This window comes from Dermochelys coriacea, chromosome 15 (genome assembly GCF_009764565.3).
Source record: "Dermochelys coriacea isolate rDerCor1 chromosome 15, rDerCor1.pri.v4, whole genome shotgun sequence".
Lineage (NCBI taxonomy): Eukaryota > Metazoa > Chordata > Testudines > Dermochelyidae > Dermochelys > Dermochelys coriacea.
In genome coordinates this window covers 28,577,068-28,629,334 of record NC_050082.1, presented here as the reverse complement: position 1 = coordinate 28,629,334, position 52,267 = coordinate 28,577,068, and the positions used below count along the sequence as shown (strand labels likewise).

The 52,267-nt window shown below is 47.6% G+C and overlaps 1 protein-coding gene and 1 long non-coding RNA gene across 3 annotated transcripts; both read left to right on the top strand.

Annotated features, from left to right (window-relative positions):
• Window positions 1–10,266: 10,266 nt before the first annotated feature.
• LOC122456760 lies at window positions 10,267–11,671 on the top strand. The gene is made up of 3 exons (XR_006275799.1): window positions 10,267–10,358; window positions 10,899–10,988; window positions 11,588–11,671. It is a non-coding gene; the product is annotated as an uncharacterized LOC122456760 (long non-coding RNA).
• A 12,500-nt stretch (window positions 11,672–24,171) lies between these two features.
• TMEM119 (transmembrane protein 119) lies at window positions 24,172–50,132 on the top strand. Of its 2 annotated transcripts, XM_043498260.1 has the most exons (3): window positions 24,172–24,198; window positions 37,244–37,324; window positions 47,862–50,132. In XM_043498260.1, exon 3 carries the CDS (start codon window positions 47,877–47,879, stop codon window positions 48,783–48,785), a length of 909 nt encoding a protein of 302 aa, XP_043354195.1. In that variant the 5' UTR covers window positions 24,172–24,198; window positions 37,244–37,324; window positions 47,862–47,876; the 3' UTR covers window positions 48,786–50,132. The 2 variants fall into 2 exon arrangements, with proteins under 2 accessions (XP_043354195.1, XP_038229471.1); XM_038373543.2 differs by lacking the exon at window positions 24,172–24,198 and having other exon boundaries at window positions 36,798–37,324.
• Window positions 50,133–52,267: the final 2,135 nt, after the last annotated feature.

Genomic DNA, 52,267 nt, shown 5'->3' with positions numbered 1-52,267 from the left:
GCGCCGTATGCCAGCTGAACTCAACATGGGCAGGTTTGGGGCCCTGTGTTCGAAGGGAGGGGATACTGTGAGAGGGGAGAGCCTTGCTGGGGCAGGCAGGGGCTGCAGGGAGCAGTGCGATTCCAGAGGAGAACAGGGTGGGAGGCTACATAAGGTTGTTGTGCGAGATGCGCTCTCCAGCAGAGACAGACGTCAGCAATGGCTTCTGCACGGTACCCAAGTGGTGGTTTGGATCGACGCTGACTCTGTCTGTCTGAACTGGTTCGTGCAGCTGTCCAAGAGCACATGCAGAAAGCCTCACTCTTCCGAGCACAAAGGCACCCAGGAAACTGCCCCTTCCAGGAACCTGCCTGGGCCCCACCTTCCCACCACGGGCACCATGCATCAGCGGCTGATACAGCAGGGTAAGATGTTCTGATCATGAGATCTACAAGCACCCCCAGAAGCAGCATGCACACAGAGCAGCTCTCCTGAATCTGCCAGCACCCTGCTGGCTTGCTCCTGAGCAGCATGTGCTTTGGAAGACAGGGACCACATGTCTGCTACGGGGGGGGGGTCACAGCTGGCCTTGCAAAAAGAACCCCTCACTGGCACAATCCTTTGGTTTCTTGGGGAAAAAATGACTGGCCAGTGGGGAGGGCTTTTGTAAGAGTTGGTGGCTTGTCATTCCAGACTGGACGGGACGGACATACGGGTGTTGAGGACGACAGATGTTGGAAAATGCTTAGCAATAGCTGACTTCTGGTTGCTTTCTTGAGTGGTTAATCACAGCAGTAAGCCAGCTCCCTGAAGGAGATAACTTGTTTTGCAGGCTTTGCACCTCCCAGCACAACTCGGCAAATAAGCTGAGTATGTTCTAGCCCCATGTAATATCATATGAAGGAGGCAATGCATGAGCCATTATGGTCTTCTGTTTTATAGTAGGGAGCTTTGAAGCAGGCAAAGCAGGCGGGACAGAGGCCACTGAATTTAGGTGAGAGCAATGATCCGGGGGAGGTATCCTGCATGTTCCTGAGTAGGACTTTGGATCACAGACTAGACTGACCCAAGAGAATCTGTCCCGGCTTTTATATCACATGGAACCCCTGCATGCAGGAACAGGACTTTGGGAGTGTTATAAGCTCCCCTATGCGGCAGACATGATCAATAAAGCCCATGGCTAATGTGTTTCAATAGAGAGTCTCAGTGTTGATTTAAGGAGCTTCTCAGTAACCTTGGAGAGAACCAGAATGCTCTTGGAACTTGCATGCATTAAGCACCCCCAAAGGTCCAGTAATTCCCTGTCTCCCTCTGAAGTGCAGATCCAGGGGAAAACAGCTCTTCCAGTCTTGGCTGTGCAGATCTGAGTGCCAGGAGAGCAGAGATTAGCAATGAGGAGATCTCAGAGGGGCTGGAGGCCAGCGCATGGAATTTCATTTTAGTTGCACAGAGATGCCTGGAGACAGCATGGTGCAGAGATTGCTGTTCTTGGCTTTCTCTGGGGAAACGCATTGGAGAATAATGTTTTTACTGAGGTTTGAAAGCCAAGAAATGGAATTTAACAGTAGGAGTTTTCCAGTGATGGATATGGTTCATCTACCTACTAGCTGAAATAAAATGCAGGGAGCAATAGTCTGTCTTAGCCACACTGTTCATGCCTTAGATTTGCAACTTTTCATATGACTCATGCAAAGCTGAGACCTCTGCCTATGTCCAGGGAGCAAAGTGACTCTAGGTTTCTCTGGATGCCCACGTTAGTAGAGTTTTCAGACCGAGAGCAGCAGGAAGAAATCATCTGGTTTATTTTAGGGGCTTGCTCAGCTCTGAATAAGATGCTGGTTGGGTTTATGCTAGAATATGGTATTGTCACTAGAGGGCACTTAGACTTTGCCCATTTCAGGGCTGCATTGGCAAGGTGTCTCTGTGCGCCAGCAATGCATGGAAGGGGAGCACCTGGGATGGATTCTGGTAGCTTGAACGTTTTTTCAATTATATTTAAAAAAAAATCATGTACTGAATTTAAAAATACAGCTCGTTAAAATATGCAAAGAGGTTTTCTGCTCTGCTGCTAATGTTAGGAGGGTCTTTCCGTGTGGATGGCTGTGACAGACCCAGACCAGTGGGGTACAGGAGTCTGGTCTTATTGGGATCCAGGAAGTGTGCAGGCAAAGCCCGTCCACTGCTAAAGGATCCCCCCCAGCCTAAGAGGGGAGTCTACAGGATCTGGAAAACCAAATAATTACGGGGGACAACTAATGAACAAAAGGGACAGGAGTGCGGTCAAAGGGTCAAACGAAGGGAACCGGACGGGGACACTGAGCAGAGAACCCCAGACAGCGCCCACTGCTCCTCGAAGGCGTGAAGGGAGTCAGTGGACGCCGCCCAGAGGAACTCTGCCCGGAAGCACGAACGGACAGAGGATCGGAAATAGGCCCCATAGTCACAAGAGACTCCATCGGCCAACCTCCTCACCTTGGTTTTATAGATGGCCGCTTTAGCCAGGGCCAGGAGGAGGCTGACCAGGAGGTCTGGTGACTTAGTGGGGCCACGGATAGGGAGTGCATAGATAAGGAGGTGAGGGGAAAAGTGCAACTATAATCTTCGTGAGAAGCTGGAATAGGGGCTGCAGCCTAGTGCACTCCAGGTAGACATGCACCAGGGTTTCTCTCACGCCGCAAAAGGGGCAGGTGTCCGGGATTGGGGTGAACCGCGCCAAGTATGGATGGACTTCATCTGAGTAGGGAAGGAAATAGACTTCTAGGATCGAGGCTGGCACAACTGATAAAGAGAGCTTTAAACTAGGAATTGGGGGGAGATGGATGGGAGATGTCCAGAAAATCTCCACGCCAGATTTTAGCATTGAGAGGGAAGAAGATGAAGTAAGAAAGGATACAGCCATGGGTAGGAGAATGTATATAAGGAGCGAGGGCGGTGTGGATACTAGTCTAATAGGTTATACTGGCTGTAGAATGACTGTGCCTAATAGGGTACAAAATGTGAGCGAGGCCAAACAGCAAAAATTAAGATGTTTGTACACCAATGCGAGGAGTCTAGGTAACAAAATGGAGGAACTAGAGCTACTGGTGCAGGAAGTGAAACCAGATATTATAGGGATAACAGAAACATGGTGGAATAGTAGTCATGACTGGACTACAGGTATTGAAGGGTATGTGCTGTTTAGGAAAGACAGAAACAAAGGTAAAGGGGGTGGAGTAGCATTGTATATCAATGATGAGTTAGAATGTAAAGAAATAAGAAGCGATGCAATGGATAAGACAGAGTCCGTCTGGGCAAAAATTACATTGGGGAAGAAAACTAGTAAAGCCTCTCCTACGATAGTGCTTGGGGTGTGCTATAGACCTCCGGGATCTAATTTGGATATGGATAGAGCCCTTTTTAATGTCTTTAATCAAGTAAATACTAATGGAAACTGCGTGATCATGGGAGACTTTAACTTCCCAGATACAGACTGGAGGACCAGTGCTAGTAATAATAATAGGGCTCAGATTTTCCTAGATGCAATAGCTGATAGATTCCTTCATCAAGTAGTTGCTGAACCGACTAGAGGGGATGCCATTTTAGATTTAATTTTGGTGAGTAGCGAGGACCTCATAGAAGAAATGGTTGTAGGGGACAATCTTGGCTCAAGTGATCATGAGCTAATTCAGTTCAAACTAAATGGAAGGATTAACAAAAATAAATCTGCAACTAGGGTTTTTGATTTCAAAAGGGCTGACTTTCAAAAATTAAGGAAATTAGTTAGGGAAGTGGATTGGACTGAAGAACTTATGGATCTAAAGGTAGAGGAGGCCTGGGATTACTTTAAATCAAAACTGCAAAAGCTATCGGAAGCCTGTATCCCAAGAAAGGGGAAAAAATTCATAGGAAGGAGTTGTAGACCAAGCTGGATGAGCAAGCATCTTAGAGAGGTGATTATGAAGAAGCAGAAAGCATACAGGGAGTGGAAGATGGGAGGGATCAGCAAGGAAAGCTACCTAATTGAGGTCAGAAGATGTAGGGATAAAGTGAGAGAGGCTAAAAGTCGAGTAGAGTTGGACCTTGCAAAGGGAATTAAAACCAATAGTAAAAAGTTCTATAGCCATATAAATAAGAAAACTAAGAAGGAAGAAGTGGGGACGCTTAACACTGAGGATGGAGTGGAGGTTAAAGATAATCTAGGCATGGCCCAATATCTAAACAAATACTTTGCCTCAGTCTTTAATAAGGCTAAAGAGGATCTTGGGGATAATGGTAGCATGACAAATGGGAAGGAGGATATAGAGGTAGATATTACCATATCAGAGGTAGAAGCGAAACTGAAACAGCTTAATGGGACTAAATCGGGGGGCCCAGATAATCTTCATCCAAGAATATTAAAGGAATTGGCACCTGAAATTGCAAGCCCATTAGCAAGAATTTTTAATGAATCTGTAAACTCAGGAATAGTACCGAATGATTGGAGAATTGCTAATATAGTTCCTATTTTTAAGAAAGGAAAAAAAAGTGATCCGGGTAACTACAGGCCAGTTAGTTTGACATCTGTAGTATGCAAGGTCCTGGAAAAAATTTTGAAGGAGAAATTAGTTAAGGACATTGAAGTCAATGGTAAATGGGACAAAATACAACATGGTTGTACAAAAGGTAGATCGTGCCAAACCAACCTAATCTCCTTTTTTGAAAAAGTAACAGATTTTTTAGATAAAGGAAATGCAGTGGATCTAATTTACCTAGATTTCAGTAAGGCATTTGATACCGTGCCACATGGGGAATTATTAGTTAAATTGGAGAAGATGGGGATCAATATGAACATCAGAAGGTGGATAAGGAATTGGTTAAAGGGGAGACTGCAACGAGTCCTACTGAAAGGCGAACTGTCAGGTTGGAGGGAGGTTACCAGTGGAGTTCCTCAGGGATCGGTTTTGGGACCAATCTTATTTAATCTTTTTGTTACTGACCTTGGCACAAAAAGTGGGAGTGTGCTAATAAAGTTTGCAGATGATACAAAGCTGGGAGGTATTGCCAATTCGGAGAAGGATCGGGATATTATACAGGAGGATCTGGATGACCTTGTAAACTGGAGTAATAGTAATAGGATGAAATTTAATAGTGAGAAGTGTAAGGTTATGCATTTAGGGATTAATAACAAGAATTTTAGCTATAAGTTGGGGACGCATCAATTAGAAGTAACGGAAGAGGAGAAGGACCTTGGAGTATTGGTTGATCATAGGATGACTATGAGCTGCCAATGTGATATGGCTGTGAAAAAAGCTAATGCGGTTTTGGGATGCATCAGGAGAGGCATTTCCAGTAGGGATAAGGAGGTTTTAGTACCGTTATACAAGGCACTGGTGAGACCTCACCTATAATACTGTGTGCAGTTCTGGTCTCCCATGTTTAAAAAGGATGAATTCAAACTGGAGCAGGTACAGAGAAGGGCTACTAGGATGATCCGAGGAATGGAAAACTTGTCTTATGAAAGGAGACTTAAGGAGCTGGGCTTGTTTAGCCTAACTAAAAGAAGGTTGAGGGGAGATATGATTGCTCTCTATAAATATATCAGAGGGATAAATACAGGAGAGGGAGAGGAATTATTTCAGCTCAGCACCAATGTGGACACAAGAACAAATGGGTATAAACTGGCCACCAGGAAGTTTAGACTTGAAATCAGACAAAGGTTTTTAACCATCAGAGGAGTGAAGTTTTGGAATAGCCTTCCAAGGGAAGCAGTGGGGGCAAAAGATCTATTTGGTTTTAAGATTCTACTCGATAAGTTTATGGAGGAGATGGTATGATGGGATAATGGGATTTTGGTAAGTAATTGATCTTTAAATATTCAGGGTAAATAGGCCAAATCCCCTGAGATGGGATATTAGATGGATGGGATCTGATTTACTATAGAAAACTCTTTCCTGGGTATCTGGCTGGTGAATCTTGCCCATGTGCTCAGGGTTTGGCTGATTGCCATGTTTGGGGTCGGGAGGGAGTTTTCCTCCAGGGCAGATTGGAGAGGCCCTGAAGGTTTTTTTGCCTTCCTCTGTAGCATGGGGCATGGTTGACTGGAGGGAGGCTTCTCTGCTCCTTGAAGTTTTGAACCATGATTTGAGGACTTCAATAGCTCAGACATGGGTGAGGTTTTTCATAGGAGTGGGTGGGTGAGATTCTGTGGCCTGCGCTGTGCAGGTCGGACTAGATGATCAGAGTGGTCCCTTCTGACCTTAGTATCTATGAATCTATGAATCTAAGTACACGTCTGTGCTCACGGCCCCGTGAAGGAGCCGCCAACTGATGGTACCAGAGCATGGACAGGACTAGTTGATTAAGCACCAGTGTGCTCCCTCGAAGGGAGAGACACCGGAGTAGTACAGGAGTCTGGTAGAAGGTAAATATACTGGCCACTGGATGAAATGTTTTCTGTTCCCTGAGTGACCAGAGCAGGGGCTGCACTAGAGCAATCAACAACCTGCTAGAAACAATTAAGACAGGCAAGCTAATTAAGACACCTGGAGCCAATTAAGAACATACTAGAATCCATTATGGCAGGCAGACTAATTAGGATACCTGATTTAAAAAGGACCTCCCATCAGTTGAGGGAGGGTGTGCAAGGAGCAGGGAGTGAGAAGGCGTGCTGCTGGAGGACTGAGGAGTACAAGCGTGATCAGGCTTCAGGAGGAAGATCCTGCTGTGAGGATAAAGAAGGTGTTGGGAGGAGGCCATGGGGAAGTAGCACAGGGAGTTGTAGCTCTCATGCAGCTGTTACAGGAGCCGCTGTAGACAGCTGCAATCCACAGGGCCCTGGGCTGGAACCCAGAATCGAGGGTGGGCCCAGGTTCCCCCCATCCCCCCTCAACTCCCTATTTGAGACAAGAGGAGGTGACCTGTACTGTGGGTCCCAACAGAGAGGAAGGTCCCTGGCCTGTCCCCCAACCCACTAGGTGGGACACAGGCTGCGGGATTGTTCTCCGTTCCCCCCATGCTGGCCAGTGATGAGGTGAGCTGAGTGAATGGCAGGTTTAAGCCATTAGCAAAAGTGGCCAAACTGAGGGCGGCTGTGAATCTCTGAGGCGAGCAAATTCGCCAATAAGTGCAGGACCCATCAAGGCAGAGGAGGACCTTTTGTCACAGTGGCCTAAAGCAAGAATACCAGCCACCCTCTCTTAACATGCCTGCCTGCAAGTTTGAGCTTTGCTGCTCCTGGGAAGAGCCCCTTGCAAGGCCTGGGGCATAACTTGTACACGAGCTTCTCCAGGGCAGCACGGGAGCGACGAGGTTACACCCGTGCAAGAGACGCACAGTGCAAATGGCCATCAACTGGGCCACAGCGTAGTCCGGGGGCAGCCGTAGAGCCGCGATGTGAAGAGTCAGAGCTGGTTGTTAATACAACCCTCTTCCCTCCTCAGATTGCGAGCTGGTACAGATGGGCTCTCAGACCAGAATATACCCTATCGGTACGTGTCCACACATGTTTCCTCCATGGCTTTTGGTGATAGCTGGAATGAAAGTAACATGATTGTTAACCTCAGCTAATGCTTTTTTGCCCATGCCTGCTCATTCCTAGAATTTTCCTTGTAGAGATCTCTCTTCTCCTGTACACCTGCATGAGTGCCCTCCCATCACCACTCGTCCCAAGCAACATGCCTCCCCCGTGATCTGCAAGCACCACCTACCTAACCAAACCGTGGGTCTCCCTAGCCAGAGGGTCTGGCCTTCCCCTGAGCTAACAAGCCCATACCTGTCTCAAAGAGCCAGCAGAACTTACTCAGAAGCTAACCCCTGCTAACAGGTCCGGCCAGGAGAAGACCTGGGCTGCAGCAAGTCTCAGGCTATGCTGACACCCATTGTTTTTTAGCCCTCATGATGCTAATATGTGATGTCTGGTTACTTGCGATGGCCCCGATTCAGTAAAGCATCCTTATTCAGCTTCTGTGGTTGGCTGAACAGGGATGGGCGTGAGCATATCTTTAATGCTTTCCTGAATCCTGGGCGCTGTGTATATTGTATACACACTCCGATAAAAATAGCTGCTTCTAGCGCCTGCGCTCACAGGGCTGTAACTGACTCTGAAGAACAGGCCATGTCCATGCATTACACGATAGTTTTGCATGAATCGTCTTGTTTGCCATTGACTGCGTGCGAACAGCTGCATTATTTGTAGCTGTATTTTCTTCACTAACTGCATAATTTTAAAAAGCTTTTAAACTCCCGACCTCTACCATCCACCCAGTTGTGTGGAAAGGACTTAGCCACTCACAATGAGGCACAGATTTGACCCTTTAATCTTTGAGTGTCAAAACATTTTTCCTCTTCCTGCTTTCCCCTCTACAAGAGCGCCTACCTCCTTTGTTTTTCCCCAGGATAGCAGCTGCTTATCTGAGATCACTGCCATCAAAGGCCTGCTGTGTTTTCTTGTTTAGCTAACTAGTAAACATTTCGCGAACATCATGCAATGCTTTCACTCTTTTTTTTTTCTGAGAAACTAGATGGGGAGACATGGCGCTTAGCCCTACTTTTAAAAAGCCATATTGATCATTTTAAAATAATGATTCTCTCCTGTGGGGCCAGTTACATGTATGCATTAAATAATAATCCCTCGCTCTTGTACGGCATTTTTCATCCATAGATCTCAAAGAGATTTACAAAGAGTATAGTTATCTCCATTTTATCAATGGGGAAACTGAGGGACAGGAAGTGACTTGCCCAAGGTCACCCAACAGATCAGTGACAAGGCCAGGAATAGAACCCAGGTCTCCTGAGTCCTAGTCCAATAGTCTATCCACTAGGCCATACTGCCTCCCACCTACAGGCCACATCTGAAATCCAATGAAAGCAGTGGCAAGACTCTCATATGCTCTAGGGCGTTGGATAATGGGAGTTTGTTTTCTACTTTTAAGGCCTGCTCCTCCTTCCGCTGAAGGTAATTAACAATCTTCCACTGCTTTCAGCAGAAGCAAGGTGAGGCATGAGTACTTGTACAGTCACTGCAGCCAGGCGCTGTGCAAGCTTCTCCTGTGTTGCTCTGCAAACCCGGCCCAGGATGCTATCACTCCTAGGCATCTCTTATAGGCATCCCAAAATCGGTGGGTGGGCAGGAGTTCCTTAGTGGGATACAAGGGGGTTCAACCAGGAGCCTGGAGCTGCAATAAAGGACAGGAAATGGAAGGGAGATAGCAAGAAAAATGCCCCGCCAGTGAGATTGGTTTGACTGTGGAAGAATCTTCTAGGGGAAGTGGTTAAATGAGATTGGAATGACATCACCCTGACCCTGCTCTAGATGGGGTTCCTCCAGGTCTCTGCCTCTGAAATGCCCATTGACTTTGAGACCATCAGACTTCTTTCACTTGTGGCTGATGCTGGGAGAGGAGGGTCTAGGAGAGGGTTTGGAGACGGGATTTCCTTTCCTGTAGCCATTGCAACGTGCATCCCACCCCAGACGAGGGTGGAACATGTGAGGCCTTTCCTGCTGTTCCAGAAACACTGCCTCTCAGGCCTTGTGATCGTTGAGATGCTGCAGACTGAGGCCAGGACAATGGAAGAATTTTCCCAGTCAGGCTAATGAGGAGAGCATGCTTTGGATGTCTGCCACGTGGATGCCAACTGCAGAAGTCCATAGTGGGTCTATTTGGAGTATTTCCTTCATCAGCTGCCATCCTGGCAGAGTTTGTGCACGGCTTAGACCTGTGCTGGCTGCGTCTGGCAGATGGTGCCAAGTCACTGGATCAGAGAAATACGGAGGTTACTGTGTGTCAGGTTTGTGCGGGGCGAGCAAGCTTGCCTAGGTTGGTTCCTGACAGTTTCCTTGCATCCGATGAAGTGAGCTGTAGCTCACGAAAGCTTATGCTCTAATAAATTTGTTAGTCTCTAAGGTGCCACAAGTACTCCTTTTCTTTTTGTTTCCTTGCAGTATGTTGTTCAGCCACTTGGTGACTCTGCCTTCTCTACAGAGCCCCAGATGGGGTGCGGATTGTGGTACATGGTGAACAAAGGAGACCAAGCAGGAACCTGAGGCCTGTTTGCACGTGTAGTTGTAGCTGTCTTCTGTAATAAATACCTCCTGTTTAAAATGAACTGAGAGGGCCGAGACTACTACAGTACAAAAGCACAAAATAGCACACAGACACTCCACCCAGGGTAGGAATTCCCCATGAATTGTCCAAACTCCTCCTTGCCTGGTCTCCGGTTCAAATCCGGCATAGCCCGTACCACCTCAGAATTGGTTGGGAGCCTGTGAGAAGGACAGAGGGATGGGTATGTCTAAAACCACCATGATTAGCACCAACTGTGTCCCCCTTTTGGGTGCTCTCAGGGAAGAAGCCAAGGAATGAATGGGACATGCAGCCAGACGTCTCCTTTCACCCTCAGCAGCTGGTGCCTGCCGATCAGAGGTGAGCCTTATTGCCTGGGATGAGTGGGGATGGGCAGTATGTCTACTGGCTGCATTATAGCTATACCATCGAGGTACGGAACAATCCAGGGCACGTCTGCAGCACCTTCCATCTGAGGAGCTGTGTGCTTTGGAAAATGTAACTCGTTCTCACAGCTCTCCTCAGGGTCCGATCCCCGTCTCGTTTGCAGACGGCTCTGCCAAGGTCGCATCGCAAGTCTCCAGCAGATCCAGAGACCGAATCCAGCCCTCGATTCCACATTCTAGACAAAACCATCTTTTTTCCCCCCCTTCTCAGTATGTAGATAAAACTTCCCACTCCAGGACTGTCAACCAGGCACCTTGTCTCGTTCAGTTCCTCTCTCAACAAAAACTCAGATCCCAGCTGTGGTGCTCTCTTATCTAACAGATACTTGATAGATGTCCTGTTCCACAACAAGCCCTTCCGTTCTTGGGCATGAGCTCTCTCAGACCTAGACTTAAATTCAGTCATTTAATGTTTCCATTTCTAGGGGTTTTACTTTAAATGTTTCCTTTTTAGTGCTACTTAATAGAGGCCATGGTTTTCTCCTGAACTCGAGCCAGATGTTGGGCACATGACACCAAGGCTGTTGACCCTGAAGGTGGCCAGGTAAGTAGTCCTTTGTCACCAGGACTAAACTCTGAGCTGGATTTCTTGGTCGAAGTTTGTAATTACACATGTTATTTCTGGGTCTAGAGCAGCATTGCCACGTGGCTGGGAGTGCTGGGCGGGGCCCAGCAGAGAACGCTGCGGGGGGTGGGGGGCAAGGGTGGATCCTGCATTTAATGTTTGTAGCGGAAATTGTCCCATGTGTGACCGTGTGAGGGGGCGGGCAGGAGACGATAGAGACGAATGCCCTGTGACGCAGATGCCGCACTCGGTCAAAATAGGAAGGAGATTTAGTACCATGGCTGGGCTGCAGACTGGGCTTGGATACTGTGGGCCAAACTCTTAAAGAAGCCACGCACCGCGTGTGCCCTTCCTCTTGGCACTGCGTCTGTTCACCCCCTCCAAGCAGCTGGGTGCCTGTTTTCCCAGTGCAGTTCGCGTGCCTGCAACAGTCAGTGTTCTGGTGAAAAGTTGGCCCTGGCTGTCACTGAGCTCACAGCCTTAATCCCAGAGAGGCAAGAAGTGCCAACTGGCTGACTATAGCTGACCTTCATGCTGATTAACAGAACTACTAAGTATGTGTTTTCCCTGTTGTTCAGATGGGGGAAGCGCCATACAGTGGTCATCAGCAGCATTCCAGGGCGAGGCAAATTGGAAAAGAAAAGGCTGATAAAGGTTGGTCTTATTTTTCTTACTAATACACCGATTAACGTATAGGGTACTTAGTCCATGTAGAACTCATTGGCTTAGGTCATGTGACCTTGTCTCCCTCTAGTGGCAGCATCAGCAAGTACAACAGGGTGCCCTTTACCACTATCCTCAGTTACTCCTCCAGCTCTAATGGGAGGAGCTTGTGCTGTTCGGAGGCAGTGACGCCCAGTGGAGAGGCCACTGAGCTGGGAATTGAGGGACCAGGTTCTATTCCCATCTCTGCCTTGACTTGCCGGGCGACCTCAAGCAAGTCAACTCCCTGCTCTGCATCTCCGCTTACCGTCTGTAAAACGGGGACCGTGATGCAGCCCTCCTTGTCTGAAGTTCCTGGAGAGCTGTGAAAAGCTGCTCTGTTGGAGCTAGCATAAGTTTGGTGCTAAGGATCCCAGGGTCAAGCTCCATTTACAGCCCATAGCACGTGGCTGTGGTTTGTTAGACAGAGTCAGGCCAAATTTCTGTTGCAGACGATACTCTCCTGCTTTGGCTTCCATGGAAGTTGAGGGGAATTTTGCCTGAATAAGGTATGCAGGGCTCGGCCCAGAACTGTAATAAATTGTGAGATTCCGTTGCTGAAGTGGCCCTCCAAGGGATGTGGGTGAGCACAGGAAGATAATCTGTGATGGAAACTTTGCTCGTAATAGCCCTGCAAAGAATCTTCCTGTAAATAGAGAAATGAGGCCAGTTTGGTTGTTTATGTGGGCTGAGGATTGACGCTCCTTCCCCACCCTGTGAGTTAACGGCTTATGTCCGTTACAATGCGACTCAGAGGACAGCTGTGGTCAGCACTGTCGAGGTCCTCGGAGCTCATGAGCAGCCTTAGCTTCAGGGGAACTGGTTTTGGGTCTGTTGTGAGTGGGATCGAATGCTGCAGTCTTTCCTCAGGCAAAACTCCTCTGGAAAGCAGTGTTTGTTTCCCCCCCACCAACTGCGAGCTACCGAACTTGACCTGTTAGGTGATTGCTAGTGTCACACACTCGCCAGTGGGTTCAGCACTAGCACCTGGTGTGAGTGATGCAGTGCACACCTGCTGTTCTGGGTTGCGGGATCATTTCACGGTAAAGGGATTTCCAAGGACTCTTGTGGATATTATTAACCAGCCCCATGGCAGGCTGCAAATTGTAAAGTCTTTTAAAATACCATGACCAAGTTCCCCTATGAGCTCCAATACAAGTCCTGGCAAAGGGAACTCCATGTGTGCAGAGAGAGGCAAATATTTGCATTGAGGTGGGAGGGGAAATTGTGCCCTGATGTATTTTGGGCTAAATTTGGGAGCTTAAATCCCACTGCGTGTGTGTGGGGTTTTTTTTGTTGTTGTTGATTTAGCCCGATGTCCAGCTTGAATCAGCTGTTGCTATTTCAGCTTAAGCCCAAGTCCCGTTAACTTTAGTGAATAGTTTTTAAAAATGCAAAGACGTCTTAGATACAGTGTTTTGTGTTTAGAGCATAGGCTGCAACAGAGATAAAATCTGCCTGCTTTATGAGCTACATCTCAGAGGCCTAGGGGCTCGTAGGAAGCCATAAAATACACAAGGGAAAGAGATTCATTAGCAAGCTCATTGGTATTATTTTTTTAGCCCTCGTCATCTGGCAAGACCAGAGAGATTAAAAACCAGGACAAAACAGCAGTTGGGGAAGTAAAATAACCTTGGAGGGTAATTTTTCCCAGCAGGACACAGAGCAGACCCAAAGGCTGTCTCTTTTGGCACATCGCCTCTGCGATGTCTATGAATTCTTCTTGCAGCACTGCTCTTCTGAGAAGTGGCTCTAAAAATGGCACGGTGTAGCTCCCTGTTTTTCGTCTTCTTGACTCCAGCTCTCAACTGCGCTTTGCTGACAAGTCGAAAGATGGCAGAGTGGGGGTTCTGACTGCCAGCCCAGCAAACTTCTGCAGGGATCTCAGAATCAAGCTGGGTCCTTTGGGTTTCTGCAGCAGGGTCTGGCAACTGGAACTTAGTTAGCAGTTTTGTAGATGACGTACGAGACCGAATAGAATCCAGCTCCCTTTCCGCTGCTGCAGAGCGAACAGGAGTAAAAAAGGGTGTCAACGTCTTTATGTCACCGAAGACGTCAGATGTAACTGCACATTATTAGCAGGGCGGTGGAATAGGAAAGGCTCGTTTCACCTAGTCCTGTTCCAGATTAGAACCACATTTCAAACAACTGTTTCTGCATTGAAAAAAATTGCTGTTAACTCAGCTGCTTTTGCCTTCCTGGCCATGCCACTGACTGAGACCCTGGGGAGGCTGACTGAGGAGAGTGGCATGCTGCTAGACCACAGTGGGTTTCGCACAGCAGTGTAAGACATCTGATACAGCAGCCATCTCTAAAGTGTCTGGGCTGTGGGCGAATTTAAGGCAGCATTTTTTGCTTTCAGGGCTGAGTCCTTTAATTTTGGTGAGGACTGAGCTCCCATCAAAGATCCAGCCCATCAAACCATAGACGAGAAAAAACTCACTTTTTTTTTTTTTTTTTGAGGAGCAGTATTTGCAAGCTTTCCACTCACCTTCTGGTCTGACATTCTCAGAATTCAGTTGAGGGGCATCAGAACAAATTGCTTGAAGATCACATTTGAAGATTTTGGTGTTTACATTCATACTCTGTTTCAAATATTTTCCATCTGAGGCTAATAAACCTCGCTCTCCCCTTGCTTTATCCTGGTGAATGTAAATGTTTATAAATGAGTCAGCAGCTGGTTAGCCTGTGGCCACAGGAAATGGGAGCTTTGAGCTCGTTAGTTTAAACCCTGGGTCAGTAGGAATCTGCACACTGTGATTTTTCCATTGCAGGAATCGAGCCTTGAGCAAAGCTCTGACTTTGCAAATTAAAGGAAAACTAGAGGTGATCCAGATGTTGGCCATGGCAACTTCCTCCCCGGGAGGGGGGGAGGAAGGGGGTAGATAATTTGCTTAGTTGTGCAGCCTTGTATTTTCAAACTGGTTCTAAAACTGGTTCTGATTGGCACCTGTGCTTCTTCTGAATCCTGCTATCTCTGCCCTTTTTGAAAGATACAACCCCCACCTCCTCTCGGTAACCAGCCCTTTCCTAAGAGTCAAGCTTGTCTGTCTATGTCAATCTTTCCCACTGAGAAAGAATACGTAAAGTCAGCTCAGGCATAGATCTGTTTGTAATAATCTTGTCCTCCAGAGACTGGAGTCTTACTCCTTCTCCTTGAGCTCAAGTGGCAGAATTTGGTGATTTGGGAGCAATGGGGTGAGAGTTCTGCTCCCTGTGCTACACATAGGACAACTCTGATGTGTCTGCTTTGTACGGAGCCATGGACCCCTTCACATTGTTTTGGACTGAGGTTGCCTCTTTGTTAACGCTACTCGGCTGCCCTGGTGGTGGTGTTCCTGGCATAGGTGTGCAATGGGTATTTTAGGTGCATCCATGAGTACGAGGAGTACTGTATTTCAAACCTAGCCAGATTACAGATGAACAAAGGACATGGTGGAAGCATCATCCTTGAGCCATTTGACACTGGCCTGGAGAAGGCAGTGAGGAATATGCTGTAGGGAAGGATGCTGTATCTGCGGAGATTGTAAAGGGTCATTTGCATACTCAGCTAACGCACAAACGAGCAACCAAAGTCCCGAACTATCTGACTCCAGTAATTGTGAGCTGGGGTCTATTTGTGTGGGTTTTTTTTCAGTACACAGTGTTCCCATTCCCTGGTATGTTGAGGGCCATGGAATATTGATTCAGTGGAGAACTAATGCCAGCGGTACCTGAATCTGAAAATCAAACCATCTCACCTGCACTTCGAGTTACAGAGTCTGAGATGAACGCCTAGGTTTAAAGCTGCTCCTACGGTTCTATCCAGGGTCAGATCCCTGCCAGGAAGGGGCTATTTTCCAGCTCTGATTCAGAGCCACCTGCAATCTCATGGAAACTGTTCTCATGCAATTTGGACTCCAGGCTGCAGAAATCTCAGATCAGAAGACTTCTACCATTCAGGGCAGAAATCTCACAAGAACAGCTAATGGGACTTTTGTGGCTGTTGAATCTGGACCTTTTATCCCTGATACGGACTCGGCTCTGAACCCCATCCTAAAGCTCCTCCAGATCCCAGCACCACCCGTTTGGTCATCCACTAGTTAATTGCATCACCTCCATCTTCATCCCATTTCCTAGTTTTTTTTTTTTTTTTGTTTTGTTTTTTTGTTTTTTTTTTACAAGAACTCTCTTCTCTTTACATGATCTTTTTTTAAAACAACCTTTCTTCATCACCTAGACCTTTCTGTCCACATGAAAAGTCTGTGGTTCCATAATGAAAGCTCCTGCTAGTTGTTGTTATACTGTGTGACTGCTGTCCACCCTGCTCTGCATAGTGTATTTCTGGATTATAATTCAGCCATGTTTCCATAATTAAAGTGTTCTCAGCTGAGACACACATCAGAGGAACTCCTGCTACTGGAGACTGCTCTTAGTGTTTCTTCTTTTAGAATTTGCTTAAAAGGCCTGCACTATAATTTCCTAGCCCTCTGAAATATAACATGTGTTACAGAAAGCCCATAGTCCAAAGATAGATGGGAACACAGTTGTTTCTTGCCAGCTGAAGTTTTTGTCCCATGATGCAAGAAATTTTTTTATATAGAATATTTGTTCATTTGTCGAAGAATTTTTACCACTTTGAAAATAAATTCCCGTTGTCAGTAAATGCCAGACAGATTCTTGAGTTTCTCTCTCAGCTGTATTCTCCTTTCCCATTTTAACAGGTCTGGCAGCTCTGCGGAGCTCATTCGATATTCCTGGGGACTTGGTTCTCTGTTTGGAAGTCACTGGAGTGTGATGGGAAAAGTCCTTCCAAGTTACTTTCAGCAACACGTGTTAGTTCCCATCAAGTCCTGTCATGCCAAATAATTCAGCTTTAAGAGGCAGCTCATATTTATACAAGGCAATCCGTGAAAGCTCTTCTGTGGAGAGATTCTGAATGCCTTTTTCTTTATTTTCTGCCCCTTCTGTTCAGAGTCCTTCTCAGTCACTTAGAAAAGGTGCTGAATTCTCTCCCCAGCCTTTTGGATTTACCAGTCTCTTACCCACACCACACCTTAGCTCTGGCAGCTTTAATTTGCTGTTGACTCTTTTATCCTGCAGCCACTGATTGTTCATGTTATATTGGACTTTCTCTGTCCGGTACAATAATTCCTTCATTTACAAACACAAATACACTTTGATGCTTTGAATTCAAATACTCTAGTTGGAATTTTAAAAGGACTGGACAATATAGTCACATGTGCTCCACTAAGCTTAAGTACTTTCTAAACAGTTCCTTACATAGAATCATAGAATATCAGGGTTGGAAGGGACCTCAGGAGGTCATCTAGTCCAACCCCCTGCAGGACCAATCCACAACTAAATCATCCCAGCCAGGGCTTTGTCAAGCCTGCTCTTAAAAACTTCTAAGGAAGGAGATTCCACCACCTCCCTAGGTAACACATTCCAGTGTTTCACCACCCTCCTAGTGAAAAAGTTTTTCCTAATATCCAATCTAAACCTCCCCCATTGCAACTTGAGACCATTGCTCCTTGTTCTGTCATCGGCTACCACTGAGAACAGTCTAGATCCATCCTCTTTGGAACCCCCTTTCAGGTAGTTGAAAGCAGCTATCAAATCCCCCCTCATTCTTCTCTTCCACAGACTAAACAATCCCAGTTCCCTCAGCCTCTCCTCATAAGTCATGTGTTCCAGTCCCCTAATCATTTTTGTTGCCCTCTGCTGGACGTTTTCCAATTTTTCCACATCCTTCTTGTAGTGTGGGGCCCAAAACTGGACACAGTACTCCAGATGAGGCCTCACCAATGTCAAATAGAGGGGAACAATCATGTCCCTCGATCTGCTGGCAATGCCCCTACTTATACAGCCCAAAATGCCATTGGCCTTCTTGGCAACAATGGCACACTGTTGACTCATATCCAGCTTCTTGTCCACTGTAACCCCTAGGTCCTTTTCTGCAGAACTTCTGCTGAGCCATTTGGTCCCTAGTCTGTAGCGGTGCATGGGATTCTTCTGTCCTAAGTGCAGGACTCTGCACTTGTCCTTGTTGAACCTCATCAGATTTCTTTTGGCCCAATCCTCTAATTTTGTCGAGGGCCCTCTGTATCCTATCCCTACCCTCCAGCGTATCTACCTCTCCTCCCAGTTTAGTGCTGAGGGTGCAATTCACACCATCCTTCAGATCATTTATGAAGATATTGAACAAAACGGGCCCCAGGACCAACCCCTGGGGCACTCCACTTGATACTGGCTGCCAACTAGACATGGAGCCATTGATCAGTTGAGCCCGACAATCTAGCCAACTTTCTATCCACCTTATCGTCCATTCATCCAGCCCATACTACTTTAACTTGCTGGCAAGAATACTGTGGGAGACTGTGTCAAAAGCTTTGCTAAAGTCAAGGAACAACACATCCACTGCTTTCCCCTCATCCACAGAGCCAGTTATCTCGTCATAGAAGGCAATTAGATTAGTCAGGCATGACTTGCCCTTGGTGAATCCATGCTGACTGTTCCTGATCACTTTCCTCTCCTCTAAGTGCTTCAGAATTAATTCCTTGAGGACCCTCTCCATGATTTTTCCAGGGACTGAGGTGAGGCTGACTGGCCTGTAGTTCCCAGGATCCTCCTTCTTCCCTTTTTTAAAGATGGGCACTACATTAGCCTTTTTCCATTCATCTGGAACTTCCCCCAATCGTCATGAGTTTTCAAAGATAATGGCCATCCAGCCCCATGGACTTGTGCTCGTCCAGTTTTTCTAAATAGTCCCAAACCACTTCTTTCTCCACAGAGGGCTGGTCACCTCCTCTGCATGCTGTGCTGCCCAGTGCAGCAGTCTGGGAGCTGACCTTGATCATGAAGACAGAGGCAAAAAAATTGAGTACATTAGCTTTTTCTACATCCTCTGTCACTAGACTGCCTCCCTCATCGGCTCAAAGGGAAAAACGGGAAATTAGAGGATAGGCCTGATGGCAGCTCACACTAGTTCTAAATTAGCCCAGCTTGTTCGCACATTCCTCTTTGCTCTCATTACCCCGCCCCCCCCCCCCCCGGGCCGGCCTCTCTGCAACCGTGTATTTCTGCCCCACATCTCCTCTTTGCATCGCTCGATCCCTTACCACAGCTTTGCCATTGCAGTTCTCTGTCGCAAAGCGAGCTCAGAGAACTGCAGCATCCAGACCCTGGGCTCAGCTTGGCTCCCCGGCTGGCCCCTTCCCCAGCTACTCTGGAGTCTCAAGCCCTGCCCCGGGGCTGCACCAGAACACTACTGGCTTTCCCAGTGGTGCCTTGTCCCCTTGATTTCCTGCTGATAGGGATGTGTGGGGAACTGGTGCTGAACAATCTGATCCTGCAAAGTGAGTCTCTGGCAGAGGATCAGACTGAGGAAGCTGCAGGAAACCCGGCCCCCGTGTGAAGCCATAGGGGAGCAGGAGCTGGTGGGAAAGAGACCCCTACATAAGCCCACAGCTGGTCCGATTAGCAATGGGCAGCCCCTGCACTGTGCGTGCGGAAAGCCCCCAGGGAGGCCGGGCGGGTGCCCCTGTGAACTGCCTGGCCTGTGCCACCCCCAGCTAATGGAGCAGGCTGCTGATAGCGCAGGAGGATGTTTGCCTGAACCGGAGACGGCTCAGTACAACAGGAGCTTCGCTAAGTCCCCTTTCCGCTCCCAGGATCCTTCCTCACACCCAGGACTGGAGCCAGGGACTGAAGCAGAGCCCTGGGCCCAGCCTCCTCCCCAGCGTTACGGCCAGGGGGGTTCAGCACCCACACAGGATGGCCTGTCTCCCCAGCTTCATGCTGGCCAAACTCGCCATGACTTCAGGCTATTCTAAATCCGGCCGGGAATGTGTATCGCTCCCGCCGTGGTGAGCCAAGTCCGGCCCGGCTGGGGCTCAGCAGAGGACATTGGTTGAGAGCCTGGGTGGGAAGACTGGTCAGTGGCCGTTGTGCGATCCAGCCTGGAGGCTGCCTCAGGGAACAGACCTGCGATGTCCACCCGCTGGCATTTCTTGGGGAGTGGAGTTAGCCGGGGGCGTCTGTTTAAATTCCCGCAATCGATTTTTACCCACTGCAGGAGACAGGTGGGCATAAGACGTGATTCTCCAGGGCTTTTGTGGGGAGGGCAGCTGCCAAAGGGTGGAGCGGTGGGCCGTACTCTTGTTTCTAACGGATCTTGCTGATGAATTATTTGATCTTCGGATCACCGAGATCAGTCCTGGTGCGGATGTTGGGAAAACAAGCTAGATAGCCCCAGAGTGCTGAAGTGGTGTAACTGGGCTTCCAGCAACGTCTCCTGTCCTCCCCTCTACCTGCAGCTTGCTCGGTGTTTCCTTCCTGGGGCCTACTTAGGTGCTGAGAGGGGCCTGGGATCCCTCCCCTCCTTCCTAAAGACATGTTATGGACCAGGCAATGCGCTCACTTGGTTTATCCTGGGAGCGAGTGCCTGAGGCTGACTTAGTGGAAGCAAAGACCGTGACGGTCGAGAGTGCGGCAGTGTGCGGAGGGCAGATCATGTTGCGGGAGCGAAGAGAGCAGCCTCCTGGCAGCAGATGATGGCGCTGGTTCTCCGCCACCGCTCAGAGCGATACCAACGCCCCGCTCACGTGCAGGGCCTCCAGCAAGCATCATGCAGCCTGCCAGGCCTCCCTGGATGGGGCTTTAGGAAAGTCACTGAACTGACTTTGCTTTCTCAGTAAAGTCACCCAGAGTGTCAGTTGCAGAACCAAGAATGGAACTCAGGAGTCCTGGCTTCCAGGCCCCTGCCCTGGCTCAGAGCCCCTGTGCTCCCTCCTTACAGTCGCGATGGTATGAAGGATCCTAGTCTCAATCTCCTGTTCCAAGCCTGGGAACCCTACACTCCCTCTTACGGTCAGGACAGAACCCAGAAGTCCTGAATCCGAGAGCCAGCTCTAACCCATAGTCCTCACTGCCGCCACTTGCTCTGTTGGATTATTATTAAATATTTGGGATGAATGTAACATCTGGGAAAGGTGCTGGACTGACCCCTCCGTCAATAGCTCCCCCGCCTCTGCCAGCATTCCTGGGCCTGGAGGGGTCATGTCGAGCTTTCAGAGGACAGCTTACTCTGCAGGCCCATCAGTTCTTGGCCTCTCAGCTGAAATTGCCAACAGGGGAACTTTTCTGGCGTGGCCACCTTTTGCCTTGGGACATGCACTGAGCTCATTTCACTCAGGCCCCTGAATAGGGAGAGTCACTGCTGACTTAAGCTGGGTTTGAACCGGCAATTTAACACCAAAGGGCTCTGTAGTCTACTAGATATTCATAGAATATCTAGTAGACTACAGAGCCCTTTGTCCATTTCGTGGCGGTATCCTGTCCCCGCTGCCAGTCGTTGTGAGTGGACAGTACCCAGCTGTGTGCTGCCAGTGTTCAGAGACCCTCACATTCCTCTAAGGAGCATGTGAGAGGGAAAAGGCCATTTTGTGCTGAGCCCCACACATCTGGTTGTCGCTTTTTCTGCATTAGTCACGTCGCCAGCAGCACCATTCCTCAGTGTAACGTGTAAAAGCAATAACAAGGATTTTTGTCAGACTTGACCTTTATTGCTGCTGTTTAAATGAGCAGCTAACACCAAAGCCCAGCTTTGGGTGGAATCACTTTGTCCTCACACAGGAATAACTCACCAGTGCGTTCCCGGCTTGGAGAGATGGCCCAGGAAGGTGTTCATATTGCAGGCTGAGTGGCTTTCCCCTCACATGGGCTCTGAATCTGCTCGTTAACTGGCTCACTGTATGAGCCAGGCCTGGAGCACAGAACTCCAGGGCCCAGGAGTGAGTGTACCCAGAGGGGAGCTGATGCCATGTGAAGTACCTCTCAGGCATGCGCGTGTCACAAATGTGGCCGGGTGGGGCAGTAGGGTGTGTGTGTGTGTGTGTGTGTGTGTGTGTGATTCTTCCAAATGGGACTGGGATGCGACGCAGCAAGGCTGTTTGTCAATGGGAGGGACGGATCTGTCTTAGCTGGGTTTTCTCCGCTATCCCCTTCCCTGCAGCTGGGGAGCGTGGCACACCTGGCAACCAGTGCAAACTGTGATTTGTGCAGGGAAAGTGACTGAGCTGGAGCCTCAGCTCATGTGAGTCCGGACGGTCAGTGGAGCGACAGTGATTTCCACCAGCTGGCCCGGTGTGGTTGTTTATACACATCCCCCGGGTGCACCTCTGTGGCCCAGTAGCTTCCCCTTTGTGGTGTCAGAGTGTGGAGGGCGTGTGACTCGAGCCTGGAGCAAGAGGCTGCTGTTTGCTTGGAGAGCCGTGAGTAATACTCAGATGGTGACTGTCCAGCGTCCTATGGCTTCATTCGGGGTGGTCTGAGCCCCCCAGCCATGTTACCACTTTGGACTATTGACGATGCAAGAGAAACATCCGTGAAATCCTCGGGCTGGATCCCCTGCTGGGGTCAGTTGGACTTCAGCTGGATTCTGCTGATTGACACCCTACTCACGGGGTCGTCCATCCTTCCATCTTCACCCATTCTGTTGTTGGTGTTTTCACAGAGCCTTTCACTGGGGCGTCTCAGGGCTGCTGCCTAGGCCAATCTTCAGTTTCCTGAGATTTTGGGTGAGTTTTCGAAGCTGGTAGTGGGCATTTAGCTGCCCATATGGCTGCATTGCTATCACTTGGGGGGCTTCTCTCGATGTTCCTAGGGCAACGGAGTCCTGATCTCAGCTGAGCTCTCAAGGTGCTAGTGGAATAGTAATAATTCTCTTTAATACAGTAGCTGGCTCATTGTCAGGTCCATTTGTTCCCTGGAGAAATCAAGAACCACACCAAGGGCAAACCAGGAGGACTACAGAATGTCACTGGCTGATGGCCCATACCCAGCGATCCCAGCTCTACCAGGTTCAGATAATGGACTCTTTGTGCATGGGGAAAGGTATCTCTCTGTCCCCTGCAAATTACTTTTCTACCTTCAAGTAATTAAAAATCACATGCTACGAAAATTCCATTGTGATAGTCATGGATAGACGCCAGCGTTTGTTTCTGCCCCTTTATCGGAGGCTTTGGCTAGCGAAGAAGCACATTTCCAGATAACCCCCCTTGAATTGTTTCTGTAAGTCAAAGCAGCCTGAGTCCACCTCATACCCCCAATGCTGTCTCCTTCACAAAGCACAGGACTCAGTTACTGTTTGCAGGAACACAGATAGTGGCAAGTCAGCTTCTAGACATGGAGAAATGCAAAGCTATTCATTACAATTTGCATTTTCAGATGGGATTCATGGGTGTGTGCTATCAGTAATGCAAGATAGTGATATGGCCTCCACCACCATCGCATCAGAATCCCATGCATGCTTTACCCTGTGGTATTATCCCCAGTTTACAGATGGGGAACTGAGGCACAGAGACTAAGGGACTTGCCTAAGTTCACATCAAGAAGTCAGTGGCAGAGGTAGAAATTGAACCCAGGTCTTTTGTTATCTCGGCTAGGGTCCTAACCACTGGACCATCCTTCCTCATATGACTAGCTCCTATGTGAGGTACGTAGGGAGGGAGCTGTTCTAGCCCTTCTACAAATGGGTCTCCCAAGGCACCATAAATTGAGAAAATAGTCCAATGTGTCCACTGCAGAGGTAAGTGTGGAAGCCAGCAGGATGACTCTTGTTTCTCTGTTGTACCCACCAGATACCTGGGACAGGAAACTCTGGCATGTGGCATCTCCTAGGGCTTCTCTCCATGTCTCTGGGGCATCGTTCTGCTAGCAGGTGTTTGGTTCTATGGGGTTTTGCTCTGAGCTGGTTTTTGTGTGGTGGTGTTTATCCGCCAGGCAATAAGTATCTGAGCATCCACTTAGCCTTTCCTTTCAGCCCATGTGCTTTGGAATGGCGGGATTGGGTTCTGAGTGCAGAAGAGTCCAAGAAATACTGCAAGAAAGGGGGAGGGGGGGGAAAAGGTGTCTTTGTTCCAACATTACTTCCAGGAGATACAACTTCTGCTCCTACAAGCCTGACCTTGTCCTCTGCTAGCAGAGGAGACAGCTTGCCCATAACTCGCTGATCCGGCAGGCAGCTACTTCTCCTACAGCTCCAGGCGTATGGCAAGGGGAAGAGGGAAAACGATACTGCTAGTTGGCTGAATGATAACACTGAGCGTCTCCCAGAGCTTTGCACTGGCAGAGCCTCTCCCATCCAAGGATCTCAGAGCTCTTTTATGGATAGCAGTTAATAACCCGCACAGCTCTGCTGTGAAGGACAGAGCTGAAGCCTGAAATTCCCCTTGTTTTGTAGGGCATTTCCCGCTTTGCAGGGTGAGTTCCACTGAATTACTAGTCAAAAGACCCTCCCTTCTGAAGGAGAGGGCTTTCTAAGATTCCAGGGCTGTGGGTAGTAAGTGTTTTTATCCCCATCTCACAGGGAGGGAAATTGAGGCACAGAGATTATTGAAGATGAAGGTCACACAGTAAATGTGCTGGCCCTGTGATGAGCACACAGGAGGTCCTGGCCTCACACCTGTTCTTAGACCATGAGCACATGCAACTTTCTCAGCTTCAGGTAAGGAGAGCACCATGTTTTGTTGCTCTCAGCTGTCCCTCACTCTACACCCAGGTTTATCTCCATCCCATAAAACCCTGCTGGCAACTGCCTGATACCGCAGGAAGTGAGTCACCTGCAAAACGCAGACCCCCTAGAGCTCAGACAACAGAAGATGGGGTTTATGCAAATCAAACTGATGTTGGTTTGCGGCCTCCTGTCCTGGTCACATCATTGAGGGCAGGGGTGGGCAAACTTTTTGGCCTGAGGGCCACATCGGGGTTCCGAAACTGTATGGAGGGCCAGGTAGGAAAGGCTGTGCCTCCCCAAACAGTTTGGCCCCCTCCCACTTCCTGCCCCTTGACTGCCCCCCCTGCTCCTTGTCCCCTGACTGCCCCCTCCTGGGACCCCCCCACCCCTAACTGCCCCCCTGGGACCCCACTCCCTATTCAACCTCCCTGTCCCCTGATTGCCCCGACCCCTATCCACATCCCCGCCCTCTGACAGGCCCCCTGGGACTCCCTTCCCCTTATCCAAACCCCCTGCTCCCCGCCCCTTTACCATGCTGCTCAGAGCACCAGGACTGGCTGCTGCGCAGTCTAGGGCCCTAGGGCAAGCTGGCGGCTCTCGCAGCCCCACTGCCCAGAGCGCTGGCGGTGCGGTGCTCTGAGGCCGCGGGGGAGGGAGAACAGCAGGGGACAGGACGGGGGCTCAAGGGCCGGGCAGGACAGTCCCGCCGGCCGGATGGGGCCCATGGCCCGTAGTTTGCCCACCTCTGGTTTAGGGCTTTTAGATGCTCACTGGGGCCTTGCGGGGATGGGGAAAGGGGGAAGAAGCCTGGGTAACGATGAGCTTTTATGAGCCTCCACAAAGAGTAAACTCTCCGCTATCCTTGGAATGAGAACCTGAGTTTAGAAGCTTGGCATTGCCCTATTTGGCATCGTTAATTACTCCTATGTTGTTTGCCAGGTCGGCGCGCAGAACAGAAGAATCTGAAACCCTAACACTGCCGAGCCAGTCGGTTCTAGTGAGCTCACTCGCTGTCTGCACTGTGCGTTTGTTAGCATTGGCTGGGCTGTGGTTTTTGTTAATAACCAGAAGCTTTTGAAACTGCAGCTTCCATGGAAATGTCGGCTAGAGGCCTGTAGCAAACAGCCCATACTGCCTTCGAAACACGGGGCTTTTTCCACTCATGGAAAATCAGGGGGCTCTGGGCATTGTGCTGTATAGAGATAGTGAAAATGGCCTTGGCTGCTACTCAATCCTTCTGCACACACGTCTCCGGGCAGGAGCATGTGGACATGGAGAATGATTCTGTATTGTTATGAAACGGTTAGTTTGTTATTTCGATAGCGCCAGAGATAGGCCTGGCACTTTGCAAACACATTGACAAGGGTGTTATGCTTCTTCTAGCTTACGGGCCATGTCCGATGAGGTGCTGGAGCTGAAGGATCTCAGGGTTTTGCAGGATCAGGCCCTAGATCAGACCTATAACGCAGGAGTTGAGCAGACGTGAATGGGAGCAGCGGCGATGAATAATGGGAAGGGAAGGGGAAGGTGGCAGTGAGGTCAGTTTGTGCACAGCAGTTAGGTAGGGGTGTGTGTGTGTGTGCGTATGTACACGTTCTTTATACTATGTATAGGGCAGCAGTATAGGCAGCTGGTGGTGCACAGAGTTTGGTAAGTTCTCCATGGAGCTCTGCAGTGAGCCGTGCCAGCAAACATCCACCGAGAAAAGCAAATGAGAAGCAGAGAGGGGCTGGAATTTGTAAAATTGCACGGTAGAGTTGAGCCTGGCTTGCAAAGGGTCCCACAGAACTCGGACAGCTGCAGGCACCCACATTGCATTTGGGCTAAATTACAAAGCAGGAGTAGAGCAGCGAGACCTGCCCAGCGTCGGAAAGCTGAGCCACCCCATCCCGCAAGCTAAAATGGCATCATAATGTCTGGGCTGCGGTGCCTCTGTGTGTGTTGTGTCCAGGCTGTCGCACATGGCTGCCGGTGGCTTACAGTTAGGCGGGACCTCACCCAGATGCAGCAGAATCAATGTGCGGCTGCTGGGATGTGCTTCCAAGTGCCGAGTGGAGGAGGGGGAGTGACTTAGAGGCCCCATGTGGGTAAATGAAACAAACTGATGATGATGATGATAAAAGGGGACTCCCTGGGCTCTGTTGGGCACCCCCGGTCACAGCATCCTCTTCAGCATGGTTTTGGCCTGCAAGGAAACTCTGGAGTCATTCTGGGTGACCTTGGGCCAGTGTCTTCCCACTCTCTGTAACGTGGTGATGATGACACTGATCTCTGTTGTAAAGTGCTTTGAGAGCTACTGATGAAAAGCGCTACAGAAGAGCTCCGGTTTAGTATTTTCTTCTCCATATTCTGCACCTGTTTAGCGCATATTCCACACAACGCAGCATGGGGTGTGCCGCCCGGCTGAGACCTCACTGGCTCCTGACAGCTGGGCCAGCAGACACGGAATGCATTTCTGATGGCACCTAAGTTGAGCTAAGTTTGTATGGTTCAGGGCAAAAACAGCGAGCGAGTGAGCGAGCCATGGAAAACACCCATGTCCTAGAATCATAGAATATCAGGGTTGGAAGGGACCTCAGGAGGTCATCTAGTCCAACCCCCTGCTCAAAGCAGAACCAATCCCCAATTAAATCATCCCAGACAGGGCTTTGTCAAGCCGGGCCTTAAAAACCTCTAAGGATGGAGATACCACCACCTCCCTAGATAACCCATTCCAGTGCTTCACCACCCTCTTAGTGAAATAATGTTTCCTAATATCCAACCTAGACCTCCCCCACTGCAACCTGAGACCATTGCTCCTTGTCCTGTCATCTGCCACCACTGAGAACAGCCGAGCTCCATCCTCTTTGGAACCCCCCTTCAGGTAGTTGAAGGCTGCTATCAAATCCCCCCTCACTCTTGCCTTCTGCAGACTAAATAACCCCAGTTCCCTCAGTCTCTCCCTCATGTCCCCCACATGGAGGATGGAGGAGTTGGACACAGTGTCACACTCGTCTACGTTTACCTTACAAGGTTTTTTTTTATGGTCAGAAAACTGGTGGGGGAGTCAATGATATGGGACATGCCTTACAACAAAGAATATTTGACTCAAGCTGTGGGGAAATCGAGTTGTGTCAGCGGGACTGTCGAAGCCTTGGAGTTTTTGCAGATCTTACTGATGGGGAGGAAGGAGCCGCTGGAGATTTCCCACTGTCGTGCTTTGTGGCCTGGCTTCCCAGCATTCTTTGGGCGTGTGGTTTGGCTTGTGGCATCAATATGGCATGCGTGCAGGCTGGCTAAGCATCTGGCCAGGCTGTCGTTGAATGCTGAAGGACCATTTCAGCCAGGGCAACGTCAACACAGCTTCTCTTTATAAAAGACAGGAAAGAAGTGAACTTTAGTGGTAGGGAAAGGGCTCTGGGGGCTGGAATCTCCTGACTGTGGACTGGACAGCAGCAGCCCAATGAGCTTCCCTGCACATGCTGCTGCTTCCTGGAATTCACAACCTCATCTGGGCTGGAGCTTTGTCTCCCTGCCCTCAGGCAATCCCTCAGCCTCTGGGCCGACCCCCATCTGGGCCGATTGGTGCTATCCTGAGAGAGGCCCAAGCTGCAAAATTCAGGTCCAGATCCCTGTGCTGATTCCAAACCCTTTGTCATGCGGGGCAATCTGGGGAGTTTCAAATTCAGCCTCTTCTGGCTGACCGTTGTTTTTTTTGTTTTTTTTTAAACCCACAAATCGATCTTGCTTTTCTCCCTGCTTCTTTTTTGGGGAGGGGTGGAAGATGTCTCCTTTATCTGAAGGTCATTTTGTCATTTATCTGATACCTCTCATTCCCTTCCTATTGTAAAAGGTCTGGATCCCATGGAAGGGAAATGAAAATAAATTTAAGTCTCTCATATTTGTGTTGGTGGTTACTGTTCGTGGCACAGCAGGTGGAATAGGGCCCTAGAAGACTTCCTTGTGGTGGCCCGAGGCATGGTGTGATGTTGGGTGGGCTGCTTTTAGCACAGCCAAGTTTCAGCATGAAAATTCCAAGGGATAGCGCATCCTGGTGAGCTCCGGGAGGTAGAAGCACTTGTGAGCTGGGACAGCTGTAGATTTGAGGCAAGGAGACTCTTTCGCTGTGAGAAGAGATGATGGATGGAGCATGATTAATCTCTGCTGAGCCAGTGATTGTTCCTAGATCAAACCTGGATGGTTTAACTGTAGGGCCCTTTCTCAGCTGTGCCCTTGACCAGTTCAGATGTGTGTGTTAGTACTAGGAGATGTGTATACTCCACAGTGCTTTGACGACTCGGTTGTATATTCAACTGCTCCAGATGCCTGGTTTGATGATCCTGCAGCATGTCGTGAATAGTGAGTTTATAGCTGTTTTGCCACCCAACCATCAAAGCATGCAGAGCTCCATTAATAAACTATGAGGACTTCATTTTAGTGGCTGAAATTGTATGCAGCATATTAAGCTTCATTGCCTGAACTGTGTGCTTTCTGGCAGTTGCTGAGTTTTAATATACTCCATTGGTCCAGTTGTCTGTCTGTCTGTCTGTCTCTCTTTTTTTAAACCCCAAACATTGTCCACACCAGAATGACCAACAAGGATAGGATAATCTACTACTTAATGGGCAAATGGTATAATCCTTACTCAGCCTAAACACCCATTGTAGTTTGCCTCAGGATGTTGCCCTCAGTGAGTAACATGAACACCCTAAATAGTGGAAACTGCAACTTAACTTGCAACATACGCAGCTTCACATAGATGAGTGTTTCAGAGTAGCAGCCGTGTTAGTCTGTATTCGCAAAAAGAGGAGGAGTACTTGTGGCACCTTAGAGACTAACAAATTTATTTGAGCATAAGCTTTCGTGAGCTACAGCTCACTTCATCGGATCTGATGAAGCGAGCTGTAGCTCACGAAAGCTTATGCTCAAATAAATTTGTTAGTCTCTAAGGTGCCACAAGTACTCCTCCTCTTTTTACAGATGAGTGTGTAACTCCACTAAGCAGGAGTTAATGGGCTTCCAGCACTTGTTTCCCTTCTTCTATGTTAAAGGTAAAACCAAGATAGTGAAGAAGCCAAAGTAAAATTCATGCTGCAATGCCTGTCAATATAAAACCAACTCCGTTTGTGCAAAAAGGAAAAAATCTGCCTCAAATCCCAAGAGAGAGAGACAGAGAGCCGTGCTTTCCAAGTGCAGTACACTTCAGAAACCTCGTCAGCTCCAAATTCCAGGAAAGGATGTGGGAAGCTTGATTATGAAAGCACCTTTGTCAAAGTGGGGACTAGCAAAGAGTGCAGGTCAGTAGGTGAAATATGTAGCTTAATCAGCGAGTTATGGAAACGAGCACAAATCAGGTGCATGATGCAGTTCCCGTGCTTGGCAAAGAAGGCAGCTTAGGGATAGCATAAGAAAATTCAGCTACTGAAATACATTGCTCAGGCTGATAAGCATGCAAATACTCCACTGCTATGTTGTTCAGACAGCAAAACACGCTGCTTGGATGATAAAGCATGGAACTCAGCTAATGGGACTTGCTCTCTGCTGCAGAAATATCTTGCTTTCTCCAGTGAGTCCAAACAAAGGTGAGGCAAACAGTCTCCAGTGACCAGCTTGTGATTTTAAAGCCTGCCATGTCTACGTAGGGCTGGAGGTCCCTTTGACTTGCTGCCCTCAAACCAGAGTCTTTCCAATGCTGTAGAATTGCACTGGGGTCACTTCACCTCTACTGACAGGGACACCACAGTCGTTTAAAAAATAATTAAAAAAAATATTTAGCTTTGCCGCTACAAGTCCCTCATGCCCAGCCTCTGAAGTCTAAAGCTTAGCTCTTCTTGGTATTGGAGTAGCAGGCAAAGGTGGCTTTTGACTGTGGAGACTAAAGTGAAGAACAGAATGATTCCTGTTCCAAGGGACAAGAATTCCCCTTGCTGACTGAGAACTGCCTTAGAAATCACCGTCTGCGGAGGAGTGACAGCTTATTAGTAGGGCTGTTGATTAATCGCAGATAACTCACGTGATTAACTCAAAATAAAAATTAATTTAGATTAAAAAAATTAATCACAATTAATTGCACTGTTAAACAAGAGAATACCAATTGAAATTTATTAAATATTTTTGGATGTTTTTCTACATTTTCAAATATATTGATTTCTATTACAACACAATACAAAGTGTACAATGCTCACTTTCTATTTTTATTACAAATATTTGCACTGTAAAAATGATAAACAAAAGAAATAGTATTTTTCAATTCACCTCATGCAAGTACGGTAGTGCAATCTCTATTGTGAAAGTGTAATTTACAAATGTAGATTTTTTTTGTTACATAACTGCACTCAAAAACAAAACAATGTAAAACTTCAGAGCCTACAAGTCCACTCAGTCCTACTTCTTGTTCAGCCAATTGCTCAGACAAACAAGTTTGTTTACATTTGCAGGAAATAATGCTGCCCGCTTCTTGTTTACAATGTCACCTGAAAGTGAGAACAGGCGTTTGCATGGCACTGTTGTAACCAGTGTCGCAAGATATTTACGTGCCAGATGCAATAAAGATTCATATGTCCTTTCATGCTTCAACCATCATTCCAGAGGATATGCATGCATGCTGCTGCTGATTGTTAAAAAAAAATAGTGCATTAATTAAATTTGTGATTGAACTCTTTGGGGGAGACTTGTATGTCCCCTGCTCTGTTTTACCTGCATTCTGCCATATATTTCATGCTATAGCAGTCTCGGATGATGACCCAGCACATGTTGTTTGATTTATGAACACTGTCACTGCAGATTTGATAAAATGCAAAGAAGGTACCCATGTGAGATTTCTAAAAATATCTACAGCACTTGACCCAAGGTTTAAGAATCTGAAGTGCAGTCCAAAATCTGAGGGGGCCGAGGTGTGGAGCATGCTTTTGGAAGTCTTAAAAGAGCAACACTCCGATGCGGAAACTACAGAACCATTAAAAATAAACAAACAAAAAAAACAACAACCTCAACCTTCTGCTGGTGGCATCTGACTCAGACGATGAAAATGAACATGCATCGGTCCGTTCTGCTTTGTATTGTTATCAAGCAGAACACGTCATCAGCATGGATGCATATCATCTGGAATATCTTGCGACACTGGTTACAACAGTGCCATGCGAACGCCTGTTCTCACTTTCAGGTGACATTGTAAACAAGAAGCGAGCAGCATTATCTCCTGCAAATGTAACCAAACTTGTTTGTCTGAGCGATTGGCTGAAGTAGGACTGAGTGGACTTGTAGGCTCTAAAGTTTTATAGTTTATTTTTGAATGCAGTTATTTTTTGGTACATTATTTGACATTTGTAAATTCAACTTTCATGATAAAGAGATTGCGCTATAATACTCTTATTAGGTGAACTGAAAAATACTATTGTTTTTTACAGTGCAAATATTTGTAATCAAAAATAAAGTGAGCACTGTGCACTTCGTATTCTGTGTTGTAACTGAAATCAATATATTTAAAAATGTAGAAAATATCCAAAAATATTTAAATAAATGGTATTCTATTGTTTAATTGCATGATTAATCGGGCTTAATTTTTTAATCACTTGACAGCCCTACTTATTATAAAGAAAAGGAGTACTTGTGGCACCTTAGAGACTAACAAATTTATTAGAGCATAAGCTTTTGTGAGCTACAGCTCACTTCATCAGATGCATCGAATGCATCCGATGAAGTGAGCTGTAGCTCACGAAAGTTTATGCTCTAATAAATTTGTTAGTCTCTAAGGTGCCACAAGTACTCCTTTACTTTTTGCGAATACAGACTAACACGGCTGCTACTCTGAAACCTACTTATTATAGTTAGAAATGATTGACAGTCCTGCCTAAACATTTTGAATAAACAGAGCTGGCCACTTAATTCAGTCACTGGTGAATTTGATCCAAACCTCTGGACCCAAATAGTTCCTGCAATACAAATAGCGCAAATTTCACTCTTTGTTCTGATTGCTTTCAGGAAGGGACTACAAGTTAGTTCTCAGTTGTAACCTAGATTAATTCTAGATCTAATGCCTAGAGAAAGTTGTTGCATTATTAACAAGCAAAGAGGACAGACTTCAGACTAAAAAGGAGCCCAGGAGGAAGCCAGAGTGATAACATTCTGCAATGAAAAGCTCAGACTTTACCAAAATTATGGGCTCAGTGCCCCAGGCTCTGAAGTTGATGGGAGCTTTGCCTGTGGCAGCTGCAGGACCATCCAGTTGAGCTCCGTAGCCTCCGCCATGTACAATGCAAGCCATGACCTCCCTGTGCAGGCATAAAAGGATCAATGGTTTTATTTCTAAGTGGCTAGAAACAGACTTGGTTAGAATCAGAAGGATGGACTTGACTGGAGAAAGGGTAATGGCTCAGCAGACCAGAATTGGGAGGGCACACATTAAAAATATTTAGTACTTCTCTGGCGCCTTTCACAGGATCTTAAGCACTTTAGATCTATAAATTAAGTCTTGTAATGCTCCTGTGAAAGAGGTAGTTATTTTTGTCCCAATTTTATAAGTGGGGAAACCGAGGCAGAGAGCGGTGACATGGCTCCCCCCAAGGTGGTATGGTAGATCTGAGGCAGAACTAGGACTTTGAAGCAAGATGTCTTGACTGTCAGTCCACGTCTTAGCCACAAGACCATCCTTCCCTTTCTTCCCATGAGGGAATGCAACATTCACCAAACTGAAACTGGCAGTCCTGTTCAGATGGGCTGGGATGGGAGCTGCTGTTCCCTGTCATCATGGTGTCACTCCAGTGTGTTTCAGGATGGGTTGCTGTAGCTCCACTACATGCATTTAGATCCTCACGCCAAAGGCAAGGGAGAGGGACAACCTTCAGAGATGGCCCTTTTCCAGGCTAGTTAAATGCGGAGGTTTCCTGTTCCTGAAGTGGTGGTGTTTCGTTTTTTTTTTTTTTTTATTAAAGAAACTGACAACTCTCCTTCACCCAAAGCATCTCTGCCATCTGGAAATCTTTGCAGTACGGACTGACCGAAACCACAGAACCTGTTCTCGTGTTGGGACTGGTCACTACAGGTTAATGATGGACCAGACCTGAGGGGCCTGAATTATAACATCTCTCCAAGCAGTGCGTCATGTGCAGGGAGGAATTTAGTTGCTGTCCCTGGGGCTGCTGTCTGGAGGTGCTGTCACAGAGGCATCCGGCAGCTCAGCCTGGAAATTGAGGACATGCAGAAAGTCTCCCAACAGTGCCAGGTATCCCTGGAGCTCTAGCCAAGCGCCATCATACTGACTACTATAGGAAAGCCAAGATGGCCCATTTCCCTATTCTATCCCAGATTCCTAACCATACATTTCTGGAAGCAGAGTCTTGAAACCTTTGGAGCGCAGCCAAATTAGTTCAGAGAAACAGAAGACTGTTTTCCACAGCTCTCTTCCTTTTCCCCATCTTTCTTTCTCCTTCTCTGTTTTCCTGAAAGGGTTGGGCCCAGTGATTTGATGCACGGAAGAGTGTTTCTAGCAGCTGGGGTAAATTATGCTGCTGGATGCAATAATTGGACAATGCATAAGACTAATTATTTCTGAAAGAAATGAATTTGATTCAGTTTGGCAACATGGATGAAATCTGAAACCCAATGGCTTTCCTTTGAATTGCCCTGGGACCCAAGTATAGTACTGGAAAAATTCCAGCAGTGAGGGTCAAGGATCACAGGGCTCATATTTCCATCCCAAATCATCCTAGCAGTGCAATATATGTCCCGGGTGCAATATTCTCACAACCTCGATCCCCTCAAGGAGGCATGTTCATTCCATTCCTTTGGGAAAAGAAAAGGGGAATGAAGTGAAGAAAGTGTTTTTATCACAAGCTTTTTAGGGGGTTATTTAAACAATGCTGGGAAAAAGCTCAGAAATAAAATACCAAGTCAATGAACTCACCCAAGGACGGTTAACGTGTGTCCTAAACAATTTTGCTCATTCCAATGAACCACGTACTTTTTCATTGTCCCATGCAATGTTATGGTCTTGTTTGTGAAAAAGTGTAGAATTATTAGGATCCTACAATCACCCATTGTTAAAGCCCAAAGTAACCAGGGCACTTCTTAGCCTTACGCTATAATTGTCTCTTCTATTATAGCTGTAACTTTGTTCAGGTTGTGCCTAGTATTTACACACCCCAGGGTTTATTACTATTTTGGCTTTTTTATTCAGGGCTCAGTGACCTGAGCCTGAAGGCCTCGATGTGCCTTTGTGACACAGCAGCCTGTTCAAAGCTAATAGGCGATCTGCCCAGATAAACTCCAGAACAGGAGTGAGGACACTCCAATTTCTAATAAATCCAGGGCTGCTTTCATTGAGTGTGCAAAATGTGCAAACACATCAGTTTCACATGCACAATACCAGCATGTGTGGGGGGCAAAACCACGTGGATTTTTTTAGCCCACTGATCCCAACGATGAATACAGGAAACACCCAGCTTGGATGAGCTTAGCTGAGAAGGATGCCATGGAGGAGCTGTGGGGAAAATACCCTTGGTCCGTATAAAAAGAGAGAGCATCATATGGGCCCTAATCTATCCCAGTTTTGCCAATGGGGAGAGAAAAGCATTCTTCTTAGTACAGGGTGCTTTCTGGCTCGAGCTTTTAGGAAATGGCCTCTTGGAAACAAGGAGTTCAGTGCCTGTTAAACTGTGTCCTACAGGAGTGACTTTTCCAGCAATGCTTCCAGAAGAAATCCAGATACCCCTCCCCTTCATGAGTTTAACAGTGCTCCCCCGGCCCTGCCTTGGGTTATGGCCAGGTAGGTAACTTTTTAACTCTTTATTTCTCCTTTCAGAGTAGCAGCCGTGTTAGTCTGTATTCGCAAAAAGAAAAGGAGTACTTGTGGCACCTTAGTCTGTAAGGTGCCACAAGTACTCCTTTTCTTATTTCTCCTTTGTGCGCCTTGCAAATCACTGGTTCTGAATGCAAGCCTGGCTCTGGCGAGCGATTTCCCCTTCCCCCCATGTTCTGTACCGCTCTGTCTCCATTGGGAGTAGCCAGAGCAGTGCTGGGTGGCCTGCGGGACATCATCGAGCTAACTGGAGATACACTTTGCTGAACTCTGTCAGTGGCTTGATGTTAAACTCTTCTGCATGTTGTTGGCAAATCCAACAGCAATGGGGAAAGGGAAAGCAAGGGAAACGGACTGATGGAAGCAGCCCCAGGGTTAGCATGTCAAAGGATGACCTTTTGCTTCTGGAATTTTGGATCAAATCCACCCTCAGTTCTCAAGCCAGATGTCTGACCTCCCGTTTGGTCTCTGTTAAGCAGTGGTTTAATTAGCAAGGGACCAGCTCCTGAGAGGGGTTTCATGGGTGCTGAATCCTGAAGAGCCTCCTGCTGGCAAACTTCTGTTGATTTCAGCAAGAGCTTGATGGTGCACTGGGGCCTTTCCAAGGCTGCCCACCGGTTGCCCTGAGCCTGGCAGCCTCTTCTCCAGAGGCCTTGCAGAGGGCCCCAGAGGAGGCCAGAGCCACCTCTACGGAGTGGGAAGCAGAGCAGCTGCTTGCAGAGCCAATGGCTGGTGTGGGAGGATTGTGGGAAGCATCCTGGGAGAGGAGTGTGTGTGTGGAGGGGTCCCCTGGAGGAAGAAAGCGTGGAAGAAGTGCAAAGAATCTGCTGCTTCCAGGTAACGCTATAGAAGTATGGATGCCCAGAAGTGGCTGAGGCTCGAGCTGGCTGGCAAGGCCCAGATTTTGCCCAGTTGAGGGCTGCACTGGCAGCTTGCTGGGCACCCTTGGGGATGGAGCGAAAGTGCATCAAAAGGAGCAGGTGGCAGCTGGCCTCCTCTGGATTGCAGTGTCAGCCTGCAGAGGTGACCAGTCCCAGAGACGCTTCTACTGTACGGAGCCACATGTGCTTCGGGGGCTGGGGAGATAGTAATACTGCACCTGGTTTTTAAAGCCATTGCTTTGAATGCAGGGGAACCAAGGGGGTGGATAGGAGAGCAGAGGGGGTGCATGTCCCCAGCATGCTGTCCTCCTTTCTCTGAGCACAGGTGCCCTGGCAGACGTGGGCTCCTCTAGGCCAGGACTGGGAGGAGCGGAGGTGGGATGGTGACTAGAGCACGTGTGGGTTACAATACCTTGCCTGCATGCTGGAGGTGACTTGTCCCCCTCTGAAGATAACCTCCCCTCAGCACTATCTTGGGAGGGGATGTGGAGTCCTGGCCTGACAGTGGGGGCTCAGGAATGTCCAGCCGTGAGGGACCACTTGGGAGCATCATGCTGAGCACGTTCCTGGCCGCTGAACTCTCCTTGCAGCTAGGGGACTCACGGGCAGCTCTCCTAATGTGCTTGGCTTTCTTGGGAGTATGTCAGAAAATCCATAGCCGCCTGCTGCTGGTGTCTTGGCTGGAGCCAATTAGCCCACGTGGACAAGGTGAAGAACAGCTGTGAGGGATGGCTGGGCTTGCCCAGCCAGGGTTTTATTCCTCCCCCCTCCCCACGCTTTCCATCAGAGTAAGTAATAAAGCCTTTGTTAGACCCTCCAGCCCCCATCGTCACCCCGAGAGTAGTTCAATAGTGGTGCTGTGAAAGGCGTTTGATTCCTGTTCTATCGTGGTGGTTAATGAAGGGGAACTACGAGCGAGAGAGATTTGCTGGAAGGAATTAAAGGCAAAACTTTCCCCAGATTGCTTTTGTCTGGGGCTGCAGCTTTGATGGGGCTCGGGCTTTGCCTTTGACAGATCTCCAGTAAAGAACAAGCTCCTTGCCTCTGCCTGCTTCTCCGCCCGCCCCCCTAACCCCCCCTTTGCAGATGTGGGAGTGAAAGCTCAGGGCTTCCCAAGCTTGGAGGGAGCTGCCAGCAGGCGGGGGAGACACTGAGGGTCTCCCTGCCCCCTCTTCTCTCCCTCCCTTGTCCCCACATGAAACCAGCCTAGCCTTAATGAAAACAAGCTGCTCCACTGCGATCCTAGCCAGTGAGCTCAAGGCTGAAAAGGAGGAGGGCTCCAGGCTGGGCTCAGATAGACACCGTCCCAAGGAGCCAGAAGAAACTGGGCTAGGAGTGCAGGACAAGCAAACTTTTCCCCTTTGCTTTTACATTCTTTCAGGCTCTGCAGACGGACCCCCCCACCCCCACTCCCCGGCAGGAGGGTGCTGGGAGACTTTAGCCTCTGTCTAACCTACAGCTGGTGAGTACATTCAACGCCCCCATCTTTCAGATCCTTCACTTCGCTTTACAATATTTAATCTATAAACAAAATTGCATTGGATCCCCCCTCAGCAACCTTCTCTTTTTTCCTTTTTTTGAACTCCTCACTGCAGCACAGTCCTGGGCTGGTTTCATTGTTTGTTTCTTTGCCTTAGATATAGATATTTATTTTTCCCAGTGTGGTGGTGATAGGATTTCATGCTCATTTGTGAACCAAGTTGAGTGTGCTCAGCTAGACAGGCATGTTGGTGGAGTTCTGTTTGGAATAATTGTTCAGCATGGTGCATAGATTTCATATTGGAGTTGCTTACAGAATACCAGTGAATGACAAAGGGAGCCAGATGCTTTGCTTTGGACCCTTGCAAGAAGTTCTCAAGTGCCACTGAAGTGAGCTGACTGAGCTTGCCTGGACAAAGCAGGGTGCGTGTGTAAGAGGCCAGATATGCATTTCCATGAAGGTAGCAGAACTCAGTGGGTTGGGGGCGGGGGGGGGGAGGGGGTTGCCAAAAAGAGGAAAATTGCATTAGATTTGCGTCCTTTGCTTTACAATTAAAAATCCCTGCTGTGGATCGAAGCAGGCATTTGCGGGGAGAGGAGTGAGCTGGGAGCTCGGGGGGAAATTTTGGGGGGATGCATTATGGTACTGGGGAGGAGTTTGGAAGTGGATACGAAGGGACTCGGGGAGGGGCTTGAGGATAGATAGGGTGTGATTGGACAGGAGTTTGGGGGCGATATGCTGGGGATTTATGCAGGAGGGCTGGGGGAGGGAAAGCACTCTGGCTTTGGATGGGCAATGTGGTGGAGAAGTGGGCTGTCTGGTTAGTGGGCGCTCAGTTTTCCACGTCTCCATTCTTCCTTGTGGTCCAAGGAACGTGGCCAAGCAGCGTGTGCTGAGGGATATGATGGCTGAGGAGGGCCAACCTACCTAGTGGGGAGTAATTTGGGTGCAGGCAGGTTTTGGGTGGCAGGGGAAGAGAGTGAAAATTTGCAGCTTCCCCCTGTTCTCTTTTTGCCAAGCTGCACATGGCAAACCGTTGAACAGAGTCGGATGCCATTTTAAAGGCTGGGGGAAGAGATGTGGGGCTTGGCCTTCTCTTTGCGTTAAGCTTCAGTGGCTGAAACCTGCTGCGGCTCCCTTCATAGCTCAAGGCTACTAGATGGCTTTTTAATTTTGCTGAAGCCAGGAGGGCCAGAAAAGTCCCAGTCGGCTTTCTGTGCAGCCTTCTCGCTGCTGCACCAACGGAAACTTTGGAGGGGAAGCCAGCACTGAACTAAACACAGGGGGGAGGAAAACTTCACTGCAAATTGAACTTACAATGTAATCCAAATAGTATTGAAGCCACTCAGGGCTTCGGGTCTGCTGCAGCAAAACTGGCTCTAAGATGAACGTGGCGCCAATGCCGTGCAGACTCCTGGTGAAGCCAGTGGGAGTTTTGCCTGAATGATGACTGCAGGCTGTTGGCCTGTGGGTCGTGGAGTATAATATCCCTTATCTTGGCGGAAGTGGGGCAAGCCATAAAGTTTAGCTCCAGATCTGAAGTCCACCCCACCCCGAATTTAGGGTGTGGGTGGTTTCATCATGTTGATCTGGGGCCAGGTCTAGTTCCTTAATTCCGTTTTTGTTCAGTGCTTTATAATGCTGTGTGAACGAAGGCTAAGTGGTAATCATTATTAGCCTCTTCATTTCTCCTTGTTCGTGGCTTTTTTTGCTATGTAGTTGCAATGCAGCTCCTGGGTCCAGGAGAAGAAGGTGGGGCTGTGGGACAGGGCAACCAAATGGGAGTTAAAAAACATACAAGTGTTCACAAAATAAACAAATTTGATTTAAAAAAAAAAAATAAGGCCGGTAATAGCAGGTAAGAAGGACCCTAGTGCCCCTGAGAGCAGTTGCTTGCTTTGCTGGTTGCCATGACTCTGTCCTTCATAACAAAATCCTGGCTCCTCTGGCTGACTTTGCAGAAGTTGGGATCTGGATTCAAAGTTTGCAGCTTGAGCTGGTCTCAAGCACGCACCTGGGTGACCACAGCATCACGTGCTCCTTTCCTCCTTGCTAGCTGCAAAGCCTCTTTGCAAAGATGGGAGAGGAGAGACGCTGGTCCTTTTCTCTGTGTTTGAATGGGAACCGGATTTCGGGGGGAGTTACTGTGGTGTGTTTTTTTTTTTAACGTTCAACTTCTGTTTTCTTTTAATTTTTTTCAAAATGTTTTCTTTTGTTTAAAATCTTATTTATTTATTTTTTTAAAGAAGATGAGGGTGGGGTGGGGGGCATTGAACCTGGGGACAGGCTCACTGGGAATGGAGAGCAGCTAGGTCCTGGGGGTTCCCTGTGGGCTGACTGCTGGGGCAAGGAAGGCAGGGGAGTCTGCGGCTGCTGCCCGTTTATGGAACGTGGACACATTCCAGGGTGGCTGGGCGACTGTTCTTTGTAGCCCATCATGTACAGAGAGGGAAAAGTAGAACCGATAATGGCTAAACTAACCCAGAGCAAGGCTGTTGGTTCTTTAGCTACTTCTCTGGCACCTCAAGATCTTTATCCTCATAACACGCACCCCTGTGAGGGAGGACACTAGCTTCATTTTACAGATGGGGAAACTGAGGCAAAGTGGCCTAAGATGGCACAAGAGATCTGGGAAATGAACCCTCATCTCCTGCGCTGCGGGCCAGCACCCTAACCATGGGGCCATCCTTCCTCTGAGCTCTTTCACTGAGCCAGCTAGTGATCAATGGAGGTGAGCTCAGGCGTATAATCCCTTCTCCTTTAGGAGTGGGTCAGTGGCGAGAGCTGGGCGAGGTGTTGGCTGAAAGCTGACTCAGCCATGAGGATGTTAGGTTACACCCTGCCTGACCACATGAGAGCTATGCAGATCTGGGTGGTGTGGGGGGAGTGACAACACAGCAGGGCTGAGGTGTGGATTGGCCTGTCTGCTTGCATAGCTCTGTCTAGATTACACTGATCCCAGGTTAAATCCATCCCAGCAAAGAGAATGGGGGAGGATAACACAAGAGCTGTAACAATAGAGGGAAAACCCCTCCCTAAGTTAATCAGCTTGCTGGGTTGGTCTAGATGCTCCTAGGTGCCCATCCTTAGGGTCAATACATGTGAGCATTTAGCTATCTGAGACCGGATGGTCTCAGCTTTCCCTCCTGTCCTGACTAGGGGAGAGGTGAGATCAGAGGTGGAGTGCGCTCCCAGTCGGGGAGAAATACCCCTTCCCTGTGTGGTTTGCTTGAGGAAAGCTACAGGTGTCCATTCTGGTCTATCCGTGTCACTGATCATCCCTCGGTGGCTTGCGGCCCATGCTGCTTGGAGAGCAAGAAGCTGCCCACCGCAGCCAGGGTGTCTTCCCTATTGAGGGTTAAAGCTGGTTGCCTGGGAGGTGTGGCGGCAGCAAATATGGACCTTGCAGTTGCCAAGCTAACTGTATTACACTGGTCCTGCCATTCCAGATCCTCCCATATGAACTGGCAGGGTGCAGTGACCCCCATGCAATTCGGGAGCGGGCAAAAGGGGAAATGCTGTTTGTTGCGATGACCTGCAGCAGGGTCACACCATGAAACAGCCTTGGCAGAACATGGAGATCTGAGGTCCCACCCCACACCCCTCGAGAGCTGTTCCTGCCTCCTGCAGGGTAATGCATATGCATCCCCACTCACCAAGCACCACTGCTTGTCGCCTGGTGAGCCAAAATATCTGGCTCTGTGGTTGCAGGGAAATCTGGGTTTGCTGGCAGGGCAGGCATCCCCCCAGCCTAACCTTGCCTCTAGCATGAAGGGGCTAATCCCACTCAACAGCAGCAGGTGACTGGGAGAACTGAATGGTGCTACCAGTACAGCTCCCGCACTATTAGCCAGGGAGGGCTCACGCCCAGGATCGGTGTATTGCAGACAAGGCTCCAGCAGCTTCTGGTGGTGGTTTTTGCCTCCTGCACCGATTTTACCAACGAAAAGGCCGTTTGCACTTGTCACTCTGGTAACGGAACTGAGACCCACAACTCACTTCACACAGGCTTGTCCAAGGGCCAGAAGATGCAGCAGCATTTGGTTACTGTCTGTGCCCCGTTTCCAATATCCTACGCCGTCCCGTCCCTGTTGCACCACTTCTGCTGTTGTAATGCAGAAGTTCTACAGGGCAGCAAGGAAGCTGGGAAATGGCCTTTGTTATCGCTTTAATATACCCCCAGTGCCCACAGGGAAACATAACTTGTACAAAGAACTGCCAAAGGTCATGTGTAATGTCCTTCTCTGCTGGGCACAGCCCCATTTCCTCCAGACAAATGGAAAAACATAAGTGCATCTTACGTTTTATTTTACATCATTCCTGATGAAGAGTGTGGGGCTTATGCTCAAATAAATTTGTTAGTCTCTAAGGTGCCACAAGTCCTCCTTTTCTTTTTGGTAATGAGCTAGTGATCTCTCTCCTGCCATCCATCTCAGTCCTCTGACAAACAGAGGCTAGGGACACCATTCCTTACTCATCCTAGCTAATAGCCATTAATGGACTTAACCTCCATGAGTTCTCTTTTAAACCCTGTTATAGTCCTAGCATTCACAACCTCCTCAGGCAAGGAGTTCCCCAGGTTGACTGTGTACTGAGTGAAGAAGAACTTCCTTTTATTTGTTTTAAACCTGCTACCCAATAATTTTGTTTGGTGGCCCCTAGTTCGTATATTATGGGAACAAGTAAATAACTTTTCCTTATTCACTTTCTCCACACCACTCATGATTTTATAGACCTCTATCATATCCCCCTTAGTCTCCTCTTTTTCAAGCTGAAAAGTCCGAGCCTCTTTAATCTCTTCTCATACAGGACCCTTTTCAAACCCCTAATCATTTTAGTTGCCCTTTTATGAACCTTTTCTAATGCCAGTATATGTTTTTTGAGATGAGGGGACCACATCTGTATGCTGTATTCAAGATGTGGGCGTACCATGGATTTATATAAGGGCAATAAGATATTCTCCATCTTATCCTCTATCTCTTTTTTTAAAGATTCCTAACATCCCGTTTGCTTTTTTGACTGCTGCTGCACACTGCGTGGACGTCTTCAGAGAACTAGCCACAATGACTCCAAGCTTCCACTGGGTTCTTATTAAAGCAAACCAGCTCTCCCATGAGCTGTGTGAGTGACCTTGCAAGGAGCTGCAGGCAGAATTGCTTCCACTAATTCCATCCCAGGTTTGAAGCCTGGCATGCTCAGATGGAACAAATCACCTCCCCAGATTTCAGTAATGATTTAATAGGAAATGAGAACACTTTGCATTGGCTGGGGCGCCAATTGCAACCAATTTGAAAAGGGCCATCTGCACAGATTTTAGATTGGGAGGAGGTACCTGAAGTCCCATTTCTGCCTCTGGTAGAACTGAGAGTTTCTTCTCATGGCCTGGAGTTTTGGCAGAGGAGGGAGTGGTCTGTGATCTGCTTCCACCAGTGAGTTATCTGAAGCTGACCGTGCTCATATGTGCAGCTCACATCTTCCAGCGCCCACGTTACACTCCACTTAAAATTACTGCTGTGGTTTTGTCCTCCCTGTTTCTTTTGTTGCTCTTCTCATGCTTTCCAAACTCCCAGAAAGCCATGCTTCAAACCCAGAGCTGCTCTGGCTCTCTATGCAAGAGGTCACTCAGGCAGCAATTCAGCAATCGCTTCCAGAAATGTGAGCTCTTAGCTCGAAAAGCTCCTGACTTGCTGTTTCTCCCAGCCATAGAGCTGAAATGTGTTTTTCATACCCATTTGTGTAAAATGTAATAAATGATAGAATACTGAAGTGAGCTGGTTAGCTCCTAGTGGCCCCAGTTCAGGAAAACATCCCCATTCAGTGCAGCATACTTAAATTCAATGGGACTTAAGTGCATATTAAAGTTAAGCACATGTTTAAGTGCTCTCCTGAATAGGTATGAACCTTAACACATGGGGAAGTGCTATCCTGACTCCTGGCCTTGCAAACTTGAATAAGCTATAGATGTTGTAGTTTCAAAGTAGCAGCCGTGTTAGTCTGTATTCGCAAAAAGAAAAGGAGTACTTGTGGCACCTTAGAAACTAACAAATTTATTTGAGCATAAGCTTTTGTGAGCTATAGCTCACTTCATTGGATGCATTCTAGCTAAGGGATGAGGGGCAGTGCAGCAGAAACTTGCCCTGGTACCTGTGCTGTGGATGTTCTCCGAGTGGTGCCATTCTGGGACTATTTACAGCAATAATGTTCGTGGGGAGTTCAATCATTGTCTGAATCTATTTCTAAGCATGCGTGAGGCTGATGATCATTGCACCATTGTTTACTAATAGTTAGAGCCACGTGTATAGCTAGAACAAAGTGTGGAATGGATCAGTGGAGCTGCACGTTTGCCCTTCTGCAGTTAAGTCTGTTCAAAGTTTCCATTGTCAATCTCAGGTTTCAGGAATTTATTAATCAGCCAAACTAATTTTGCTTGCACCGGAATCTTGGCAGGCAGGACTCCCACCCCAGCAGTGCATTTATAAATAACACTAAACTTGGGGGTGGGAAATTGTTTCATCTGTTTTTCATCTGTTTTCCAAGTATGTCAGCGTAAAACAAATGGAATGTTGCACTTTATGATGTTTCTTTGCAATCACAAAAATGAAATCAAAGTTCAGGCTGTTTTTTCTTTAAGAAATGTAACTTGGCAAGTAACTTGGTGCCTAAAATAATCAACATGCTTTTGTTGTTTTGAAAAAAATGGCAAAAGCAATGCCATTAAACTTTTCAAAGGGGCTGTTTGGTAGCTATTGTGTCTGCTTTTAATATGATAATGTATGCAACCTTTTAATAATTTTGCCAGCAAATTTATTAAAGTAAATGCAATTTTGTCTCAAACATGATTTAAAAAAACCCCTAATTTTCACTCCATTTGGGTTTATTGAATAAATAACATTTTTAAAAATGTGTCTTTAATGGCTAAATCAGACTCCATCTCCATCAAAATGTTCTGATCCTATTGGTTCAGTATTCCTATAACTGATGTGATAGGTAAACAGATAGCAAAATTCTTGTATTGGTCATTTGCAAATTCCTTTGTGAAATTCCCTCCCTATTTTTGTTGCCTGTTGACTCACTGATTTCAGGTGAGCTTCTCTTAGTATATGTTCTATTCTATGCATCCGATGAAGTGGGCTGTAGCACACGGAAGCTTATGCTCAAATAAATTTGCTAGTCTCTAAGGTGCCACAAGTACTCCTGTTGTTTTCACAGAGTAAGGTACTAGTCAGCAACAAGCAGGGTAGCAGAATCTGATGCTGTCGGTGACGTACACTTGAGCACAATGCCCCCTTGCAGATCTTAAATGAGCCATTGGCTCTGTGCCAGGCCAAAGCGAACAGCTCTCCAGCAGTGCATTGCAAATATTCAAAATGTGCAGCTTACTCCATGTTGGGTAAATGATGTTCGTGTTCCCTGATTGAAAGGTTTCTGAGCCAGCCAGGGTTGTGTGAACGCTGGAGTTTATTATTAATACATTATTAGTCATTGGCATTTGCTTGTGGCTCCTGATTCGATGATTGATGTGACCAGCCAACGCTGTGCAAGCTGCATGTTGTGAATCTTGGATGTTGTTGAAAATTGTCCCAGGAAAGAGAGTCCTACGGCAGGGTGGGGTGGCAGTGCTGTGTGTGTGTGTGTGTGTGTGTGTGTGTGTGTGTGTGTTGTGGGGGTGGAGAGGGGAGTACCTAAGGAGTTGCAGACCTGGCAATAAAAAGGGTGTTTCATATTGAGCTGGAAAAAAGAAAAGGAGTACTTGTGGCACCTTAGAGACTAACAAATTTATTTGAGCATAAGCTTTCGTGAGCTACAGCTCACTTCAAAGCTTATGCTCAAATAAATTTGTTAGTCTCTAAGGTGCCACAAGTACTCCTTTTCTTTTTGCGAATACAGACTAACATGGCTGCTACTCTGAAACCAGTCATATTGAGCTGGGTTGCTGCAGGGTGCATTGCTGCTCCCAGATTAAGATAAGGACCACTTTCAGACCTCTACGGTGGGTGATAAATCCAGTCTTTCAGTGCCATCTGCTGGTGGTCTGCCCAGCCATGTGTTCTGCCCAATTATATGGGAAGAGCAACCAGTCAAGCATACTTTAGTCTGGCAGCCTGGAGGTCAAGACACCCCTTATCGAGGCCTGCGAGCAAGGGGCTGTACCTGGAAGGACGTGGCCTGTTGCCACCAACAGTCAAGGGATTAGTTAAAGGGGCCCTTGGCTAAAACCATAGCTGGGCAGGTGTACACTGGGGCCCCTCCCCACCCAGACATACATCCATATCGCGCAGTGTGGCACACTCCCAACTGAGACAGTGCCTGGCCAGCTCTTCTAGGGCCCGATCCTTTCCGGGCCCAGGGACCCCCAGAATCCCTCAAGCTGCAAACGCACCACAGAGGCTACTACTTAAAGAGCCTGGCCTCCTGGCTTCCCCATCTGGCTTCTGCTTGGTAAGGGAATTTGCAGTGCATGGCTGGGAAGAACTGTAATCGACAGGGGAGTGCAGCATACGCTTCTTCCCCATAAAAATAAGTAAGCGGGAATTATTTCAGTTTCCAGGGGTGTGCCTGTGATCTTTTGCAAATGCACTTTCTGTTGTGAGACATGCCCAGGCCCCACGGCGCTTAAAGTAATTTATTGCCAGGTCTGGTTTCCACCAGAAGTACCTTTATAGCTGCTAGAACGCACAGAGCTTCCCAGGGTCTAGTGACAGCTGCACAGCGTCAGCCTCCCAGCCATTCCCCTCGTTAAAGGTGGGTTTGAGAAATAGCCCGGCACAAGCAAAGTCGGGTCACTGGGAGTTGCAGGGGGTTGTAGCCTCCAGAACAGGGACCTTGTCAAGGAAGCAGGATACACCGTGTTTGGACGTCTGTGTCAAACCACTGCTTAAACTGTGCAACCGGTTTACTGGTTGGCGTGGGAGGCTTCCTCCTAGCAGAGGTCCACGTGGTTAGAAAACACCAGGCACACGGGGCTGAGCTAATGCTGCTGTGGCGGTCTCCATTGCGAGATTCCTTGGGCTTGGTGGTGGTGGTGGTGGTGCATCTTCTGACAGTCGCACATTGCCACTGGCTGAATGTCATTGCTAGTCAGTGGGTGGAGGAAACAGTGGCTAGGGAAGTTCCAGACAACTTAGTCAATGGGCTGAAGGGTTGAAGCCCAGCCCCACTTTCTTGGAGATGCAAATCTGAGCTGCGCTCCTGAAAATTGGCCCCAATTGTCCTCTGTACGAAAAAAGGAAGCAAAACGGAGTAGAGGGTTTGGAGCTTGTTGGGTAGGAGATTTTTGGATGCAAGTCCATCCATGTCTGATCGTGTGGGAATGCACATGTGCAAGGGGGAGAGGGGGTTGGTCCTCATAGTCTTCTCCCATCCCCAAACTGAGGATACACAAGCTTTGACCAGAGGGAGTCACTCCCTGCACCTCCCTTCCTCAGCATTCAACGTGCTGCCTCCACAGTACTCTTAGGCCATGGTGAGCCACCGAAGGGACCAGGCTTAGAATCGGAACTCGGTTCTGGCGAGGGGCAGGTGTCCCATTGCTACGACTTTGCTGTAGCGTCTGTCATACGCAGTATTTTCCCTTTATCGTTGGAGTTTTCTTATGGGCAATACATCTATGCAACATGAATAATACAAAGCTTGTGATGTAGCTAGCGGTGTAGAGGTCATGGAGGGGGGCACTGAAATATCAACAGTAGCCATGTGCTCTCTGCAAGATCATGAAAATTACACTCAGGATGAGCAGGTGCTGAGGGCCAGGGGGCTGATCACAAGGGCCAGTTAAGAAAGACCGCTCTAGAAAGTGCCGCTTCTTCCTCTGGCTTCTCTGTCCTCACCGTTTCCTGAAGCTCTGGTTGATGTTTAAAGCAATAATGTCCCGAGAGCTTCTTTTCCCACCCTTTCTCTGTAATTTATTATAGAGGTTCCTGATAGCCATTCTATAGTTAAGGTTACGTTTTAATGCGGGTTGATCATGATTTATAAATTCCTGTTTCTCCCCGAAAGCCTGAGGCTAATCCATGTGAAATTTCACTCTGGGTCCTCTGAGTTTTCTGGGCAGGGTTTTGTTTGGTTTCTCATCATAAATTTTTAATAGAAAGTCTCTGAAATGAGGGTGTGGCTGAAATTTCTTCTTGGAAGCCCTCCTATCTCTTAAAGACCCATGCCCCGCAAATAAACCCCCCACCATACTCTAGCTACATAAAACATAGCAGAGGGATGAACCTACTGCACCCTGCCCCCAAACTACCCACCCCCAATTAAGCATCAAAATAAACCTAGGAAATGGAATACACCCTAATGGTTGTTGAGAAGCAGCCACAGTGGCTACACAAGCAACCTACCTGACACAAACCACAGAATCAAGGGCATGAAAAGTGAAGCCACCTGCCAGGTCACACCCTTCGTTCTTTAATCCAGAAGCACACACCATACCATTGTCACAACTCCTAGGCACCGTAGACCATGCACTGGAACTTTGTCCAGGTCAGATACTAACTTGTCCCTGTTTTCTCTCTGTTTGTGGCAGATTCCTGCCTGGGAAATGGCTGCTCCAGCTATGGTCTGTGTGCTCCTTATGCTCATGGCACCTCTGTGCACCACGCGATCGACACACATCCAGGCGACTGTCCTGGATGATAATAGTGGGAGTGGAGACAATCCGGGTGCCTCCACCCCCCCCTCTGCAAGCGTGAATTTGGGGGTGAGTCCTACATCCGGGATTATTGCTGTGAACTCTGTCAATGGCACCTCGACTTCAGTCAACATCTTCGATAGGATTGTGAACTTCTTTAAAGAGTACATGCTGCTAATCATTGTGGTGGGGTCCTTAGTTTTTGTGCTGCTCTTCATTATATGTGCCGCCGTCATCGTCCGGCAGAAACACAAGGCCTCTGCCTATTACCCGTCGTCATTTCCTAAGAAAAAGTACGTGGACCAGAATGACAGGTCGGGGGGTGCCAAAGCTTTCAATGAAGTTCCTGAAAAGGCTCCCGAGACCCACCCGGAGGAGCCTGTGGACTCATCCAAACAGCTGCAAGCTGATATTTTGGCTGCTGCCCAGAACTTGAAATCCCCAGCCAAGGTCTCCATGGCAAATGGAGATGGGACCAAAATAGAGGATAAGCCCCCAAAAGAACAGGAGGAAGGGACCAAAGTGGAGGACAACAAACAAACAGCTGAGCGTGTTTCCAACGAACAGGTGGCTCCCCAGGAGAAAGCTGAACCAGCAAAAGAGACGCCAGCTCCAAGTTCCGCAGCAGAAACGGAGGCCAAAGGAGAAGAACCTCCCTCCACTGAGGAAGTTCAGCACGTGCAGCAGGCCAATGAGCCCTTGCCGGAAGAGCCCAAAGAATGCCCCATGGCTGCCGATCCCATCGTGCAAACCCCTGAAGGTGAGAAGCAAGATGTGTCTGTTCCGGCGGCTCCCGATACCGGTGCTGCCGGTGTCTAACACAGGAACTCGGGCGCTAAAAAAAACAGACCTTCGTTCTTGAACAGTGCTAAAGCAGTGGACAATCACCAATCAGCAGACCACGTTATTGATTTGGAAATTGATTCAACATGCAATGGGCTATTTTTCTATTAAGTGGGCACGATAGATACCCCAGTCATTATACCAGCCATGGTGCCCAGCTCTAGTATCAAAACAGATTCGATTTAATACACTGTGTTTTACATTAACAGACTGTTCAGTTACTGTGTAATTGCTTAGTAGCTCTCACTTTCACTAAGTACATATGTAGTGGTTAGCGGTGGGCGTGATCAGAATCCATGACCTAGCTTTCAGGGTGAGTGACAGATCCAGAATGAAATGTTGGGGCTTAAGCCTGTCTTGAATAGTGGCCTTTAATTATAGATGGTATGACCAGTCATTTATATGGTGCAAATCCTATGGATCCTTACCCAGGTATCTAGGGGAAATAAATGGGAGTTTTGCCTGAATAAAAACTGTGTGAGCATCTATGGATTTGAACTCTACTTGGTGGGAAATCTAGGGCTTTTATCCATTAGGGTCAACATATAGTTCCAGAAGAGGTTCCAGGCAATTCTTTGTTCTCTGTAAAATAAGCTGTTGCTGGCTTTCTTGCAAATGTTATTTTTCTAATTCATTTTTATACTATTCGATGGAGGACTTTGGGTGGAAAAGAAATTGTGTGTGTGGAGTGAGTGACTCTAGATGGGATTTTCGGATCTCGCCCTCTCGACTAGTCTGAAGAGGGGGGTGCTTCGTACAAGGGGCAACTGGACCATGTAATTCCATCTAGTGTGAAGAATCTTGTTTTCAAACATAACTTCAGACTTTTCGTCTGGCATCGTAAAGGCTTTACCGATATTTATGACCTTCTGTGATATTTTTTTTCCAAACATCCTGATCTTCAAAGGACTATAAGATGGAACCTGCAGCTCTTTGTAGACTTCCACAACTGATAGAGTTTTACAGTTGTTTTCTTTGGCCTCCATATTTTGTTGCAGTGTATAATAATAATTATAGATTAAAAAGAGTAAGCTTCTTTATATCCATTGATTAACTGTTCCATAAAGATGTTAATATGACTCAAAGAAATATATTTTACTCAGGGTTTCCATTTAAAAAAACAACACCACAATCATAATAACTTGACTAAAGATACTAGGTAATGGAGGGAGGAGAAAGCAAAATCTAATGCTAAGAAGTTAGCGTTTAATTTTTATGCCAACATTCCACTGATTTCTTACAGAAAATTCCTGTTTGCAATTTTATTTGATTTTTTTCTTACCTCCCTTTTCTACCATTATTAATAAAGAAATTTTCTATGCAGATTTGTTTTGTTTCTGTGGCCTTGAAGATGAGGAGGGTGACTTGTTAGTTTGGTAGTTGTATGTTTGTTTTATGGGGCTGCTAAGAGCCCCTGTCATGCTGTCTGGAGTAGTTCACAACCATGAGTGCCTACCTCAGGGCAAAAAGAAAAGCAGTACTTATGGCACCTTAGAGACTAACAAATTTATTAGAGCATAAGCTTTCGTGAGCTACAGCTCACTTCATCAGATGCATTTGGTGGGAAAAAAAAAAAAAAAAACCTCAGGGCAGACTGTCAAAAACAGGGCAGACACCTCAAACTGGTGGTATGTTCTGTAATTGGATTTCACCAAGCCAGTAAAGTGCTCCTGTAGTACACATAACAGTCCTACCAGAGAGTCACAGACAGTTCTCTTAGACTCTCCAGTCTATCTTGCCACCCAGGCACGCTGGACTTAGTGACAAATAGAAAAGGAGTACTTGTGGAACCTTAAAGACTAACAAACTTATTAGAGCATAAGCTTTCGTGAGCTACAGCTCACTTCATCGGATGCATGCAGTGGAAAATACAGGGGGGAGATTTTATATACACAGAGAACATGAAACAATGGGTGTTACCATACACACTGTAACCAGAGTGATCAGGTAAGATGAGCATTACCAGCAAGGGGGGGGGGGGGAAACCAAACAACCTTTTGTAGTGATAATCAAGGTGGGCCATTTCCAGCAGTTGACAAGAATGTGTGAAATGGGGGGGGGGGAGAATAGTTTTACTTTGTGTAATGACACATCCACTCCCAGTCTTTATTCAAGCCTAATTTGGTTACACCAAAAATCACTAAATATTCAGATTGCTTCCAGTCCCAGGAGACCAGTCATTTACCCAGATCAATTGGTACCCTCGATCTTACACCAAAGACAACACCCGTAGCCAATCCTGTAATAAACTATCTAAAGTTTACTAACTGGGAAAAAGAAATGAGTTTACAGGTTAAAGCTAGCAAACATATACACGCAAATGAGTTACTATCTAAGGTTCCTAAAGATGACAGAGACATGGTAATCTGTCAATTCAAAATGTCTTTTAGGACAGACCCACAGGTAACCCCTGGGGATCTCTGCCTTAGTTCAATATCTTTGGCCCTGTGAGAGTTCAAACAGTATAGAGAGGAAAAATCTTCATCAACTATTTTTATGTCCCTCTTCCGGCATTCAGATCAGTAGGACAAGGCCTTCTGCACATACTTCTCTGTGGGTGGATGGGGCAATTAACAAAGTTTTTGTTTTATGATGGGGGAAAGGCAGCAATTCCCATGCCTGGATTCACAAGTGCAGAGCAAACATTTTCAAAGTTATAAATCAAACCAACATATTTCCTTATAGCGTGGAATATAGGCATTACAAGTGAGATTAATGCACACAGCAATTTACACACATTTCATAGAGTCTAAATACTTATAAGACTAACACCTATTTTGAACAAAACTAGAGGTGAGCTGGTTTGGTTTTCAGCTATGAGTTTGCCAGTTCTTAGCTAATGCCTACGCCCTTGGCCAGAGCTGGCACTTGGTTTACTAGTGTCACGGTCCCAACCAAGAGCAAGGCTCAAAATTTTGTGCATACATGGCACACAAATATATGCATGGCTAAACCACATCAGGCAATCTGCCTACCAACTGCCACCCCACCCATCCCTTGTGATTCATTATCTGTGCAGCGCTCCTAGACGTCCTAACTAGTAACAAACCATTTTAGTGGCGACTTCTGCTTAAACCTCAGAATGTCTCAGTGCCACATCTGGAAAAAGCTGCCTTAAATATATTTCTCCCTTGGGATTAAAACAGGAAATAGCTGGCATAGCTCTGGCCATAGAAAAGAGCTGAGTGGGAACAGCTGAGGGGCCTTAGGACTGATTTCCTTTGCTTTTAGCCTGGTTCTCTGCAGCCTAGTAAAGCTGGAGGGCAAGGGGAGCATGAATGGTGATTAGTCATTGCAGTAAGACCGGACTCTTTCCTGGAAGAGAGATTTTCAAATGGATTTCTCTCTATTTCAGTCCCGGTGTCACTGCAGCAGTTGTCAAATTAAAGAGTGAGCCAGCAAAGCTGAGATAAATGGTACATCCAAATCAGCACCTTTTCCACTCTCCAGATTTTGGG

Excerpts from the sequence above, each read along its gene's own strand:
- TMEM119 (XM_043498260.1), top strand. The coding sequence starts at position 47,877 with ATGGCTGCTCCAGCTATGGTCTGTGTGCTCCTTATGCTCATGGCACCT.